We start from the raw sequence: 71,129 nt of genomic DNA, 5'->3' as shown, positions 1-71,129 counted from the left end.
GAGGAATGGAGGAGGGTATTGGCTTACTGCCCTTCTGGCAAGGTTCCCATAGGTCCTGGGGCAGCTATGTTAGTGGGAATCTGGATCCTTTTGTAATGAGTGACTCCTGCTTCTCACAGGGGAAGGCCTAACAATCAACTGACTGTCAGAAAAATCATGCTTGACTCCTGATATGGTAGAGAGGATAGAGCCATAGTTAGCAATTTTGGTTCCAAGGGCAAGTTTCATAGAATGTCCCCCGATTTCAACTTTTAAGTTCAATTGAAGGATAGGAAACCCCCAGAATTCCAAGATGGAAACAAGAGTGGGACCATATTATGAGAAAGCTTAAACAAGACTCAGCTGCTTGGAAAAGGAAGCATCATTTGATAACTTCTCCTTTTAACTAATTATTCTTGTTAACTAAGTGGCTTCATTAATCAATAAGTATCTCTCTTTTAAGCCTTTACCGTCCATCTTAGAATCAATACTGTGTATTGGTTCATTGACTGGGAAAAAACACAGAACTAATAAATAATCAGAAAAACCACTCTTTAGTTAAGGAAAGAGGTACAGGGCTGTTAGGCTTCTACACAGAGCTGCCCACATGCCTATATAGAGTCCGAGGATTGAACTCTGGATGCTCTGGTCCCTGACCCCTGGGAGAGCCAACCTGGCTCGACTGACAACTCCAAGGTTGGGGTAGCTTAAATACCTTTCTAGGGGAACATGGGGACTAAGGATAAGAGGAACAGTTGACTGACTTTACAATGGTAAAGAAAACTGAGGAGTCCCAGACAGGAATAACAATGAGAGGCTGATATTTGGCTACCACCCAGAGTCAATTGACTAAAAACTACACAGAGGCAAGGGCTCTGGGGCTCTGGGGTTCTGGGGACAGTATCTCTGGGAGGATCACTGTGCTAGACCATTCTCTAAAAAACAATAGAGCTTGGGGACTTAAATACCTTTTGGGAAACTAAGGACAGGGAAGTATGATTAGTTGGCTTTATAATGGCTACAAGGAAATGAGGAGTCCAAGAGAGAATTGTCAGAGAGAGGCTGATGCTTTACAATGAATAAAAAAGGAAAGGGTCCAGCCAAGGGCTAGACTGCCAGGGACTGTGATATAATGAGAGAAACTTCTAAGACAAAAAGGATACTTAACATTTGCTTCTATCTACTAGTTCCACCTAAACTGGGATCATTAGGTATTTTGAGATCTGTCGGGTCAGTGGGAAGCTAGGTTAGTCAGGGATTCCCCTCAGGGAGAGTTCTCTGGGGACAGGGGCAAACTTGGGGTTCCCCAAAACCCTGTTGACAATAGTTATGATCATGCACAGGGCTTTCTGTAGGTCTGAGCCCACCATGGCCTTCTTGTTCTCTCTTTTATCCTAAAGCAGCTTGGAGGCCCTCTGTTAATTGGGAGTTGGGGGAATGAGGGGGATCCTACATGCATGATGGTTATTACTGTCTTTTCTATTATTATTGGAGTTGTAGTTTTTATTCTTTACTCATTTCAGTAGGATAGAAAAGGAAGATGGGGTTAGTGCCCGGCTGTCTCCTTCCTTCTAGCCTGGAATTTCTTCACTAAGAGTGGGCTAGCAATAGTTAAGGTCTTTTTGTGTCTACTCCTAATCATCCCCCTTGGGTGGCTTAGGCCTCTGGGAGGGGGCAAGCCTTACCCATACTCCACTCTGACTCTGACTCTTTCCATATGACCCCCTCCTTTCTTATTTTGTGTTCTTCCCTTTGGAAACCAGCATCAAACTGATAAATCCCTAGGAATAGCCAGATTCCACTTCCTACGGTCCTTGACCTCCTCCTTGACCTCCTCCCCGTTGCCTGGCTCCCTCCCTGGAGCTTGGAGATAGGCAGAAACATGCTTCCCTCCCAGGGTTGAATCAAGGAGAATGGGCCTTAGACTATGCTCTGAGCTCCTAGCAGGGCAAAATGGAAATATTGTTCTCTGGGACAATGGGGGTTTATAGGGAGGGCTCTCCAATGCATTTTAAAAATAACTGCCTTTAATAGGCAACTAAAGCTTTGTGGCAAGCTTTGTGAACTCTGGAGGGGGTGTCTGGGAAATAGGAGGAGCCAGAGCCCTGGAAGACTGAGAGCTAGAAGTTCTGTGATTGGAGTTTGTCCTTGGCGATGGGAACTTTTGGAGAGTGGGACTGTTAGTAGGGATTATAGTTAGGTTTAGGACCAGTTAGTGTTGGGGATAGGAATGGGAAAGAGGCTGGGGCTGGGTTTAGGAATGGGTTAAATCTAGGTTTGGGTCAGCCACTGGCATGAAGACTTGGTTTTAGAGGTAGAGCTAGGCATGATACTAGGGTAAAAAGTAGATTGCAGTCAATGTAGTCTGGGAGGAATGGGCTGAGATTGGACGTTACAGCCTCTTTTAGGACTGGATTTGAGAAGTTAATCTTGGAGATAGGGGATGAGACCTGTGTTTGGTTCTCTACCTTTATATTCTTCCACACATGTTCCTTAATTATACCCATTCTTCCCACTGATATGGTGGTGCATGAGGGAAATGTTATTTGTTTTTACTGTATCATTTTATTAAATGCTTTCTCCTTAAACTAATGTTGTCCTCTCACCAATCAGTAAAAAGTCAATATGACACATGAGCTGTTGGTCCTTGAATGACTGAAGGTTTGCTCCAGGTTTAATGACCTTTTCTGTAGAGTTCCATGGGAGAAAAGCAATTGTCCCAGGTACTATGATTACATGGACCAGTTCCAGTTTACTCTCCTTATGAAACAGAATCTCATACCATTAAGTCCCCCACCTAAAGCCAGACTGTTTTTAGGCCTTCTCCAAACAGTAGCCCCAGTCCATCCTAGATACTCCTAAATAACCCTTCATCATCTGGGAAGTCTGCCTTCAAAGGAGCATTCTTAGATCTGTGATGGTGAACCTATGGTACAGGTGCAAAAGAGGGCATGTAGAATGTTCTCTGTGGGTACACATGCTATTGTCCCCTCAGGTGGAGCTCAGGTGGAGCTGCTCCCTTCCCCCTCTCCACCATGCCTCATGACATTTTCTCCCAACACCCATCCCTCTGCCCAACAGCCCAATGGGAGTGCACAGGGGGGACGGCTCACAGGCAGCAGAGCTGGAGGGAAGCAGAGTGCTCTGGCTACTCCCCTCTCCCTCTCTCTCCACTTTCTCAGGACACTCCTAACTTCACTCACCCCTCCATCTAGCAGCCCAATGGGAGCCCTTTCTCATTCCTCTGTGTAGGGTAAGAGGAGTGTATGTGGCATTCAGTCTAGGGAGGGCATGGCATGGAATGTGGTCTCTAAAAGGTTTGCCTTCACTGTCCTAGATGCTGGGGATTGTCACACTGGGGTATATAAACCCTACAAGGCTTCTTTAGAGATTTTTTAAGGAAAGATGAGATTGCAATTGGTTTTGGAGGTTTGCATGCCTGTCCTCCATTTGAGAGGGTTTTCACATCTGTATCTTATTTTGTAATTTATAGTCTTCTATGTCATCCTCAGGTCAATTGGAACCAGTGGGTTTCTCATAAAGGGACTTTTCAGTAGGTTAGGTCCTTTGTTGTTGCTTTAGCTGCAGGATGCTCCTCTTCTCTGAAGAAATTTCTCCAATATTCAGTTCCTTATCCAGGATGTCCTTTGGGCTTGGTATGGCTTCTTGACCACGTGGGTCATTGTCTTGGGTTCAGAGATTCTACCACTACCTCTCTCTCAAGCTGCCATCTTTGAAGTTTACATAAGCAATTTCCCTCTCCCCCAGAGACTGTAGTCCTCTATGGGTACATGTGCTCTCTTTCAGCTCTGGTCACCTATACTCACCTCTGTTACTAGGTCCCTGCTCTCCTTTGCCCAAATTGGTCAGCTCCCTTGGCAGAGGCTCCGGGTGCAGCCCAGATCTGTAACAACTGATCAGTGTGGCTTTCTCCCCCCCCCCATTACAAACTCCACCCTCCTTCCCCAAAACCACTTTGTGTTCAATTTTATTTTTTCACTATAGTTTACATAAGTATTTGTTGAAATAATGACTACAAGCAATTATAAGAAACACAGAAAGCCATATGAATGCATGTAAACGAACCAAAGTAAGATCCAGGGGAGCAATAAACAAAATCACATGGTATAACAACAATCATAGCTAACGTTTATATAGTGCTTACCATGTGCTAGGCACTGTGCCACTTTTGGATTATTAGTCTTTTATAATTATAGTCCTAATTACAATGGCACTGAGCTAAGTGCTGAGAATGTAGTTAAAAATGAAACACTTCCTGCCTTCAAGGGCAGCTAGTTGGCATGGTGGATGCCTGGAATCAGGAAGACCTGAGTTCAAATCCAGCCTCAGGAATATAGTAACTGTGTGTTCAGGGCAAGTTCTTTAAGCCTTTCCCTCTCAACTCCTCATCTATAAAATGAGATGCAGAAGGAATTGGCAGTTCATGATACTGAAAGATATCTTTGCCAAGAAAACCTCACATGGGGTCTTTGAAAATTGGGCATGACTCAAAACAGAAACAAAAACACTATTATCTCATTTGATCCTCATGACAACCCTGGGAGGTAGGTGCTATTACCAGGCCAGGATGGCACCCTCTTCACCATGTAGCTGCCCTTGAAGGAAAGAACTGTTTCATTCTTAACTACATCCTTAGCACTTAGCACTAAAATATTAATTGATTGATGTCAAGGAACTAATGAATACCCAGGCCTAGGAGTATATATAGGGAGAGAGCAGAGGCCCTCTCCCCCCTCAAAAACAGGCCAGGTGTGAGGGAAAAAACCAGCCCCTGCCCTCAAGGAGCTTATATTCCAATGGGGAAAGAACATACAAATAAATATGACGTCTTTATTTCACTAACCTAAAACTGAAATTTAGCAATTCTTTCAGTTATTTAAAAATAATATTCTGAGGCCCAGAGGCCCCACCAAATAATAATAGTGAACATTTGTTTGATGTTATTCATATTATAACATTTGCTAGGTGCCAGATACTTACAATTATGCAAATTATAAATTTATAGGCCTTACAGTTAGGATCTTGTTTGAGCTTTACAACAACCCTGGGAAGCAGATATTATTGTTATCCCCATTTTTTATAGAAGAGGAAACTGAGATCTGTACTTGCCCAGAGTCACATAGCTAATTAAGTGTCTGAGGTTGGATTTGAACTCAGGTCTTCCTGACTCCAGGCCTTGTGGACCATCAGCTGAGATAAGTGGTTTCTAAGGAGTCTTCCAGCTCTAAAGTTCTGTTGTTGTTTTTTAAAAACCCTTACCTTCCATCTTAGAATCAATACTGTAGAAGAGTGGTAAGGGCTAGGCAATGGGGGTCAAGTGGCCTGCCCAAGGTCACACAGCTAGGAAGTATCTGAGGCCAAATTTGAACCCAGGACCTCCTGTCTCTGGGCCTGACTCTCAATCCACTGAGCCACCCAGCTGTCCCCTAAAGTTCTCTGTTTTAAGGTCCCTCCCAGCTGACATTCTCTATTACAAGGCCCCTTTCAATTCTAACATTTTGAGATTAAAAAAAAAACAACAACTTTGCTGTCATGGAAAGAGAATTAAATTGGGAACAAGGAGTTGTATTTTTTGCCTCTTGTGGGTCTTCTCCACTAGATTCAAATTTGTGACCTCCTGATTCCAGTGAAGGGGGATGGGGGCACCTCTACCCATTGCATCATCTAGCTTTCTATAACACCAGTCACGTAACTCTAAGCAGATCACTTATCCTATCTGTGCTTCACTTTATTCATCTATAAAATGGGGAAAATAAGAGTAACTACCTTCCATATGTTGTGGGGTGCAGATGTGTACCCCTGGGGTTCGGGAAGGATACCTTTTGTAAGACTCCAAAACTTAACTTCAAAGTAAAGAAAGATTTATTAGTAAAGTTGAATTTTTGGTAAGCAAGACAGTATGAGTGGCTCAGTTCTGGGGTTTTTATATTCAATGAGGTCTTGACTCTGGGGCAAGGGGTTGGAGAGTTTTCCCTGAAGGCATGGGGGTGGTTCTTATGATTTGGATCAATGGGACAATCAAAGGAGGGTAATCATCAAGGTCAGATGTTTTGGGTTGGGAGTTAGGAGGGCCTAAGGGAGCAAAGGAATTTCCCTGATAATAGTTTGCCTGAGTTTCTGGGGGTACAATGCCCATGACATCTCCCCCCTCTCTAAATATCTAAGGGATAAAGAGGTGATGGTCTCAGTATTCTGTAGCTTCTTCAGAGTTGAGAATGGTTGTAGAGCTGTCCCTGCCTATTGTCAGGAGAGAGGCATTGGCTGTAGGCAAATTCCAGGGGTTCAGGCTGGGAAGGTTGCAGGGTTGCAATGGCATCTTAGTGACTCCAAGAGGAGCTTTCACCCTACAAGCAACTAGAGAAGTAACAAGGTAACAAACCAGAGAATTATCGGTCCAACTGGCTGGACATGCATGATAAAAAAAACAGGAAAAGACAGAAAGTGTAAGAAAAGGATAGTCATGGCTAGAGCAAGAGAGATTTGAAATAACAAGGAGGAAAGGGGTGGATAGAATGACTGGGTGGGGCCCCTCCCATCAACATGTTAGCTGGTTTAATCCACTCCACGCTTTCTGGTATACCCAATCTCCTGTTCCGACTGGGTGGAGGGGTTCCTCCTTATCCTCTCTTGAGGACTTGGGAAGGATATGATAATTGCAGTCTCTCAGAACCTAGTAATTTGGGCCAAGTTGCTTAGAAAACCTAAGGCAAGGCTGTGGATTTCTGTATCTAAAAGAACATCAGAGGTTAGAAAAGCAGTCTCATACAACAGTTCAAATGGGCTCAGCCCTAGATTTACCCCTAGGGGGGCCATCCTGATTCTGGTTAGGGCAATTGTGAGAGCTTGGTATTTAGTGAGACAGCCTCTAGTGATCCATGGGTGGCCTTTAGTTTCCAGAATATTCAGGACCCTATGTGGGATCAGAGTTTCTAGGAGTTGACCCAGAGTTATTTTAGATGCCTCTTCTGCCCTTTGGGCTGTAGCAGAAACTGATCTTAGGTATGGTGGCCACCCTTGGCTAACAGTCTAATTTTTTTGAGAAGTAAGCCATGGGCCTTAGATTAGGTCCTAAGTACTGGGCTAAAACCCCTAGGGCATATTGCTTTCTCTCATCCACAGACGAAAAGAAGGGCTTTTCAAGGTCTGGAATTCCTAAGGCGGGGGCAGCAGAAGGCCTGGATTTTAGAAGTAAAAAGGCTCCTTTTTGTTTACCCCCCAGTCCAGGGGTTCCAAGTCAGGCCTCTTCATGGTCTCATAGAGGGGTTTTACAATGATTCCAAAATTAGGGATCCAAATGAGGCAATACCCTGCCATACCCAGAGAAATTCAGAGCTATCTTTTGGTGGTGGGGACAGATATGGATAGGATGGCCTGTTTCCTGTCAGTGGTCAGGGAGCAGGAATTTGGGGTTATGTTGTGTCCCAAGTGTGAATCTTAAAAATTCTCAGACCCTAATTCATAAGATTTGGTTAAGACCATTCCCCATTTTAAACAATGAAGGGACTTAGTCAGGAATGTGAGAACTCTACTCCACCCATACTTAAGCATACTTTAGGGGAAGATAAAGTTGTAAACTCTTTAATGAACAATGAAAAAAGTACTTAACCCATACTTATAGTGAGGCAAAAGCCTTAAGCTAAGTCTATTTTTAGGAAGGTGCTAAGTACCTATGAAGGTCAGGCAACTTGCAAACTTGTAAGGGACAAGCCTTGACAAGAAAGGTGTGAGGTTTTAGTCTACTCAGGTGTGAATTACTCAAAAGTTTAGTCTACTCAAGTGTGAATTAAGAATGGTCAGTCCTGTGAAAATGTCTACTGTGATTGGTAGATGTGAGAACTTAGGGGAGATGACATAGGAGAAAATTCTCTTTAAAAGGAGCTCAAAAGAGGTCTCTAGGAGATTGAGCTGGCCAAAGCTGAACTGGTGTCTCTCTGAACACTAGAATCTTGGTTGGGACAAATCTTGTGGTGAGTGGATAAAAAACTGACTGATCTCTCTCTTAAGGCTTAAAAGCCTAGGCTAGCCTAGGCTGGCCTATCTTTTTTCTCATTGTTTCCTCTTACTCTCTCTCTCTTTTTAATTCCTTCATTTGTATTAATTAAAATATCCATAAAACCCAGATGACTTGGGTATATTTCATATTTGGGAATTTTTCCCTGGTGACCACTATATTTTTTATTTGAAACCATATTTCTGCAGTCATAATTTAAGCCAACACTCTTTTATCTGTAACAGTTTATGCCAAACACTACTTTAATTGTTACAAAGGGAGTTACAGACTGGGACACCAGTTGGGCTTTAGAGGTAGAGACCTTGTAGCCCTGTTCTCCTAGGAAAGGTGAGAGACCATGGGCTAGGAATTTATCAATGAGAGGTTGTGACCCTTTTCTGACCTCTGAGGAAATAGGATATTGCTTCCAGTGAGGATAAAGGAGAATCAGGCTTGAGGTTTTTCATTAAGTGATTCTCATAAATGACTTGTTTGAATGTGCCTTGATCGCAGACAATGGGAGGTACTTTCTCCCAGATTTTTGATGAGACTGTTGGAGGCTTTTGCAGGGGAGTGGTAAGGACAGAGTGAGTTGCTCCCTCGTCTATGATAAATTCAATCATCTTACCTTCTACCTGGAGATTAACCCTGGGTTCAGCCATAGTGGTGGAAACCTGGAGCATGCAAGCCCCAGGGTGCTCCTCTTCCAAGTCTTTAGAAGACTGAAGGACAGGGGGGATGTCTTGGGGTCTCTGGGGTCTCTATGTGGAGGGGCACTGGCATCTCCAGTGTCCTCATTGCCTACAGGCTGGACATGGAGTCAAGGGCAGTCTTCCCCTTGAAGGACAATCCTGTGACCAATGTTCATTCTGTCTGCAGGTGTAGCAAGAGCGCATGGGTCAGGGAGGTGAGGGCTGCTGCGAGCAGTTTCTCAGGGGGTTGTCCTTCCATTTTCACCTGGTCCCTGTTGTGAAAAACCTTAAAGGCAGCTTCTACTTGGGGTCCCAGACCCAGCTTTTGCAGTTTTCTCCTGATGTCTGGAGCTGACTGTCCTATAAAATGGAGGCCTAAGATAACTGCCCCCTCAGCACTCTCTGGGTAGACATTTGTATACCATTTCATGGGCTCTACTAATCAGGAAAGGAAGAGAGCTGGATTCTTCTCCTTTCCTTGAGTAACCTCTTTGAACTTGTTATAATTTACTTGCTTCCTAATCCCTCTCTGCATGGCCTCCAGGAGACAGTCAATCATGTGGTCTCTAAGTTGTCTATGTCTTTCATTCCTATAGTCCTATCTAGGATCTTGCCCTGGGACAGCGGTAGCGCCAGGTACCCAAGTAGTGCCCATGTGCCTCCTTGGGCCCTCTCATCTCCTGTTTCTACAGTCAAATCCCAGATCCTCTTTTTCCCATCTGGGGTGCAATAAATGGAGATAATAATGTACAGATCTGTCCAGGACAGGTCAAACTGCAGGGTAAGGGATTTAAACCCATCAGTGAATTTGGAGTGATTCTCTGAGTAGTGGCCTTAATTTTCTTAATTAAATTTCTTAATTTTCCTTAATTTGGGCTAAATCTGTCATAGAAAAAGGGACATGTATCCGAGCCAGTCCACTGGATGGAGCAGGCTTGGTTGGGAGATGGGTGAGGTAACATTATCAGGCCCTGGTGGGAACAAAGGGATATTATCGTTGGGAGTGGTTTAGGAGACTGGAATGGTCTCAGGCTCTGAGCCTGGAGAGTAAGGTGGGTATTTTGGAGCAAAGAGTTGGGAAGAGGAAACAGTTGAATCTGGAGGGGATCCTGAAGAGAATGTTAGTTCTAAAGAAGTTGGGAGAGAGGAATACTGTGGTCGAACCTCAGCTGGTGGGGGAGCTGTTATCTTCCCTCTCCTCTGGGCAAATTTGCCATTGAGTGCTGAATCATCCAAAATGTCCTCTGAAGGGATTCTCCCAGTAGGGGTCTGCAAGGATGTCCTAAGGTGTATATGGTGAGCCCTACTAAGCTCAGGATTCAGACTGAGTTTAAAAATGCTGGAATATACAGTTGTGCTGTCTTTTTCCCTTTCCTCATGCAAAACAGGTCCAGTTGTTGGATGGTATTATAATTTAGGGTTCCATGGATAGGCCATGCTTCTTGCCTATCAAGAGTATAATGTGGCCATTTAACATTACAAAAAGAAATTAATTTCTCTTTTTTCAAATTGTATAGATCCAATTTTCCCCAATTTTCAAGATTACACCCCAAAGGATAATCTCAGGGTACATTCTGTCTTTGTCCTATTTTGATGTGGAATGGCCAATTCCACACCAAGGGTGTAAATCCACAGAGGTTGCCTGACCTATAACACTCACGTTAGTGAAGAGAGAGTCTCCCCTTCATCAGAACATCTTCTAGTATGAAAAAGGGGAGCCAATAAACCCCAGAACCAGTGGCCAGACTAGACTAACTTCTGGGGCTAATGGGAAAGAGAGCACAAAAGAGGTCCCACACAGATGTCACCCAAAAGATGGGGGTTTCAGGAGTCCAAGAAAGGCTCCTTCCTACCTAAGAAACTGTGTTCTCGTGGACGATCTGGGGTAGCCCCACGTTGGACGCCAGATGTTGTGGAGTGCAGATGTGTATCCCTGGGGTTCGGGAAGGATACCTTTTGCAAGAATGCAAGACTCCAAAACTTAACTTAAAAGAGAGATTTATTAGTAATGTTGAATTTTTTATTAGCAATACAGCATGAGTGGAACAACCTGGGAGGTTGCTCCCTGAATGCTTCAGTTCTGGGGTTTTTATATTCAATGAGGACTTGACTCTGGGGCAAGGGGTTGGGGAGTTTTCCCTGAAGGCATGGGGATGGTTCTCAAGATTTGGATCAATGGGACAATCAAAGGAGGATAATCCTTCAGGGTCAGATGTTTTGAGTGTGAATCTTAAAAACTTCTCCAACTCTACCTTAGAAGATTTGGTTAAGCAACAAATGAAGGTACTTGATCAGGAATGTATTGGGAATTTTAACATTACTTCACCCATACTTAGACATACTTTAGGGGAAGATAAAGTTATAAAATTCCTCACTGAACAATGAAAAGTCCCCAACTCATACTTATAGTGAAGCTAAAACCTTAAGCTAGGTGGTCTGTTTTTAGATCTAATACAAAAGGGTGCTAAGTACCTATAAAGGTTAAATTAATCACTAAAAGGTCAAGCAACTTACAAAAGGCAAGCTTAATAAAAGAGGTGTGAAGTTTTAGTCTACCCAGAGAAGGTGATAAAAAAAAGAAGATGTGTACTAAGAATGGTCAGTCCTGGGGAAAACATCTACTGTGATTGGTAGATGTGAAAATTTAGGGGAGGTGACACAAGAGAAAATGTTCTTTAAAAGGAAGGAGCTCTAGGTGGAAGTGGTGAGAGTTTGGACTAGTTGGAGTAGCTGGGTCTCTGAACTCAGTTCAGGAGTTGAGGGTTTCAGTGAAGGACTGGAGTTTTGCTTGGGACAAATCTTGTGGTGAGTGGATAAAAGACTGATTAGTCTCTCTTAAGGCTCAGGCCTAGGCCCTTCCTACTATTTTCTCTTATTCTCGCTATCTCTCTTTCCTTAATTCCTTCATTTGTATTAATTAAAATCTCCATAAACCCAGCTGACTTGGGTATTTTCATATTTGGGAATTTTTCCCATGGCAACCACTTATTTTTTATTTAAATCAAGACACTAAAAATTATCTTTACAGTTTTGACAATTCACAGTCTTGAAACCCACATTTTCCCGGTTACATGGGTTGGGAGTCAGAGGGTATAAGGGAGCAGAGGAATTTCCCTGATAATAATTTGTCTAAGTTTCTGGGGGATGCAATGCCCATGACCCATAGTTGTTGTGAGGATGAAATGAGCTATTAGTGAAGTGCTTTCCAAAATGTGGTTAGTAACCCTTTTGTATCTCAATTTCCACATCTATCACACACCTCTAAGCCAATGGTCAAAAATAATCTTTGTGCTGGTCATTTCCTTTATGAACTTGGCTAATTCACTTGTGCCTCTGAACAGTTTGGGGATCTGTAAAACAAGGAAGCTTCATCTAGGCAATCTCTAAAGTGCCATCGGACATCTAATATCCCATACTTTAATGTCTACAAATTCTTGCTCCAAGCAACATGATATAGGGAAATGGCGTTAGCTTTAGAGCCAAGAAAATCTGGCCTCAGTTGCCTACTAGCTGTCTGACAGTGGGAAATCATTTAACCTTCCCGGACCTCAGTTTCCTTATCTGTAAAATCAGGAGTCTAGACTTCTTTCATCAGCTCTAAAGCTTCCCCACAATTGACACCACAAAGGGAGTAGAGAGGAGCTTTAGGGGGGGGTCCTTTTTTCCAGGCCCCTCACTTTTTTCTTCTCTCCAGCCTTCTCCAGAACTTGACTTCCCCAAGGCAGGTCAGAGCTGGGACAGAAGGTGGGGTGTCTTATGAAATCAGAGGATGAGAAGAGAGGGAGAAGGCTGAGGAAAACTGAAAGGAGAAAGGAAGTGGGAACTTTGAGAGGGAGACATGGGAAGTGGGAAGACATGGGAGAGGAAGAAAGGACAGAGTTAATCGGCAGAAAGTGAGGGAGAGCCCGAAAAAGGAGGGTTTGGGGAGACCGTGGGACTATGGGCTGCAAGGATCCCAGAGGATATCCATCTGGTCCACCCCACCGAAGTGAAGTGATTTCCCCAATCTCACAGACAGCCTAAACAAGAGTCCTGGCTTGATTCAGTCACCTTCATTGCCACAGGCTAGGGAGGCCGAAGGAAGGCACCACAAGTGGGGAGGATGGAGGGACTAGAGGGGAAGACCCAGTCCTACCAGAGGATGGAGTGTATGATGCATGCACAGCTCCACAGCCTTAGCCAGGACCAGAGGGGAGACTGGCCCGAGAGGAGAGCCAGCCCTCCAGGACCCGCCGCCTCTGCTTCTGGGCGGCAGGGGGCACTCGGAGCCGTGTGGCTCGGACAGCTCCCGGGCTTTCCTCCTCCGCTGCCGCCTCCTCCTCCCTTTTCTCCTCCTTTCCCTCCCCCACCCCCTCCTCCTCCTCCTCCTTCCAGCCTGGGGGCGGGCAGGGGGCGGAGGAGGAGGCGGAGGGGGAGGGGGAATGAGGGGCCCTGCGGCTTTCCCATCCCCAGGGACCGCTGCCTTTAAAAGCCTGCGGGGGAGCTCGATCTGGGGTCATCAGCTCTTGAGTGCAGCCTGGCGCAAAGGGAGACTCCGAGCTCTGAACCCAGGACATCCCGCTCCCAGTGCGGCGCAACTCTTCCACTTGCACGAGGTCGGCGTCCAACTCTCGTCGGAACAGGTACGGCCGGCCGCGGGGTTCCCGCTGCTGCTCCATCCCTGCGCATCCGGGCCTCCTGAGGACTTTGGATACCTCTACACTGGAGTGGTGGCCCGGGCTCTGTGCGTGCGTTTGAGCGTAGCTCTCCTCCAGGAGTGAGTGTGTGTGGGTAGGAGTGTGTGTGTATGTGTGTGTCGTTCCCTGCTAGGGAAAGGATCGATGGAGGGGTGATGCTGGGCGCCGTTGAGAGCTTATATTGGTGACCACGCGATGGCTGGCGGGGACCGCTGAGAGGGAACTGGAGCCTTTGGGTTGGTGGGGGGTGGATGCTTCGGGTGTAGCCTGAGGACCGCCGGCTCACCGGGAGAGACGGTGGTGTCTGCCAAGTTCAGACCTCGGGCTTTTCCCGCTACATTCAATCAGCGTCTGGGGGGTTGCCCGATGCTTGGCAAGACAGATTGTAGAAAGGGCGATGATCTACCCTCTCTCCCCCCAACGAGCGACTCGATTGGAGAAAGCTGTGGGAGAAAGGAACGGTAAAATAGAGTCAATTAGATGGCCTCAAAAGTCCCTTGGAGCTCCAGATTTTAGTGATTGTGAAGAATCGCGCAGTTTGGGCTCCTCGCGTGGTAGCCCTGCTGGAGGAAGGAATCAGACTCCGAGGGAACCTGACTTTCTTCCCTAAGGCTACCTTGGAGGGAGGGCCAAGCTGAACTCACTGTTAGAAGCAGCCTCCTCTCCCTCCTTCCTTCTTCCTCTCTCCTCCCTCCTCCTCCTCCTCCTCCCCCACCCCAAAAGCTGAATTTTTCAACCAGCCTCTAGGCATATTATTCCCAGAGGGAATTCCCAGAGGGACTGGGTCTCAGTTTCCTCATCTGTAAATCACTGAGGTTGGACAAGTGAATCTCTGACATTCTATGTGCCCAGGACCCTTTAGTCTGTAACAGTCTTTATCCTCAGAAAAAGTTGGAAATATAAGAATAACTGATATAGAGCATTTTTTACATATCCTTATTGGAGCCTTACAAACAACACTGTAATGTGAATACTTGAGACAGTACTCCTCTTTCACAGATAAAGAAACTGAGAATCAGATTGTTAGTGACCCAGGGCATCAAAATGTAGAGGTTGGGAAGACCTAAAACAAAGGTATTTCGTATCTAGTTAGCAAGAATGACTGCCTAAATTGATTCCATGGTAAAGATAGCAGTTTGGATGAGTTAACAGTTAATAAGAGATGGGTTAGAAATTGAGCCCAAGAGTCCTAACTCTGCTCTCTGGAGCAGCCAGAACTTTCAATATCTCAGTTCTTAGTATTGTCCTGTCCAGATAAATCTGAGATGAGTGGGTGGGGTAGATGAGATTCTTTGTTTACATTTTTTGGGGTGGAGAAAATGGAAAGTAACTAGTTGCTACATCGAACTAGTTTATGTCCCTGCAGCTACTTTTTCAGCATTTATTGATTGTTTCTGAAGAGCCATCCCTTGCAACAACAAAAAATTTAAAAGGAGAGAAAGCAACAAAATGACCAAAGGAAAAACACAATCTCTGCCTGTTAGTTTTTCTTGCCCTGCCTCCTACAATCTAAAATTTAGAGGAATAGGATTTAAATTTAGGGTGTTTCTAAGTGCTAGTCCAGGATTTACAGTGGAAAAGAACCTTAGATGTCATCTGAACCCCATTCATTGACAGATGAGGAAACTGAAGCCAGGGATGTTTCATAGTTTGGCAGATGGTTCTCCCTACAGAGACAGAATTGGAACCTGGGTCTTCTGACTGAATACAGGACTCTTTCCATTCTACCCTGATAGAATGTAAGCACTTTGAGAGAAGGGACTGTTTAATTTATTTATCTTTATGTTCCCAGCATCCAGTTCCTGACATACAATAATAGGTGCTTAATAAATAAGGGCTCCTTAAGAATTGGACTCAAGTTCTTTAATACTCTTAAGGATTGTAGAGAAGAGACAAGCTTCTTCCTTCCAATTGACATAATCTTCCCTCCTGACCATTTGATTGTCTTTTTTGATAGAATCAATACTAAATATTAATTCCTAGGCTAGGCAATTGGGGTTCTCATTTGCCCTGGATCACACAGCCAGGAAGTCTGAGGTCAGATTTGAATCCTGGATCTCCCATCTCTAGACCCAACTGTCAATCCCCTAAGCCACTTACCTAGTTGTCCTGACTGTCTTTTTTTTTTTTTATGCCTTAGGGGACTGAATGAATGGAAAAGAAACTGTAGTCAAAGAATGAGGGCTCTAGCTCTAGAACCCCTTTTGTGTTTCTCCATGACTCCCTCCCTCTTCCTGAACATTCCTGTCTTACCCTGTCCATGCTTTCTCCTTTCTCTTGCCAGGTCAGCCTTATAATCCTAAAAAGAAAACTCTCCCTCCTCCCTTTTTCCCTCTGGGAATTATTTTCCCCTCCCTCACCCTCCTTTTCTGTGCCTTCCCTTATCTTCCCACCTACCCAATCCTACCCCCTACACCATATTCTAAATGGCCAGAGGCCTGAAAGTGAACTTGGCAAAACCCTCTTTTAGGGTCAGGAGTTTTTTGAGTTTTTTGAGCCAGGGTGAGCTAAGGAAACAGCTTCTGCCACTGAATTCTCTCAGCCAGCCTTGTGCCAAATGGGATGGCCTGAGCTAGCTGGCATGGAGAAACCAGGTCAAGAGCAGGGTAATATAGTAGAATTTCATTCATTTCATTTGTGACAACTTTGGGTTGCATTTTAGCTCAGGAGATTTCTATTGAGGTATGGGTTTGGACTAGGTGTCCTCTGCCACTCTTCAGTTCCAGATTCCCTCCTCCTTCCCCAATTGCCCTACTCCCCATCAGCTTCTGAGGTTAATTGAGTATTCAACACACAACAATCCATCAGAGAGGGTTCCTGCCCAGTGGAAAGTCCTGGAACTGGAATCCAAAGATCTGGATTTGAATTCCTAGCTCCATGACAAATCCTTCCCTCTAAATTTTTGATTCCTCATGAGGAATCCAAGATGAGTAGACTGGGATAAAAAAGCTGGAGATGGAGATGGAGCTTGCTTAGTTTAGTTCTCCCATTTTATGATAGGTCAGCAAAGGCCAGGGAGACTTACATGCACACAGGCCATAAGTGACAGTTTTGGGTCCTCGGAGTTCCCTTTCACCACCTGACTTCCACTCTACCCCCAAGGGTTCTTCTGGGTCAAAATCATCAAGTTGTTAAAAATTCAGTCTTGGGACAGCTGGGTAGCTTAGTGGATTGAGAGTCAGACCTAGAGAAGGGGAGGTCCTAGGTTCAAATGTGGCCTCTGATACTTCCTAGCTGGATGATCCTGGGCAATACACAGTATTGATTCTAAGACAGAAGGTAAGAGTTAAAAATTCAGTTTCAGTTAGACCTATCCTGAATTGTTCAGGACTGGCTCCACAGTTGACTGATATCCATTTGTCTCTTCCAGTATCCAAACCTTGAAAATCATAAAACTATTGGTCCCTCCCCTCCAGCATTCTACAATTTGATTTTTCTTCCAGTGCCTACAAGATATGGTTTCTCTAGCTCCCTTTTTGCTCCTTGACTATTAGTTTGGCTGAGTTTTAGCCTCCCTCTTACAAGTAATGCATCTGACTTCCTTTCCTTCCTTATCCACATTCCTGGAGGTGCTAATAGGCAGTGAAGTGGCCAAAATGTAGACAGTCAGAGCAGGGCCTCCCAACCACCCTGGCCCCTGAGTAATTGGAAGTTGGCTTCTGCTTTTCATTAGAAGCAAAGGGGGTTAAGGATAGCTAGGTAGCACCAGGCCTAGAGATTATGAGAGGACATGGCTCAGATCTGGTGTCAGACACATCTTGGCTGTGTGACCCTGGACCAATCACTGAACTCCAATTGCCTAGCCCTTATCATTTTTTTGCCTTGGAATTAATACTTAGTATTGATTCTAAGATAGAAGATAGTTTTAAAAAAGCAAAAACAAAGGAGGTTTCAGCCAGGTAAATCTGGCTTGCCAAAAAGGTATATGTTAGGAAAGGGTAACTAGGTAGCAAAGTTGATAAAGCACTAGGTCTGGAGTTGAGAGGACCTGGATTCAAATCTAGCCTTAGTCACTTCCTAGCCTGGTCACTTGACCCAGTTTGCCTAGCTCTTGCTCTTCTGTCTTAGAGTTTCTGCTAAGACAGAAAGGGAAGTTTGTTATTTTTTAAGAGGTGTATGGTGGGGTGGGGGTGTCAACCAAGCTTTAGATGGGTAATCATATTACGGTCTCCCTCTTCCGTCACAAGAAACAGTATCAGGGTCAGTGTGGAGAGGCTGGGGTTCTGGTCTTGACTAATACTAACTGGATAGATAGATTTAAGGAAGGTGATAAACTCTGAGCTCCACCCCCAATTTTACAGAGAAGAAACTGAGGCCAATGGAGATTATGTGACTTGCCTAGGGTCATACTAAGGTATATGAAACTGGGGCAGGATATGGAATGCTCAGGTAGTCCAAGATTAGTTTTCTACCCACTTTACCTCCCCCATCTGAAGCTTGGGAAAGGAAGAGAGAACTCAGCCACAGGAATGCACACATCTGGAATTCCTTTTTTCCCCCTTGATCTTTAAACAGTTAGATGAGAAGGTTAATAAAAAATTGTGGGACCTTATCCTGCCATTCATTGTTCCTTTTGGCCAAGATCTTAAGACCACAGGATGATGCTGGGCTCACTCTCTGACTGTTAGCTGGCCATTGATGCCTGCTTATTTCCAACATCCATCCCCTCATGACTTGACTCAATGAATACATTTGCTCCTGAAACACTCAAGTTTTCCATGTTGCAGACTGTTGTTTGCATTTCTTTATGAACTTAGAGGAAAAACTTAAAAAGGGTTAGGGTTGGGGGAGAAGGGGGAAATGAAGAACAAGAAGTCAAACCAGATGTGTTTTTGTCTAACTGTAAGATGGTGGTTACAGCAGCCCAAGGAAAGCCAGCTTGTTTGCTGAATTCCAGTAACTTGAGTTCTGGCTTAACTCAAAATTGTAGTGTTCCTTTGGGATTGGCATCCTCCTCATTATTATTATTATCATCATCATTATTTCACATTCATTTGGGACCTCAGGGTCTGGGCATTGGATTTCCTGCTGGATCCCAGAGTTTCTAAGAGAATCAGGCAATGTCGGAAGGGTGGGATTTTCTAGGTCAAGAGGCTGAGAGGAGAGAGGCTAGAGAAGAGGGACCTTAAAGGTTATCTGGTTCAGACTTCTGTTGAGAAACAGAATTCCAAGTCTCTGCCCTTTATTCTATGCAAGGAATATTTTTGAGCCCCACCCAGCTCCTGTCTCCCTCCTGTGATTCAGCCTGACCCTCCCCTCTGCTCCTCCCCCCCCAAGGAGTCCAAATAGACCAAAGCATAGTTTATAGACAGGTGAATATTAATTTAGGAATAAGGAGGCTCACTTCATTGGATCCTAGGATCTTAAACTTAGAGCTGGCAGGGACCTTAGAGGTAAATCCAATCCCCCTCATTTTATGAATAAGGAAACTGAGACTCAGAGAGGTTTCATCATTCCCCCCCTGATCACATAGCTGGAAAATGTCTGACCAGCCCCCTATTCAGTACCGGTTTGATTCATTTGTTCAACAAGCATTTTTTGAACATTTCCTATGTGCTTAGTACACTGCCAGGTACATAGTGAATTCTTAAAAATAAATGCTCCTTAATGTCTTTGACTGGGCCCTGGGCCCCATGCACAAAGGGAAATAAAGATGAATGCAATTGTGCAACCCATGAGAAAAGCTCATATTTCTTTTTAAATCATCAAAGATTTCTTTTTCTCCCTCAGTGGAAAAGAAAAAAGAAACCCTCATAACAAATAGACATTGATTGGCTCCATCCAAAATTGTATATTACATTCTTTATCTTGAATCTATGCCCTTTCTGCCAGGAGGTAGAGAGCATGCTTCATTTCTTCTGAGATCATTGCATTGATCAATGTTCTTTAAGTCTTTCAAAATCATTTATTTTCAATGTTTTAATGATTTTAGTGTATAAGTTGTTTTCACAGTTCTTTTCACTGCATCAGTTCGTGCAAGTCTTCTCAAGTTTCTTTAAAAACATCCCTCTGATCATTTCTTACAACACAATATAGTGTTCCCTTTTAATCACATACTATGATTGCTCCAGCCACTCCCTGACTGGTGCACATTCATGTGGTTATTGGTTCTTTGCTGCTATGCAAAAAGATTTTTGAGCCTTTTCTTTCTCCTTGATCTTTTTGGGGGGAGATCCAGAAATTTCTGTTTCTCTGGAGTGAAGTCAAGTTTTTGAAGGCACGTGGCAGTATATCAATGGAATAGAGAAGGACCTGCTTGGATGTTTTGTTCAGCCTCAGAGCTAGACTTCCAGAGTAGAGAAACCCACTCCCTCCTGCATAAGGAGGGTAGGCACCTTCATAAACACTTTCTGGGATATAGTATTTTAGCTTTTTAGCATCTTTGATCATATCACCTATAAATAAGTGCCCTGACCCAGGAATGCCATTTCTAGTCTTAGAAATTAAAAAATAAAAATAAGGGCAGATACAGTTGAACAACTTTGGGAGTGTATTTTTCATCAAATGGTTTTCCAGAACGGAAACTCAAAGCTCTACATTTCTGTAGGGCTTTCTGGTTTATGGAAACCTCAGAGGCCATCCATCTGGTTCATCTTAACCCAGTCCTATGACAGATAATCTAGTCTCCTTTTGAACAACTTCAGTGCAATTCACTACATTCTCAAGCCCATTTTGGCCTCTCTGCAACTTTGTTCAGTGACTATTTCTTCTAGTTCTGCCTTGACCCAACAGAACCCATCCATTCTCTCTTCCTCCTAACAATCCTGCAAATACTTGAAGACGGGGTGATCTTGTCTTCAAGCAAAAGGTGCAGAGGTCACATGTATAGTGTTGAGGACTAAAACATTTTTAGTCCTCCTGGCTCTCTCCAGGATGCTTCCTAATGGAGAAAATCTCAGAGTCTGCTGAAGGTAAGTAGTAGTGATCCTCTGTGTACCATGCTTCCAGAGGAGGTGAAGGGTTCCCTAGGCAGTTCTTCAATTCAAATGATGTTTACTCAGGATACAAATAACTTTCAGTGGTATCAATCCAACAAGCATTTCTTTTCCCTCCTATGTCCCAGATCCTCTGGTGGACAAAAAGTAAAACAATCTCTACTCTAAAGGAACTTACAGTCTAGTGGTGGAGACAGCATATAACTATAAACAGACCAAATATGTGCTGACAACATTTTGAGAATCCCAAAGTATTTTTCTCCACAATGGCTCTCTTTTATCCCTATTTTCCAGCAGATGGAACAGTTACCAAAGACTCAAGGGAGCTTCCCACACCTGAAGACTCAGATAGGAGAGATGGGGCTTGAATCCACTTCCTTTGCTCTGTCCTGCCCCTCTCTCCCCCACACTCTTTACTTTTGTAAAGTACTTTACTTACCCTTTAGCTAAAAGTAATCCCTCTGGGGTAGCTAGGTGGCTCAGGACTGGAGATGGGAGGTCCTGGGTTCCTAGCTTTGTGACCCAGAGCAAGACACTTAACTCCAACTGCCTGGTCCTTACTGCTCTTCTGCCTTAGAACTGATGCAGTATCCATTATAAAACACAAGGAAAGGGCTAAAAAAAAAAGCAATCTCTCCCTCTCTCCTCATGTTCCTCTTGGTGCTTTGCCTCGACTTCCCTTCTGTACTGATCCCACTCTCCCTTGAATCATAAATAATGGTGCATGTTGGGTATTTGCCCTTATTAGGGGAGCTCTCAGATCAATTTCCCTGTATCATAGGTTCTGTGTACCTTTCCTCCACTGGATTAAATTTGAAACTGGATGAGCCCTCCCCAGCTTTGGAGCCTATTCAGTGCATAAACTATTGACTAGATGAATAGACAGCACACCTGGTCTAGGATTCAGCAGTCAAGTCTCCGCCTCCTTCCCTCCCAGGCTAATTGCCTGTTGGAATGTGCCACTTAAAGATGCCAGAAGTGGCCCGGGAGCGCTTCCAGAATGTACTTGGTGAGGGCAACATGGGATTGTTAGGCAGACTGCCTTTGCTTTGGAAGTCAAGAATGAGGCAGCTGCCAGGATATCTCCTGGGGTCAATGCAACAAGGCCTTCTTTTAGCCCATACTTCTGTATTCAGGTCCCATGTGGGGCAGCTGGATAGAGCTCCAGGCCTGGAGTCAGGAGGACCTGAATTCAAATCTGATCTTCCACATTCTTTAACTGGGTGACCCTGGGCAAGTCATTTAACCCCCTTTGCCTAACCCTGGCTGCTCTTCTGCCTTAGAGTTATTAGGACAGAAAGTAAGGATTTTTTTAAAAAGGAAACATTTATTCATCCTATGTGCCAGGTGCTGGAGAAACAACATGTGCATAGGTGAACTGGGGAAGGAAGACAAGAACAATTGGGAGAATCAGGAAAGGCCTACAGGGAAGTCTCTTGCTCAAGGTTACACAGAATATTAAACTTGGAATTTATTGTTTCCCCTAAGGAACAAAAGGACATGGTTTATATACTTAAGCAACAAATAAAATAAAGTATACTCAAAGCTTGTATTACCTGTTAAACATTTGGAAGCCAGAGAGAGAGATCTCCTAGTTCTTAGATTTCTTTCTTTTTCTTTTTACTTTTCCTTCTTTCTTCCTTCCTTCCGTCCTTCATCTTAGAATCAATACTGTATATTGGTTCCAAAGGATAAGAGTAGTAAGGGCTAGGTCTGAGTCCAGATTTGAACCCAGGACCTCCCATCTTTGAGTCTGAGTCTCCATCCACTAAGCCACTCAGCTGCCCCCTCCTTAGATTTTTAACAGTGTAATCTTGTTATTATTATTATTATTTTTAACTCTAACTTTGTCTTGATTAAGGCAGAAGAGTGGTAAGGGCTAGGCAAAGGTCAGATTTGAACCCAGGACCTCCCATCTCTAGGCCTGGCTCTCTCTCCACTGAGCCACAAAGCTGCCCCCACTTTATTATTTTTAAAAACATTTGCATCTTTGTTTTCTGTCCCTCTTTTGAGGGTCTGTTATCCTCGATATCTTTGAATCTTCCTGCTCTCTGCAGGGTCCTGTCCATGGTAGCCACTGAGACTCAGTGTGCTCAGGACATGGTCAAGCTGAGAGGATTAAGAAATGAATTCAAGTCCTGGCTCCCATTTACACCCTGAGTGATCCAGGACAAAGCACTCACAGGCTGAGAACTTCAGTTTCTTTGTGATCTACAGATAGCATCTCAGTCTCTTTCTGCCCTCAAGTCTATAGACTTCCTTCTTGGTTTGTTTCAATAAACATTTCAGCCAATGATAAATACTTATTAAGTGCCTCTACTAGGTGCCAGCTTAGGTGGCCCAGTGGAGTGCTGGGACTGGAGTCAGGAGGACTCCTCTTCCCAAGTTCAAATCTGGCCTCAGACACTTAGAGCTATGATCCTGTCGCTTAACCTTGTTTGCCTCAGTTTCCTCATCTGTAAAAATGAACTGGATAAGGAAATGGCAGCCACCCCCAGATCTTTGCCAAGAAAAGCCCAGGTGGGGTCACAAAGAGTCAGACAGAGGAACAACAATGAAAACAACAGCAGCTCTGTGCCAGGCATTGTGCTAAGTAAGTCTTCCTCCCAGTAAGTTCCCTGAGGGTGGGGACTCTAACATTTTGTTTTTGTAGCCCTTCCACCTGTGCCTGTGAGTAAAAATGAACAAATTCTTGTGGTGTTGGAGCTATGGGAATTGGTCTGACCATTCTGAAAGACATGGAATTGCTCTTAAAAAAACAAAACCTTTACCTTTACTAGGATTAATACCAAGTATCAGTTCAGAGGCAGAAGAGTAGTAAGGATTAAGGCAGGAGTGGTAAGGGCTAGGCAATGGGGGTTACGTGACTTGCCCAAGGTCACACATCTAGGAAGTCTCTGAATCTAGATTTGAACCCAGGACTTCCTGTCTCTTCCTGTCACTGAGCCACCTGATTACTCCAAAACATTGGAATTGTTCTAGAAAAGATGACAAAAATGGCCATACTTGGAGAATCATCATTAGCAAAAAGAAACATCCCATATATGTAGCCCAGCAACTGGAGCACTGCTGAGTAGTAATACTTGAGTACATATTTGTTGCATTAGATCATTTAAATAATTTTAATCATTTGACTTGCTGTTCAGTTATTTTCAGCCAACTCTTCATGACCCTATTGGGGATTTTCTTGGCGAGGACACTGTATTGTTTTGCCATTTCCTTCTCCAGCTCATTTTACAGATGAGGAAACTGAGGCAAGCAGGGTACAGTGACTTGCCCAGGGTCACACAACTAGGAAGTGTCCGAGGCCAGCTTTAAATTCAGGAAGATGCGTCTTCTTGATTCCAAGTGCTCTACCCACCATGCTACCTATCTGCCCCATTCACATTTATATTGTATGTTAAAGGTTGCATAGAAGGAGCTAGGTAGCATAGTGAATAGAGAACATCAGGCCTGGAATTAGGAGGTCCTGGGTTCAGATACTTCCTAGCTGTGTGACCCTGGGCAAGTCACTCAACTCCAATTCATGTCCCTTGCTGCTCTTTTTTTTTTAAACCCTCATCTTTTGTCTTAGAATCAATGCTATATATTGGTCCCAAGGCAGAAGAGAAGGGCTAGGCAATGGGGGTGAAGTGACTTCCCCAGGGTCACCTGGCTTGAAAGTGTCTGAGGTCAGATTTGAACCCAGGACATTATGATCTTTACAATAACCCATGTAAAACAAGTGCTTTTATCATCCTCATTTTGTTGATGAAGACTGAGACAGTCTACCTAGGTGTGAAGCAGGATTCGAATTGAGATCACTCTGTTTTATCCCTCTGTACCAGGGATGGCAAAAAAATGAGTGGTACAAAAACAGGTGGCAGGCTGGACTCCAGCCCTGCCGTCATTCACTGTGCTTGTGGTTCATGAATATTATCTTTTGGAACAAGGAAGCACAACAAGGTCCAGACAATGCTGGGGGAACTTCAGCTAGAGTTCCCAGACTCCATCAGTAAGTTCTTCCTTGTCTCCTCAGTGATAACACTGAGGGGTGTTTTCTATGAAAAAGAAGAATCCAGTCTATCAACATGGCTGAACCTGGGCAACCTTCAAGCCAAGCATAGTGGGGCCCTGGGACCTTGGTCTGAGAGGGCTCTGAGGGTCTTCTGGTCCAACCCCCTCCCAGCCAACTGAGGTGCACAGTTCACACTAGTAAATAGCAGAGATGGGACTGGAACTCAGATCTTTGGGGGATGGATTTAGTTCCCTTTTCACTGTGTCCCTCATTGCCCAATGTTAGAGGGTCAAAGATGACCCAAAGACTCCATGGTAGGCTGGTTGGCAAAGATGATATGAAGATGCTTGTACTCTTAGCTTTCTACCCCCAAAGGTCAGGGGTATGTCCTCTAGACCTACAAGTCCCTTGGGTGGGGGCTCTGCCACCATGATCTTGGTGGCATCCTTTTTTCCCTCATCTGTAAAATGGATAGAATAATGACTTTTCCTCATCTGTAAAATGGATAGAATAATGACTTTTCCTCATCTGTAAAATGGGTAGAATAATGACTTTTCCTCATCTGTAAGATGGCTATAATAATGATGTGTTGCTTGGACAGTGGGAAACAGGATCTTTCTAAATTTTGAGTCTCAGAAGACCTTGGTGGAGAGGCAACTTAGTATAATGGATAGGACACAGCCACTTTTTTTTTGGAAAATTTTATTCAATTTTTAATATTTTTCCATGGTTCCATGATTCATATTCTTTACCTACCCCCCCCACCTGTCTCCCATAGCCAACAAGCAATTCCTCTGGGTTTTATTGTGTCATTGATCCAGACCTATTTCCATATTATTGATATTTACACTAGGGTGATCATCCCCCATCATATCCCCATTAACCCATGTGATCAAGCAGTTGTTTTTCTTCTGGGTTTCTGCTCCCACAGTTCTTCCTCCGGATGTGGATAGCATCTTTCTCATAAGTCCCTCAGAATTGTCCTGGATCACTGCATTGCTGCTAGTAGAGAGGTCCATTACATTTGATTGTGCCACAGTGTATCCATCTCGGTGCACAATGTTCTAGGATCCTATGATCCAGTGGGGATCATTGGGGATGAACTAACTCCATGATCCTTTCTAGGTCTAGAAAAAGGTTTCAAATCCCAGCTCTTTTACTGACTGGTCTATAAGCTATTTTGCCCTTCCACAGTTCTCCTGCCAAGGAATCTTTACATAGACCCTAAGAGACAAAAACTTATTCATATTCTTTTGGAGGAGGCAAGGAAAGAATTTTTAGTCTAGAGGTTGCAACAATATGACTTTTAAATTAATCCCAAATCCAGTGGTGATAGGGAACAGCCAACCTGTCTAAAGAGGATCACACTGGCAATTACCAATTTAAAAAATTGTTTTAAGAATTCTGCCTTGGAACTGATACTTAGTACTGATTCTAAGGCAGAAGGTAAGGTTTAAAAAAAAAAAGATCAAACAAAATTCCTGTTCCCTCCTTTGTAAGATGACTTTGGATTAGATGACTTCTGTGGTCTTTGTCTCTCAGAGCTATTAGAAGGAAAGACAAATCACCAGAGGCAGGATAGTATCCTCTAAGAATTCATTTAAACTCTTTTTACTGTATTGTTCTAGGGCCAGGTAAAGCTATGGGATGGCAAGGGCAAGGAAAAGGGTAGGGGTACAAATGGGGATGAGTGGCTGATGTTAGAGTGGAGCCTACATGACATGGTCCTTACCTTCCTTCCTAGAATCAATACTATGTGCAGGTTCCAAGGGAGAAGAGCAAAAGGGCCAGGCAATGGGAGTTAAGTGACTTGTCCAAGGTGTCATACAACTAGAGCAGATTTGAACCCAGGACCTTCTGTCTCTAGACCTGGCTCTCAATCCACTGAGCCACCTTTAGAGAGATTGATTGGAGAGTGATTCTCAAGGATTAAACTGCCTAATCCACCAACCTAATCTCCCTTCATCAGTAGCAGTAGATGCTGTGAGGTTCTCTGTTTGGAGGTCTGAGCAGGGAGGGGGAAGGGAGTGTTATGCTCTTCATAAACCATCCATTTAGATAATTGGAGCCCAGAAAAACCTCAACGGCAACAAAGTTCCCTGAATCAGCTGAATAATTGCCCTTACTCTTACTCAGGCTTTATCTCTGGTTCCCAGGGCAGAGAGAAAACACCACAACATCAGCCTGCTTTCGAAATAAACTTGGCCCCAAACCTTGGCTGGCGCAGCAGCTTCCTCTTTCTGAACTGAATCCCTGAGCTTCTAGCAACTGCTTCCCTCTATCTGAGGAAGCTGCTTCCCTTCCTCCTTTGTGGTCACACCTTTCAAGCAATCAAATATCTCCTAGCCTGGCCCTCATCCAGCCTGGGAAGGTTCAAGCTGGGGTGGTGTCAATACGTGGGCCCAGGAGCCATTCCAAGCAGTGTCTTGTTCTTCACTCCCAGGCTGCTGGATCCCACTTTAGTTCTTGGTCTTGGGGGTAGTGGGATGAGGGTAGAGGAAGGAGAGGACATGGAAGAACCCAAGTAATAACACATTAACTCTTGGGCTCAGGGGTGGAGATAGGGGAAAGGAGAGGACATGGAAGAACCCAAGTAAATGGATCTCACTTTAGTTCTTGGTCTTGGGGGTGGTGGGATGAGGGTAGAGGAAGGAGAGAACATGGAAGAACCCAAGTAATAACACATTAACTCTTGGGCTCAGGGGTGGAGATAGGGGAAAGGAGAGGACATGGAAGAACCCAAGCAATAACACATTAACTCTTGGGCTCAGGGGTGGAGATAGGGGAAAGGAGAGGACATGGAAGAACCCAAACAACTAGATCCCAGTGCTTAGGCTTGGAGAGAGTGTTGGAAGAATGACAGGCAGAAAAGGATGAGTGAGTAGAAGGGTCCTGCTTCACTTTAAGGAAAGGGCTTTCTTTTCTGATCAGGTTTTGAGGGCTTCTTGGAGAATTCTTCAGAACTAGTAAGGAATCAAGAAGCAAGTGGAGATCTGACATGGAGAAAGTCAGATAGGAGTTGAATTAATATGGCTTATAGTCTACTAATTAGTCTCATTGATTCCAATATTTCCCTTCTAATCCCCCTTCTACAAAACTGTCAAACTATGTGGTGATCATATATATTTATAATGCATTTCTACTCCCACAGTTCTTCCTCTGGATGCAGATAGTGTTCTTTCTCATAAATCCCTCAGAATTGTCCTGGATCATTGCATTGCTGCTAGTAGAGAAGTTCATTACATTCAATTGTGCCACAGTGTATCAGTCTCTGTGTACAATGTTCTCCTGGTTCTGCTCCTCTCACTCTGCATCAATTCCAGTTCACATGGAATTCCTCCAGTTCATTATTCTTTTCAGCACAATAGTATTCCATCACCAACAGATACCACAATTTGTTCAGTCATTCCTCAGTTGAAGGGAATCCCCTCATTTTGCCACCACAAAGAATATTCTTATACAAGTCTTTTTCCTTATTATCTTTTTTTGGGGTACAAACTGGGTTCAAATTTGATTTGATACTTCTTAGCTGTGTGACTCTTGGGTAAATCACTTAACCTCAACTGCCTAACCCTATCAACTCTAAGATAGAAGATATGGGTTTAAGAGACGGAGACAAAGAAATGCAGGTGGTAGAGTGTGGAGGGGAAGGGTCTAGAATTTCAGAGGAGGCTATTGTCCAGGCCTAGGACATAGTACATCTAGACACCATCCTCTAGCTTCTTATGTTAACTTGTGTTAACAGGTTTCCCTGACCCTGCCTTATGGCTTTGATGGAGAGTTAGATAAAGAGAGATAGCTCTTGGTTCCATTTTGAAGAGAATATAGAGTTATAGAATTAGAATTGAAGTGATCTTAAAATCTAAACTATATGTAAAGTATATGTCGGGGATGAAAGTGATCTTAGAATATAAAAGGTCATTCTCCAATTGATAAGGATGTGAATAGGCAGTTTCCAGAAATCAAAGCTATCTATATTCATATAAAAAATGCTCTAAATCACTATTGATTAGAGAAATGCAAATTAAAACAACTCTACGGTCCCAGCAGATTAGCTAACATGATGAAAATGGAATTTAGGGGTAGCTAGGTGTCTCAGGAGAGAAAGCCAGCTCTGGAGAAGGGAGGTAGAAAAAATTGGGACACTAACATACTGATGGTAGAGTTGCAAACTGGTTCAGATTAGTTCAATTTGGTACTAATGCTCAAAGGTCTATAAAACTATGCATATCATGTCTTTTGACCTAGCAATACTGTTACTACACCTGTATCCCAAAGATGAAAGGAAAAAAATACTCAAAATATTTCTAGCATTTTTGTAGAGGCAAAGAATTGGAATGTCCATCAATGGGGAATGACTGAATAAGTTATAGTACAGGATGATGGAGTACTATTGTGCTAAAAGAAATGATGAGATGGGTTCAAAATGAGGAAATGGGTTCAAAAAACCTGCAAAATGAAGTCATGGGTAGAGGGAACCCAGAGAATACCTGAAGGGTAAAAACTGTAGGAGGGGCCAGTTCTAGGACAGAAAGGCCACAAGAAAGTTGAGAAGAGCTTGAAGGAGATTAGTTTGGTTACTTGGAGAGGCTTGAAAGCTCTTTCCTCCCCATTCCAGATTCATCTGTGATTTGGTTTAAGCATATGTTAATTCTTAGTCAATGATTGTTTGTTCCTGAACTGCCCTTTTGGTAATTCTTGGAGCATAGAATCCTAGAATTTTTTAGGCTGAAAATGACCTCAGGAGATGGAATGTCAGCTTTAGAAAGGATTGTACAGCATAGGAGGCCAGAGCTAATTGTACATTACACAAGGACAAAACAAAAAGGAAGTAGTACTTCCTGTGCTTAGAAAGAAGGGAGTGTGTGGAGGAAGAGAGAAAGAACTGAAAGCCCAGATTATCCACTGGACCCTACCCTCAAATCCCACCTCCATCCTTTCCTTCCAGTCTAACTCTTCCATTTACCTTCTGGGCACTCACTGCTGCCTGGTAATGTTTGGTAAAGTCTGCTCTCACTATCATGCTTCTCACATAGTGGCCATTCCAAATCTTCACCTCTCTTCTCAAGCACCCTCTTGATTTCCTCTTGTAAGAATGGATCTCTCAGTATCAGTACCATCATTCTTTTTAAAACAACCCACAACCTTCCTTTCACCCTAATATTCCTTCAAGCTCTCTTTCTCCCTGTCAAACTCTGAAAGTGGGACCTACACTTGATGCTTCTGTGAAGATTGGATTTGGCTCTCCCCTGATGGTAACAATGAAGGTACTTAGCTCTTCCTTGATTGTGAAGATTTAAGTTAAGTTAAATCCTCTATCTTATTTTTAGATATGAATCCCAAAAGTGTAAACACGGTACTTAACACAGTATGGAAATCTACCCATTTTGGATTTTAACCACAAAAAGGTGTGCATTGAGGTACATTGAGTGGGAGGTCTGTTGACACACATGTCCACAGAGTGGGCAATTTTCTGGTATTCTCCACCCTGGGGTGTCCATAGAGTTTTCTTGGCAAAAGTACTGGAGCACTTTGTCATCTCCTCCAGTAAATTAAGGCAAAGAAAGAATCAGTCTCATAGCTAGTAAGTGTCTATGGTCAGATTTGAACTCAAGCCTTCCTGAGTCCAGATTTAGCTCTGTAGTCTAGTAGCTAAAACTCTGATTTTAGAGATGAGGAAAACTATAGCCCAGAGAGAAACTGTTCATGGTAGCATCAGGCTGTATCAACCAGGACTCAAAAATCTGACTCTAAGACCTGTGTCTTTGACATTACACAATGTTGCTTTTCATAATCACATATTTTAAAACCTTTAAGGCTAAAACATTGAATGTCAGACACTCACCAAAATGTTTTAGGGTTCAAATCTGGCCTCAGACTCTTTCTGTGTGACTCTGGACAAATCACTTAACTGGGTGAGGAGGAGGTGCTGGCAGAGCTGAAGCCTGCTGACAAGTTGAATGCCCAAGGAGTGCAACCTGGGTGGAGCTAGGCTTAGAAATGGTGAGCAGCTGAGGTGACTACCTGGGCAGGAATTTCTAAGAATGAAAAGGGCTAAACCTACCAGAACAAGCCTACACACTGCAGCAAGCCCTGAGCACATTCCTTTTATTCTTTTAACCCTTACATTTCATCATAGAATCTCTACCCACTGAGCCACCTAGCTGTACCTTTTTTTGTGTATTTGTAAATATTTTCAAACCATTACCTTCTGTTTTAATGGCAATTCTAAGAGAAGAATGACTAGGGCTAGTCAATCAGGATTAAGTGATTTGCCCAGCTTCAAACCCCTGTTCACTGTGCCATGTAGATGCCCTCCCTGAACACACTTAGTGCAATTTGATAAATTTATTCTTGGAATAAAATAAAATTTAAAAACCTTTCACTCAACTCGGATAACATTTTTAGTTGAAAGAATCCCAGGTCTAGAGATCTCGGCTTGGGGCTACAGTTCTAAAGTTTCCTCATCTGTTGTTGGACCAGATCATCCCCAAACTCCTCAAATTTGTGTCTAAGGTCCGCAGAGGGGCTTAGAAAGGGGTCTTGTTCCCTTAAAGGTCAGAGAGTGAGAGCCATCCAGTTTAGAAGTGAAGGAGAATGGCACAAAATAGAGATACTAGCCTTATGTTCTGCTGAGTCAAGCTGGACTCCAGCCATCCAGAGTTTGGGTAATGTATGACCTATGGGGTTGTACTCTGACCAGCTGGCTGCATGGAGGATGTTTTGGATGGCTGCCTGTGGTCAAGAGCTCCTGAAGGGTGCCGAGCTGTATTCCCAGATCCAGTGAGAATATCCCTATGTCTGATTTACCTCTTGGGAATCAACAGATGGGACTCTTCAGAGAGGGGACTTTGAGGACTTTCCTATTGATTTGGACCAATCAGTGATGGATGGATTTGGGCACACTCCCCACCCTAATGGAGTCAAATCATGCTGAATTAGAATTGAACACATTTTGGCTTTGAAATTGGGTGAAAATGCTATCTATTGTATTAACATGATTTTTCCAGAAAAAGATAAGATCCTCTTTTTAGCAGAAAACCTTACAAAAGCACCAGGGGATAGAGAGCTGGAGATAGGATGTCCTGGGTTCAAATGTGAATGCAGACACTTCCCAACTGTGTGACTGTGGGAAAATCATTTTACTCCAGTTGCCTGGCCCTTACTGCTCTTACCTGAGAACAGATGGTTAGAATCATTAAGACAAAAGGGTTGTTTGTTTTTTTAAAGGCAAGCCATGTGACCATTATTTCCTCTTTGGGCTCTCAGTATAGACTTCTTTTTTCATGATTTCAGGATTCTTCTTCCCCTAAAAGACTCTTCTTCAATTTTCCCTAGGCAATTAGCATATTAATCAATGGTTGTTAAGTCTCTGAAAAAAGAAATGGTTAGACTTCTAAGGGCCCCTCTGCCTCTGATTATGTTCTCTTCCCTTATGAGAGAAATGACCACCTACTCAAAAGAATCTCAGTCATTGAGTCAGGCTCATCTATTTCACCCACCCAAGAGTATTCCAGCTGGTAAGGAAGTACAAAGGACGGGAGCAGGCAGCCTCCTTTTATCCTGGTCCCTGACTCAGATAGTCCCTCCCCTCGTTCACCATTGGCTGGTGATAACTTGAGTTACAATCTTATCTCAAGCTAGCTAATCGGAATGCGCCATTTACAGAACCAATTGTCCTAATTCAAGTGGGTTTTAACCAATCAACACAAGGGACTGTTTCCCTCCTATTCTGAAATAGGGCTTAAGTTTGGACCTTGTTTTGATGAAAAGACTTGTTGGTGATTTATTGAGACCGCCATCTTTATGAACTTCCTCTCCACCTTACCTGGAGCTTACAGGAAGTAAGTAGATATCGCGAGGTTTCACAGATTTTCCTTCACTAACCAAGAGATGTATGTAGTAGCTCAAAAGAAAATGTTTTTGGCTTTTTAAGGCATTTAAGAAAGAGAATCCATCAAGACCAAACCAGGAATCCCCACCAAGAGAATCTCTTGAGGAAAACCACCAGTAATAGAAAGCTCAACATCTCCCGGGGGCAGAGCATTCCACTCAGGAAGTTTTTTTTTTTACCGTAAACCCAAATTGGGGGACAGCCACCTTTAGCCCTCAGAAACTGATCAAGAAAGACAAGCAATATTTAATATTAATAATTTATCTCATTTGATCCTTCAAATAACTCTGGGAGTTAGATGGTTATTATTATCATCTCATATGGATATGTATATTATGTGGAGATAATCATATGGAAATATATCTCCACTTTACAGATGAGGAAATTAAGGCAGAGATGAAGTGACTTACCTGGGTTGTAAGTTTGTAAGCATCTGAGTTCAGTCTTCCTGACTTTAGACTCAACACTGTCCACTGAGCTACTCATATGCCTACCTATATATACATACATATATACATATATATATACCTATATATATATATATATACACCTACTTCCTTCAACTATTTTCTTTATTCTTTTTTTAATAACCTGTACCTTCCATCTTAGAATCAATATTATAAACTGGTTCTGAGTCTGAGCCTGGACAATGGGGATGAAGTGACTTGCCCATCATCACCTGGCTGATAACTGTCTGAGACCATATTTGAACCCAGGACCTTTCATCTATCTCCAAGCCTTCCTTCCTTCCTTTCTTCCTTCCTTTCTTTCCCTTACATTCCATCTTAGAATCAATACTGTATATTGGTTCCAAGGCAGAAGAGTGGTAAGGGCTAGGCAATGGGGGTGAAGTAACTTATCCAGGGTCACACAGCCAGGAAGTATTTGAGTCTATATTTGAACCCAGGACCTCCCATTTCTGGGCCCGGCTACCTAGCTGCTCATCCCCCCCCAACCACCTACCTTGACCCCTATTTTCTTATCTTGTCTAACAGTTCAGGAGTTGTTTGTATTGGAGGTATTATTAGAAGAGTAGTGGCTCCATCGCTATAGACTTCAAAATAGTACTTCATCGTCTCCTTCCATCTTGCAAATGTCTCCCCACTTACATGAGTGGTGAAGGGACTGATTTCTTTGTCCAGGGTCCCCCAGTTGCTGAGTTTGGTCTTCTTTCAAGTCCAATAAACCATGAACCATTTTGTCTAAGAAGTAAAAACCAGTAGTTTTTAAAACCAGGAGTTTTGGGGGACCCAAGTGAAAAAAGGAAGGGGCAACATAAAGTTGCAAGGAGAGTGCAAAGACTGGAGAATAATCATCTTTGAAGAGGACCAAATTGATTCTAAGACAAAGGAGGCGTTTTTTAAAAAAGTCCGTGTACCTGGGGAGTCTAGGTAGCACAGTGGATAGAGCGCTAGGCTTGGAGTCTGGGAAGATGTCCATTCAAATATGGCCTCCCATATAGCCTAGTGGTGTAACTCTGGGCAAGTCACTTAGCCCCCGTTGCCTACCCTTCCTGCTCTTCTGTCTTAGAATTGATGCTCAGTATTAGAAAAGACAGAAGTTGAGGGGGTTTTAAAAAAATGAGTCTATATATCTGCTGGGAGGGTTGAGAATTTTCTGGTTGAGAATTTCATTTCTATGCTTTATTATATTCTGAGGGGCAGTGCTAGTCCTCTGGGCATTCAAAGACTGGTGTGATGTTGGTAAAAGACCTTTCTAAAGAGAGGCAATCACTGAGGGAAGAAACTAGCCTTGGTGCTTGGCAACCTGGGAGATTGGAGGAGAGGGGAAGGAGGGGAAGGTCTCCTGCAGAAGGTGGGATTTAGACTTAGTCTTAAAGGAAGTCAAAGGCAGAGGGGAAGAGGGGGAACCCAGGGCAGACAAAGACCTGGATGAATTAGCAGGAACAACTAGCAGAAAAGTGTAGGAGGACTGATTGGAGAGGCTTGTGAAGGAGATCTCTTCTCCAAAATCTGCTGATATTTCTCAAGACTTAAGGTGCTGTTGGAAAGACCAAATACTTTGGACATCTGCACGAAGGTCTAAGGATTTCTGATTTGGAAGAGGTCCTTTATAGTCATGTGTGTGATCCAGGCAGATCCAGTTGCTAACCTTTCCTGAGCAATTTAAGGTTTGATAAGTAAGCACTTTGCCAATATTATCTCATTTGATCCTCTCAACAAACTTAGGAGTTAGGTGCTATTATTATAGTTATTGTTATTGTTATTATTATTAGGTGCTTTATTCCTGTTTTACAGATGAGGAAACTGAGGCTAAGTGACGTGCCCTGGGTCAACACAGCTAGTATCAATTCTAAGACAGAAGAGGGGCAAGATTAGGTAAATGAAGTTAAGTGACTTGCCCAGGTTTGGATTTGAACCCAGGTCCTCCCACCTCCACAGAGGATTCTCTGTCCTCTGTGCTACCTAGCTACTCCTGAAAGCAGGTATTCTTGACTCCATGTCAAGAAGAACCCAAAATACTTGGGTCAAAGGAAAGGAAACCACTTATTTCACTCAGCCCTTCCCTCCCCATCATTTGAATGAGTGCATTGTTCTTCTGCTGTGGGACAGCCTACCCACCAAGCATCCTGGATAAGCCACCTCGGTATGGAAGTAATTCCCAGGGAGCCAAATGTGGATGATCTAGATAATGCTTAAATCCCCAGATGATGTTTCTTCTGTCCTAACATGTTTCAGAGTTATCTTCCCAGGGCTCTCCTTCGTCTGTGTCCTCAAGAGACATAGGCTCCTTCTATTGTCTATTCATTCATTCCTTGGGATCCCCCATTAAGGGATCAGAGTGCAGATTACCTACACACAGAGTCAGTCTCTTCCATTCCTTTTATGATGGTCAACCTATGATTTGGATGGCCTCCTCATTTGCTGGTTTGGTTCCCACACTCTCTGGACCATTTGCTTTTACTCTTACCTTGTGTCTTAAAATTGATATTAAGTATTGGTTCCAAGGCAGAAGAGCTTTTGGTGAGCAAAATGCCTATTGGGGCTCTTCCTTTCCCCTCCTAGCCTCCCAGAGTCCTCATCTGAGATGGAGATGTTCCAATGGGCATCAAATCACTTTGGGAAGCTCTTTAGGTCCAGGTGTGATGTCTGTAGTAGAAGCTGGATGGAGGAGTGTCAACAGGGGAGGAGGAAACCTCCTGGATACTGGTCCTGACTTTGCCAGACCAGGGATCTTGAGCAAGGTACTTTTATGACCCAAATGGCAAAAATAATTAGAACTGGAAAACTTGAATCCAGGTCGGTTTCAGATTTCTTATCTATAAAACTTCACTCTGGAATCTTCACTCTGGACTCATTCAGCAGTCTGGTGAAGCCTATGTGGACCCCTTCTCAAAATCATATTTTTATTTTTTAATTAAGAAAAAAAAACAATCTTCCCTTCCATCTTAGAATCAATACTGTGTATTGGTTCCAAGGCAGAAGAGTAGTAAGAGCTTGGCAATGGGGGTTAAATGACTTGTCCAGAATCACACAACTAGGAAATGTCTGAGGTCCTATTTGAACCCAAGACCTTCCATCTCCATCCATTGAGCCACCTCCCTGTCCCCAGAATCATGTTTTTAAAAGCATAAAATAAGATACATGGGATTACAAAAGAAACTCATCAATTTTTTTCAGGTTACAAAGGAACCAATCTAAGTATCTACTTATCATTTAATATCTCAAAGACCAAGTCAAGAACACAATTGTCAAGAGACAATCCTTGAGGTCCCTTCCAACTCCCACCTTCTAGGTAAAGTGCACAGTTAGCATCATCCCATATTTTTGGTTCTGGGGCTTCATAGCTCCAGCACTTGGTTTGGGTAAATTATCCAGCCCCAGGACAGATGCTCCTGGTCGAGGATACTGTGGGTGGGGTTATGGAGTCTTATCTCAAGGAACATCACATCCCCAAAACATTAGGTCAGCTCAGCACTGGCTGTTCTAGTCTCTAGAGTCCCCCACCATATGGCACCCTAGGATAATGTCCAGCTGCTACAGACCTCAGCACTTCCCAGAGGCAATTGTCTGGAGCTCACTCTTCATAGGAGCGTGTGGAATGAAAACATCTCTCTTCTGGGGAAGAAGAGGGGTGATCACAGCAAAGTGTAGGTCCTGGGGAGGAAGGAAGAAGAGGGGTGGTGATGGCTTCTGAGGTTCCATCATCCCAGTCAGGCAGGCATGTCCTGGTCCCTTCCTTTCCCCTCTCTGCCTCCCAGCATCCTCATCTGGATGGAGATGGAGATGTTCCAATGGGCATCAAATCACTTGGGACAGCTCTTCAGGTCCAGGTGTGATGATGTCTGTAGTAGGAGCTGGATGGAGGAATCTGGGAGGGTTCCTAGAAGAAGTTGAGTCAGGAGCAACCTCACGGGACATGGCAGACCTCAATTCAGATCCCTCCTCAGTTTCTTCACCTGTAAAAATTGGGAGTAATAACAATAGCTATAATAATTAGGAGGATCATGTAAACCTTTTGTTCTTCAACCATATCCATTTCTTCATGACACTGCTGAGAGTTTTCTTGGCAGAGATGATGGAGTGGTTTGCCATTTCCTTGGCCAGCTCATTTTAATTTATTTCATTTTATTTAGTCAATTTAGAACATTTTTCCTTGGTTACAAGACTCCTATTCTTAACCTCCCTTCCCTCCAGCTCATTTTATAGATGAAGAATGGGGTTAAGTGACTTGTCCAGTATTGCATAGCTAGTGTCTGTGTCTGGATTTGAACTCAGGAAGATGAGTCTTCCTGATTTGGGCCTGACACTATCCACTGTACCACCTAGCTACCCTTTGTAAGCCTTTAAATGTGTGCTTTTATTTTAGGTAAGAACCTGTTTAATTAGAGTAGGGGGCTTCAGAAAAGGAAAGTTCTCTTTAATGTAGAGTTCATTAATATTATATTACTTTTATAATAATTTCCTCTGCAAGTTAGCTTGTCTAGGAGTTTGAGATCACCCAGTCATTTGGGGCAGAAGTGGAACCCACACACCCATTTTCCTCACACTCAGGCCAGGTCTCTATCTACCACCACATACTGATTCTCTCATTTAAAACTATGTATACTGGGGACAGCTGGGTGGCTCAGTGGATTGAGAACCAGGTCTAGAGAGGTCCTGGGTTCAAATCTGGCCTCAGATACTGACTGTGTGACCCTGTGCAAGTCACTTGATCCCCATTGCCTAGCCCTGACCACTGTTCTGCCTTGGAACCAGTACATAGTACATAGTATTGATTCCAAGACAGAAAGTTAGGGTTTAGAAAAAACCTAAGTATGAAGGAGGAGGGTCTGTGAACCGCCTGTGCTAGCAAGTGACAAATCAGAAACACCTGGCTGACGTCCTGGGCTGTCCAAAGCCATCATTGGTACACTTTAGACACAGGAAGTGAGGTAAAGAACTGCCTTTATATTTCACATCACTTCCTGCGAGAGGCCTTCTTTGACTGGTGGAGCTGGCAGGTGATACCTCAGACTGCTTCCCTCAGACTGTCACGTGGTGAGTGCTAGCCTTACTCCGAATTCCTTGGCTTTTGTGGAGGCACCTGCTAGCTGTGCTAGATTTAATCCTCTGCCCCCACCCCACCCCCCACCCTCTGAATTCCTGCCTGGTATCTTTTTCCTTTCTTCCTTAATATCTTTACAATATAAACTACCATAAAATTCCATTCTGAATATTTCATTGGGATTTAGAATTTAAAATCCCTGCTGACCAACTAAAATATATTCAGTCCAACCATAAATTTTACCCCTAACAATATTGGGGGGCAACTGGGTGGCTTAGTGGATTAAGAGTCAGGCCTAAAGACAGAAGGTCTTGGGTTCAGATGTGACCTCAGACACTTCCTAGCTGTGTGATGCTGGGCAAGTCTTGGAACCAATACATACTATTGGAGTTAAGAACAGATATCAAACCTCTTCTTTCAGTTTTATTCCTGGTTGGACTTCCCTGTGAGCATGGCTAGGGCACCCTAATGGTGGTAACAAAATAGTAAGCTAAATGGAGCAGTGAAGAAAATATTTCCTATTTTTCCGACTTTTCCCCCTACTACCTTTAAATAAATAAAATTTAAATAAAATTAATAAATATCATTTAAATAAAATTAATTTAGGGCCAGACTCATACATTTCTCTCTTATATATCACAGAAACCAGACCTTAGGTTTAGAAAAAATTTTAAAAATGTGAATTTTAGATTTTCTCCACCCTGCGGAGTCTTTAGAATTTTAGCCTCCAGGAACTTTTACACCCCACTTAAGTGGGGGGGAGGGGGAGGAAGGTCTGTGAACCACCTGTGTTAGCAAGTAACAAATCAGAAACAATTGGCTGACGACCTGGGCAGTCCAAAGCCAAGTTTAAGCCCCCATTGGTACACTTAAGACAGGAAGTGGCATAAAGAACTGCCTTTAGTTCACCTCACTTCCTGTGAGAGAGCCTCATTGACTGATGGAGTTGGGCAGGTGAGACCTCAGAATGCTTCCCTTGAGACCCTTCATACTGTCACGTGGTGAGTACCAGCCTTACTCTGAATACCTGCCTGGTATCTCTTTTCTCTTACTCCTATTTCTTCACAATATAAACCACCATAAAATTCTATTCTGAGTATATTGGGGGCAATTGGATAGCTTAGTGGATTAAGAGTCAGACCTAAAGACAGAAGGTCTTGGGTCCAAATTTGGTCTCAGACACTTCCTAGCTGTGTGACCCTGGGCAAGTCACTTTACCCCCATTGCCTAGCCTTTACTGCTCTTCTGCCTTAGAACCAATACCTAGTATTGATTCTTTTTTCTTTTTTTCTTCTAATTTGGAAAACCATTAATTAGAATATTTTCCCATGGTTATAAGATTCATTGTGATCAAGCAGTTGTTTTTCTTCTGTGTTTCCACTACCCCTAGTTCTTTCTCTGGATGTGGAGAGCATCTTTCTCATAAGTCCCTCAGAATTGTCTTGGGTCATTGTATTGCTGCTAGTAGAGAAGTTCATTTTAGTATTGATTCTAAAGATTCTTAAGGGTTAAAAAAAAAAACAACAGCTTGGCATAGTATGCTCCCTTCTCCCTTGTGTAGTCTTAGAACAGAATGGCCCAGGACTGAATGTTCCCTTTCCAGACTCATTTGGAGTCCTACGTCCTTATCTTTGTTTCCTCCCTTGCTCCAGCCCCATTTTACCCAACCAACCAGTGACTGTTCATTCTCTCTGAATGAGATCCCAACAAGCTGGACTTGACTGAAACAAAGTTTACACTGGCTCGCCTGATCCCCCTGATAATTTTGTAAGGGAGATGCTATTGTCATTACTCCCATTTTACAGATGAAAAAAAATTTGAGGCTGAGAAAGTGACTGTATCATCCCCGCCTTGGGTACCACATCCACAGACCCACAGCGTAGGATGACAAGATTCTGGCACATCCGGCAATGTTCTTATCATCATTTACAATGGTTAAATGACCTACCCCAAATTGCATGGCTAGTTAATGACTTCTTAAGTCAATGGTAAGGCCAAGATCAGGACTTCTGCTTTCTGGACCTCAGTACAAGGGTGCAGTTCTGTTTCTGCCCAAAGGCATAACAAGAATAGATCAGTGTGAGTCGTAAGGAGGGAGATTTGGGAAAATATTTCTACCCTGGAATAGGCTTCCGTGGCTGGATAATCACCTGTTGGGGATGTTCTGTTTAGGTGAATTGGGACCAAGGGGCATCTAAGTGCCCTTCCAACCTGAATCAATACTAGGTATTGGTTCTAAGGCAGAAGAGCAGTCTGGGCAAGGCAATGGGGTGGAAGTGACTTGCCCAGGGTCACATAGTTCTGAGGTCAGATTTGAACCCATCCCTAGACCTGACTCAATTCACTGAGCCACCCAGCTACCCCCTGACATCCAGTATTCCAAGGTCTCTCCCAGCTAACATTCTGTGTTCTTAATATTCCATGTTCCTTCCTGCCCATTTGGAGTATTGGACATTCACTTGCGTCTTTTGTGTGTCTATGAATCATTCTAGATAGGAAATTAAAGAGCCACAACATCTAATTACCCATTATTCTGATCTCAGCTGAAAAAGCATTTCAATATTCTTTTTGGCTTGTGCCTTTCCTCTCTGACTTTGGTTATATACAGAGCAGGTAAAGGCTGGACCTACACATGTTCAGGTTTGGAAGTCACTGGGCTGGGAGTGCACTGGGTAACTCAGCATCTCCTCATGTTCCTCCTCCTCTAGGAAGCCTTCCTTGGTAAGCTTTAGAAATCTTAATTCCTTCTTGTAGGCTGTACTCTACAATACTACAATTCCTACATAGTACCATTGGCCAGAAAAATTGATCAGAAACAATGATAATAATCATTCTTTTATCTAGAACTTAAAGGTTTGCAAAAGACAGCCTTGGGAGGTGTTACTAATATTTATACCCATAGTGTAGATTTTTAAAGTGAGGATGATGAAGGCAGCTAGTGGATTGAGAGCCAGGTCCTGAGACGGGAGGTCCTGGGTTCATATCTGGCCTCAAGACACTTGCCTACTGGATGACCCTGAACAAGTCACTTAACTCCTATTGCCTAGCCCTGACCACACGGTATTGATTCTAAGGAAGAAGCTAAGAGTTTTTTTGTTTTGAGGATTAAGGAAAGTAAGTTGACTTGCCCAGGGCCACATCGCTATTTAATTGATATCATCTGCTTGATCCTCCAGGCCTGCAACTACTGGCCCCGGGAGCCTCTGGTGCCCAGGGTACACAGGCAGATCCGCTGAGTACTTTTTAGGGCAATGAGCTCTGGTCATGGGGCAGGGGAAAAGAAAAACTTGTTTGTTCCCTGTCTGCTGTAACTTTGGACCCCAAATGCCCCAGGTCAGAGGAGGACAGGGAAAGCGTGGAACAGAGAGCAAAAGTTACATTTCAAGCCCCAGGATCAGAGAAGGAAAACACAAGCAAGGAGAACATTGAAAGAAAGTTCAGCTTAATGGCTACATCTCCTAGATTGACTTCTAGACTCCCAAAAGGCAGCTGAGTGAATGTCCAACCCTCCAAGTGGGCAGGAAAGTGGGGGTCATGCTTAGAACACAAGGTATCTTGGGCACAAGGTAGTATCAAAGGTTCTAGCTCTATACTATACCCTAGACTAAGCTCTATACTAGAACTAAGGTTCTAGCTTCTATACTTTGAGAGCCCCTCCAGCTCTGATATCTTATCCTTTATTAAATTAAGACTATTTCTCCATGATTCATGTTCTTTCCCTCCCATCCTCCCACCCCCACTCCCATAGTCAATTCCACTGGGTTTTACATGTGACACTATCCCGTCAAGTTCAGGTTTGTCATTCTGTGTTCTAACATCCCATGTTCTTGAGTCACTTCCAAACCCCTCTGCTGTAGGGTTCCTCTCTCCCATTGTATTTTCTGAAATTCTTTTTTCCAACAGTCTCTGAAGCTCTAGGGTGGGAAGATGTTTAATAAATGTTAGATTGGATAATGAGTGGTAATCTAATGTCTGGTCCAGAAGGCTCTGTGGGAGACATTGGAGGAATGTGCTGACAGCCACAGTCCTCTATGACCTTCATGAATCAGTCACTTGGTCAAGGTGGCTTGCCATGGACCTGCCCCATGGCCTCAAAGAGATATAGAATTGAACTCATGTCAGGAAGTCATCAGTTCTGCTATCTTAACTAGCTTCTCTGATTTGGTCAGTCATTTAACTACTTTAGATCTGTTTCCTCATCTATAAGACAAAGTAATTGAAACAGAAGATCTTTGAAGTCCCTTCTAACTCTGACACATTATTCTAAGGTCTCTCCTACCTCTGACATTCCATGTTCTAAGGTCTCTCCCAGCTCTGACATTCCCTGTTCTAAGCTCTTTCCCAGCTCTGGCATTCTCTGTTCTAAGCTCTCCCAGCTCTGACATTCTCTGTTCTAAGCTCTCTCTCAGCTCTGACATTCCCTGTTCTAAGCTCTCTCCCAGCTCTGACATTCTCTGTTCTAAGCTCTTTCCCAGCTCTGACATTCCCTGTTCTAAGGTCTCTTCCCAGCTCTGACAGGCATATGATCCTTGTCCTACTCTCCTCAGTGTTGATATGAAAATGAATTAGACAGTAGGATGTGAAAGGGACCTCCAATGATCCTAGGTGATTCCTTACCATAACAAACTGTTCCTTTATTGCTTCATAAGTTGCCATAGCATCTTGAAGATGGCAGCCCTGCTAAAGTTCACTCCTGTTGGTGCCCTGAGCTGAGCTCCCATCCCTGCTCACCGCTCACACCTTTCTCAGTCTTTAATCTCTCCCTTTCCTTCTCTGACATCTACAAAAATGCTGAAGACTCTCTCTGAAGCTTCCCCTTGACCCTTTGTTTTGCCAGGTGGGCAGAACAGGCACACAGAACCTTCAGCTATGAGGGAAGGGGCGGGGTAGGGAAAGAATATGAATCATGTATCCATGGCAAAATAATAATTTAAGGGACCGGCAGTAAAATAGCCCAGATTATTCAAAAACATTTACATCAAACCTAGTATTTACTGGGCTAACCAAGAGAGACTTTAGATTATACCTAATGTAATATCTAAAAATTATAGCCAATGGTTGTCAAATGACTTTAGACACTGGAACTCACTGAAGCAATTTTTTTAACCCCTATTTTCCTCTTGGAATCAATACTGGGTAAGTGGTAAGGGCTAAGCTATGGGGGTACAGTGACTTGGCCAGGGTCACCGAGCTAGGAAGTATCTGAGGCCTGACTCCAGTTGCCCCCTGTCTTGAAGTAGGATCAAGTTGGCTTTGGAGTTGGGAAGACCTGGGTTTCTCTCTGAGAAGGTGCTGCTCTCCTTTTTCTCATCTAGGAGTTAGCTGCCTTAATGAAATACAATTCTAGAACTTATAACCCATTTGACAACAGCTTATTGAGGCCCAGAGAGGGAAATTCAGGTGTCCCAAAATTAGTGACACAGCTGGACCAAGGACCCAGCTCTCCTACATCCCTGCTCTAATACTCTCCTCATTCTCTTTCCCTGTGCCCAGCGGCTTCCCCTGGAAACCTGAGCTCCTGTGAGATGTCTTTGTCTGACCCCTGAGCTGCCTAATCCAATAGTATTATCTCCTGAGATAAGTCCTGAGGGGAGGTGCTGAATCTGCACCCAGGCAGTCCAGGAGCCCTTCCTGAGCCTCACTCCCGTTCCAGAGGGTGGTCTCTTAGAGGTTTGGAGAAGCCCCGACGTCCAGGCCCAGATCCCAGCATGGCGCTCCTGTCCAGGACTATGGAGCTGACCGTCACCACAGGCCTCAGCCTCCTGTTTCTAATGCTAATCCTAAGCCTTCTTTGTTACTTCATTTGCCGCCTGGCCAGGCCCCTCAGGTAGGACAGCTCCTTGCCTTTTCTCTATCCCTGGGTTTCACTCTTCTCTCTTTCCTGTCTCTCCCATCTCTTCTTCTTCCCCATCATTTTTAAATCTTCCCCCTCTCTTCCCAAAGAGCAAGGCCACTGCTGTTCTGAGAGTTAGGACAATGCTTTCTTCTCCAGGCCTCTGGATGGCCCTTTCCCTGTGTCCGCGCTCCCTTAGCCCTAAGAGGTCCCATGGTTTGAGCCCAGCAGAGGAGTTCCTAATGTGCTAGGTAATAAGTAACCAGCCCTTGGAGCAAGAGGAGAAAAGGGGCCTAGGCTAAGAGGAGAGGGGATGGGGAGACCCGGCACACTTGAGCTCCGATTCAAGGCCTTCCGAACATTGGCAGAGGGGATCGACTGCTCTGCAATGCCCATAGCCAGCCCTGTGATTGGGCATCAGGGAGCCAATCTTCAGGAGACAAAGGGAACTTGGATCTGGGCACCGGGTATTCCCATGGGGTGGGATGGAGGCCGGGGGACATTCTGCCAGACTCACCAGTATCTCCTAAGGAGAGGGCTTGCTAGGGAGCCTGAGAAGCTATGATAAGTTTGAGCATCTTGGCAAAATGGGTCAGTTCTGCCTGCCTGGACTTTCTAGCATTCTTCTAATCCAGAACGAAAGGTATAAAACTTCAGGGCGTGAAGAGGATAGAACATAGAACACCAGATTAGAAGGGACCCTAGAACACAGGATGTCAACGTTGGGAATGGCCTTGGAACCCAGAATGCCAGAGCTGGAAGGGACCTTAGGACACAGGATGTCAGAGCTGGGAGAGACCTTAGAACAGAGAATGTCAGAGCTGGGAGAGAGCTTAGAACAGAGAATGTCAGAGCTGGGAGAGAGCTTAGAACAGAGAAGGTCAGAGCTGGGAGAGACCTTAGAACAGAGAATGCCAGAGCTGGGAGAGACCTTAGAACAGAGAATGTCAGAGCTGGGAGAGACCTTAGAACAGGGAATGTCAGAGCTGGGGGAGACCTTAGAACAGAGAATGTCAGAGCTGGGAGGGAGCTTAGAACAGAGAATGTCAGAGCTGGGAGAGAGCTTAGAACAGAGAATGTCAGAGCTGGGAGAGACCTTAGAACAGGGAATGTCAGAGATGGGAGAGACCTTAGAACAGAGAATGTCAGAGCTGGGAGAGACCTTAGAACAGAGAATGTCAGAGCTGGGAGAGACCTTAGAACAGAGAATGTCAGAGCTGGGAGAGACCTTAGAACAGAGAATGTCAGAGCTGGGAGAGACCTTAGAACAGAGAATGTCAGAGCTGGGAGGGAGCTTAGAACAGAGAATGTCAGAGCTGGGAGAGACCTTAGAACAGAGAATGTCAGAGCTGGGAGAGACCTTAGAACAGAGAATGTCAGAGCTGGGAGAGACCTTAGAGCAGAGAATGTCAGGGCTGGGAGAGACCTTAGAACAGAGAATGTCAGAGCTGGGAAAGACCTTAGAACAGAGAATGTCAGGGCTGGAAGGGAGAAGGAGAGGCAGAACAGTGTAAGTCTTTGCAAGACAAGATGAGCAAAGTTAAGGCTAAGCATGATGCAAGTAGAAATATGGGCTGGGACAGATAGTGGAGGGTCCTGACTGCGCATTCATTGCCCAATCTGTCCTCTCTTCTCCACAGGATTGGCACATCGGTGAACATCTGAGCAGCTATCCTTCGGGTCTCCAGGTTCAGGAGGATGAGCAGATCCTCTGGCTCTACCATGTTTCTCCTGCTCCTTTGCCTGATGGCCGGAACCTGCCTCTCCATTGTACCAGGTAACTGGGGTGGCTAAGATGGGTTCAGAGTGATGGAAATGGCCAGAATTAGGAGTCTGCATTTTATCTTATTCTCTAAGGAGTCATTGAAAATTCTTGAACAGGGCTGCTGCAATGGGTTTCTTTCTGAGGAAAGAAATCACTTTTTTTTTTTCCCTAGAAGCCTCCTGGGGCAGAAGACTGTTCAGTCTGGGGCAGAGACTGGGCAGCTTTTGGCAGATCTCCCAATTGCTTTTTCATTCTTGGCTCAGGAATCTAGTCTCTGAATCCTATGAAGGATTATGTGTAAAAGAGAACCTTCCCTGTTTTGGGTCTTTGTGTGGGCATTTTTTAAAACCCTCACCTTCCATTTTAGAATCAATACTGGGTATTACTGGGTAATACTTGGTTCCAAGTCAAAAGAGCAGTAAGGGCTAGGCAATGGGGGTTAAGTGACTTGACCAGGGTGTCTTCAAGTGTCTGAGGCTGCCCCCACCCCCAGAAGGTTTTACATCCATATTATATACACCAGGCTACAGGAGAGCAGAAGGGCAATTCTCAACTGACCCCATGATGCCATTGTTGTCCTCTCTACTCCTCCTGGCCCAGCTGGACCATAGAGTTGACTCAGGACCTGAGATTCTCATTAATTCTTACACTAGGACTGAAACTGAATGGGGCAAGGCAGTGTTGGTTTAGTGGCTATTTCCTTTACTGGAAAAAGATAGGGAAGTAGAGTGTCCTAGAGAACACCAACCTAGGAGTCGAGGAGACCTGGGATTAGTGGTTGTGTGATTTTTGGTCCCTTTGTAGAGCTTGGTTTTTTTTTGATTTTGTAAGATGAAGAGGTTGATCTTTGCAGTACTTCTAATCCTAATCTCAATGTAGATATCCTGGAAGTATAAGAAAAGAGCCACTAGCATTGGGCTCGATCACGGAACTCCAATCAGGGACAAGTGTCCCTCCATGCAAAGGTCTAGCACTGTCTGAGGACTGTGTCCCAGCTCAGACCAGGGAGCAGTGCAGAGGGTAACATTAGGGCTTATTGACTGAATATATTATACTATTACAATAGTAGGAAGAAATGAAGAAGAGGGAATTGGAGTGCTCTGGCCACAGGCCTAGATAAGAGGTCTCCTCAGAGGATAGTTTTCAGGAGGTAAAGGAAAGGAGGAATTGGCAGCCATTCACCAAGCTCGAGGAAGATGCTCGCCTAACCAGGCTACAAAGGCCCAGAAAGAGGAAGTAATGCGAAATAGAAAGGCAGTTCTTTACATCCCTTCCTTCATCTCACATGTACCAATGGTCGCTTAAGCTTGGCTTAGGACAGCCCAAGGGTCTGTCAGTTGTTTTTGATTTGTCACTTGCCAGCACATGTCTGTCATAGGCCATCCTCCTCAACCCTTAATCCTAATTCTAAAGTAAATTTAAATTCACAGGAGCTAAAAGGAGGGAGAGCTTTAGCCTGCTCCTGATCTTCATGCAGGAGCCCAGATTCTGAATGTAGGCCCAGAATTTCTATAGGCCTTTCCCAGTGAAGCATCTCTGGGGCAGCTTCTGAGTCTCATTCTAAAATCTTACCATGCTTTCCACAATCCCCAAGATCATTGTACTGTGCCAGAGCTGGGAGGGATTTTAGAACCCAGAAAGTGGAGTGTCTGGAACAACCTCCAGGAAGTGATGCAGAGCGAGAGGAGCAGAACCAGGAGAACATTGTACACAGAGACAAACACACTGTGGTATCATCGAACGTAATGGACTTCTCCATTGGTGGTGGTGTAATGTCCCTGAACAACTTGCAGGGACCCAGGAGAAAAAAACACCATTCATAAGCAAAGGATAAACTATGGGAGTAGAAACACCGAGAAAAAGCAACTGCCTGAATACAGAGGTTGAGGGGACATGACAGAGGAGAGACTCTAAATGAACACTCTAATGCAAATACTATCAACAAAGCAATGGGTTCAAATCAAGAAAACATCTAATGCCCAATGGACTTACGCGTCGGCTATGGGGGGTGGGGGGGAGAGGAAAAGAAAATGATCTATGTCTTTAACGAATAATGCTTGGAAATGATCAAATAAAATATATTTAAAAAAAAAAAAAGAAAGTGGAGTGTCAGAGTTAAAAAGGACCTTAGATAGGAACAGCTGGGTGGCTGATTGACAGCTAAGCCTAGAGAGACAGGAGGTCCTGGGTTCAAATATGACCTCAGACACTTCCTAGCTGTGTGACCCTGGGCAAGTCACTTAACCCTCATTATCTAGCCCTTACTGCTCTTCTGCCTTGAAACTAATACATAGTATTGATTCTAAGACAGAAGGTAAATTTTCTTAATTAAATAAAATTTTTAAAAAACAGTGGGAAAACAGGAGGAGAAGGAAAGAACATGAATCATGAAACCATGGAAAAATATTCTAAATTAATTGAATAAATTTTTTAGAAAAGCAGAAGGAAAAGGTTTAAAAAAATCATTCAAGGCAGAACATGAGTGTAGTGGGTGGGACTAGAAGGGCTCTGAGGTCTCATCTTTGAGCTGCAAGAAATGGTCAAGATGGGAGAAATTCTGGACTTTTCTTCTCCTTTAGTCCTTGGACCTTCAATGTTAATTTGTCTCCCCTTCTCATGCAGAGAAGGAGAAGAATCCTTGGTACTGGAGGGAACAGGCCCAGCGGACCCTCCAACATTCCCTGAAGCTCCAGAACCTCAACACCAATGTTGCCAGGAATGTGATCCTATTTCTAGGGGATGGTGAGTTCTTCTGTGGGGAATGGGGCCAGAGGCATGGGCTGGAGGGCTCTTCCATGGCACCCCACACACAGGGAGTTGAATTCTCCAGGGAGTCTAGCACAATGGGGAGAAAAGCATTGCTCTTGCAGGCAAGAGTTGACATCTGACTTTCCCTTCCCCCCATTACCTTGCATCACCTCCCTGCCTCTGTGTCCTCATCTAAAGTGAGAGGGGTTGGGCTGAGATTGTTTCCAGCTTTCTCCATACATATTGGAGATGGGGAGCCTAGAGGGGAGGAGAATGGACTTTGTTCTGACCACTGGTTCCCAGGAGCCTGGGGAGCCCAGCTCCCTAGGAGTCACTGTTGTGGTTTGTGGGGAAGCCTGGGAGGGGCCAAATTTACCCAAGGGGTCAATTAGCTGCACTGAAGCCTGGGAAATTCTCACTCCAAGGCACCCACAGCCTGTGCATTCCTTGCAAGGGGTCAGGCAACAGCTGAAGGTCATTAATGCCCACATAGGCACATTACTCCGTGGGCCCCAGTTTGGGGCTTGTGGGGAGGGAGGCTCCTGGCGCCAGAGGCCTTGGGAGGAGGCCTCAGAATATGCTGCTCACCCCCTGCAGGAATGGGGGTGTCCACCGTGACCGCTGCCCGGATCCTCAAAGGCCAGCTTCACCACAAGCTTGGAGAGGATTTCCAGCTTGAGATGGACAAGTTTCCTTTCGTGGCTCTGTCCAAGGTGAGCCTGATCCCTGTATCTGCAGGCCTTCCCATTGTCAGCTTGGAAAAACACCGAGCCACTAAAGTAGTGAGCAAAACCCAATCTTTAATCAGGAAAGAGATAGGGCAATAATAATGCACAGAGCCAAGCCCCAACCCGGGGGCTCTGAGGGCAACATCTCTGGAAGAATCACTGTGAAATGATTCTCCAAGAACAATAGAACTTGGGGACTTTTCATACCTTTTGGGGAACCAAAGACAGGGAGGTATGATTGATTGACAGGGAAATGAGAAGTCCTAGACAGGATTATCAGGGAGAGGCTGATGCTTTACAATGTGTACAAAAGGAAGATTCCTGCTGGGCTACCTGTTCTATCCACTAGTCTCACCTAACTGGGATCATTAAATACTGTTGTCTGAAAGGGTTAGTCTGGGACTTCCCTGGGGCCTGGGGCAAACTTGGGGTCCCCAAAACACCATCTCCCCAGAGCAGAGAAGCCCCCTTTCGCTCTTGCTCTGGCTGTCTCTGGTCCTTTATCTCTGTCTTTATCTGTATCTGTCTGTTTCTTGGTCTCTCTGGATCTCTCTATCACTGTCTTTGTCTCTGTCCCTCTTTATCTTTGTCTCCCTTTCTCCTATTCTTTGTCCTTTGGACTCTTCTCGACCTTTCTCATCCTTTTCCATTTTCTTCTCTCCTATCCCCTGCTCCAGGCTGACTAGGATTCTACCCACAGGCTGCCCCCCCCCCCCCGTTTCCTTTCAGTTCCTTTTGCCTTGTTGCCAAGAGAGGGGATGTTGGGCCTCTTCTGGCTTCTATTATTCTTTTATTATTCTTTAGTGAGATCCAGGAGATCATCCTCCCTGTTCTACTCTTATATTTTATTTTCTGAATATTTTTCCATGGTTGAATGAGTCATGATTCTGCCTTCCCCTTCCCTTCCCCCTCCCAGAGCTGACAAGTAGTTCCCCCTGGGTCATAACTGTATCTCTGGATCTCTGACCCTTTACTTGAGTGATTAGATGGGACACAATAGGAGGAGGAGGAGCAAGATGGTCCACACCAGTCCTAAACCCCTTTCCTGAATACTATGTTCTTCTAAGTCTCCTGTTCTTTGGGTCCACCAAGAAGGTCTGTGGCCAACAGGAATTGTGCCTGGCCTCTTTCTCTGATGCTGGAGCCCACGTGGCACTGATCTGGAAAGTTCTGGGTCCTAAAGACAAGGGATTGGAGTGGCCAGGGCCCACATACCCCAGCCTGTCTATGCTAGCAGCTTTTTCTACACAGGAAGCTTTGGTCTCTCTTACTGCTCTTTATAAGTTGCCCAAGGGTATAAGGAAGACAGGACTAGACCTGTGCCAGGCCCACAGCATGGCATAAACAATTCAGTCAGGGCAGTGGGGTTGGGGAAGGAGGAGGAATAGAGAGGTGGAGAGCCCAGGACCTGAGTGAGTTATGTATCCTCTTTTATTGTCTTAAATTTCCTCATCTGTAAAATAAGGAGATAATACTACTGCACCCATAGAAACGAGCCTTCTCTGCTAATCTCTGTCTCTGTGTCTGACTCCTGTCTCTCCTGCTCCATCTTTCTCTCCTCTTGTTTCTGTCTTTTTCTGTCTCCCTCATCTCTTTATTTCTCTGTCTCTCCTGCTCCATCTTTCTCTCCTGTTTTCTGTCTTCTCTTTCTGTCTCCCTCTCTCATCTGTTTCTTTCTGTCTCTCCTGCTCCATCTTTCTCTCCTGTTTTCTGTCTTCTCTTTCTGTCTCCCTCTCTCATCTGTTTCTTTCTGTCTCTCCTGCTCCATCTTTCTCTCCTGTTTTCTGTCTTCTCTTTCTGTCTCCCTCTCTCATCTGTTTCTTTCTGTCTCTCCTGCTCCATCTTTCTCTCCTGTTTTCTGTCTTCTCTTTCTGTCTCCCTCTCTCATCTGTTTCTTTCTGTCTCTCCTGCTCCATCTTTCTCTCCTGTTTTCTGTCTTCTCTTTCTGTCTCCCTCTCTCATCTGTTTCTTTCTGTCTCTCCTGCTCCATCTTTCTCTCCTGTTTTCTGTCTTCTCTTTCTGTCTCCCTCTCTCATCTGTTTCTTTCTGTCTCTCCTGCTCCATCTTTCTCTCCTGTTTTCTGTCTTCTCTTTCTGTCTCCCTCTCTCATCTGTTTCTTTCTGTCTCTCCTGCTCCATCTTTCTCTCCTGTTTTCTGTCTTCTCTTTCTGTCTCCCTCTCTTATCTGTTTCTTTCTGTCTCTCCTGCTCCATCTTTCTCTCCTGTTTTCTGTCTTCTTTCTGTCTCTTCCTCTGTCTCCATGGATGGAGTTCCTGCTCCATCTATCTCTCCTGTCCTGTCTCTATCTGACTCGTCTCTTTCTCTGTCTCTCCCTCATTTCTCTGCCCGTTTGTCTGTCTGACTCTTTCTCTACATCTCCCACTCCATCTTTCCCTTTTCTGTCTCTTTTCCCTTTCTCTTTCTCTCCTCCCCCTGAGGACAAGGTGCAGGATGAAATTAGCTTTACAGGATTCTTTCATCTAGAGCTTTGGGGGTCACCTAACAGATCCTCTTTTGCTCCCAGACATACAACACCAATGCACAGGTTCCTGATAGCGCTGGCACGGCCACAGCCTACCTCTGTGGAGTAAAGAGCAATGAAGGCACTGTTGGTGTGAGTGCTGCTGTCACCCGGTCACAGTGTAATACCACAAAGGGCAACGAGGTCACCTCCATCTTACGCTGGGCCAAGGATGCTGGTAAGGAGTTGGAGGGCCTGGATGGACACTGAACGACAACCCCCTTCCCGTTCCTGTGGAAGCCTCACTCAAATCCACAGAAAGCCTCTCCTTTGGGGGAAACCCTCCCTTTACAGAGGAACTAAATATATTCTGTCTGACTCTGATCTGTGAAACATTTACTAAGCACCTACTTTACTAGAGGGAGAGCTGGGAGCCACATAAAGTCCCTGCATCCAAAGTACTGATGTTTATATAGTGCCAATAGGTTTTCAAAGTGCTTACATAGGGGGCAGCTAGGTGACTCAATGGATAGAGAAGCAGGCCTGGAGATGGGAAGTCCTGGGTTCAAATGTGACCTCAAACAGGACCTAGCCCTGTGACCCTGGGCAGCCTAGCCCTTACCACTCTTTCTGCCTTGGAACCAATTCATAGTATTTATTTTTTAACTTCCATATTGGTCAATTTTGTAACATAATACAAATATAAAGCCAAAACCCCAAAATAAAAACACAAACTAAAGTGAGAAATCATGCTTTAATCTGCATTCCAGCTCCAACAATTCCTTTTCTGGAGGTAGAGAGCATTCGGCGTCAGTTCATAAAGGTCTTTCCTACTTTTGCTTGCTCATTGTTTTTTATAGCCCAATAGTAATTCATCACTAACATATACCAGTTTGTTCAACCATTCCTCAATTGATGGACATTCCCGCAATTTCCAATTCTTTGCCACTGCAAAAAGAGACACACAAATTGGTCCCCTCCCCTTTTTTAAATTTCTTTAAGTAGTGGTATTACTGAATCAAAGAGTATATATACACCACAGTTTTATAGACCTTTAGGCATAGCTCCAAATTATCCTCCAGAATGGATATTCACAACTCCACCAACAATACACAAGTGTCCCAATTTTATCCTATCGACCAATCTGCTAAGTGTGAGAAGGTACCTCAGAACTCTTTGATTTGCATTTCTCTAGTCAGAAGTGATTTAAAACATTTTTTATATGATGAGCTTTGATTTCTGCATCTGAAAACTGCTTGTTCATGTCCTTTGACCATTTGACAATTGGGGATTGCACAGTATCGATCCTACAACAGACAATAAGGGTTTAAAACAATGCTTACATAAAACAAGTTACCCATCTGGCCCCTCAGCTACCTTGTGGGCTTGTTCTTCTTTAGACCCGGGATTTCATTCATTTAAAAAAGCCCCAACCTTAGAAACAATCCTCTTCTCCCTGACCCAGGAAAATCTGTTGGTATTGTGACCACCACCCGAGTGAACCATGCTACGCCTAGTGCTGCCTATGCCCACTCTGCCGATAGGGATTGGTATTCTGACAACGAGATGCCCCCCGAGGCCTTAAACCAGGGCTGCAAGGACATCGCCTACCAGCTGATGCACAATATCCCAGATATTGAGGTAAGTGTGACCCCGGAAGCAGAAACTGCTCAGGGAAGCCCCAAATGACCCCAACCCCTTGACATTAACCTAGAATGCCAAGAAAGGTCCTAGAATATCAGCTCTGGACAGGGCTTTAGAACACAGGACGTCAGCTCTGGACGGGACTTTAGAACACAGGACGTCAGCTCTGGAAGGGACTTTAGAACACAGGACGTCAGCTCTGGAAGGGACTTTAGAACACAGGACGTCAGCTCTGGACGGGGCTTTAGAACACAGGACGTCAGCTCTGGAAGGGACTTTAGAACACAGGACGTCAGCTCTGGAAGGGACTTTAGAACACAGGACGTCAGCTCTGGAAGGGACTTTAGAACACAGGACGTCAGCTCTGGAAGGGACTTTAGAACACAGGACGTCAGCTCTGGACAGGGCTTTAGAACACAGGACGCTGGACAGGGCTTTAGAACCCAGGACGTCAGCTCTGGAAGGGACTTTAGAACCCAGGACGTCAGCTCTGGAAGGGACTTTAGAACACAGGACATCAGCTCTGGAAGGGACTTTAGAACACAGGACGTCAGCTCTGGACGGGGCTTTAGAACACAGGACGTCAGCTCTGGACGGGGCTTTAGAACACAGGACGTCAGCTCTGGAAGGGACTTTAGAACACAGGACGTCAGCTCTGGACGGGGCTTTAGAACACAGGACGTCAGCTCTGGAAGGGGCTTTAGAACACAGGACGTCAGCTCTGGAAGAGACTTTAGAACCCAGGACGTCAGCTCTGGAAGGGACTTTAGAACACAGGACGTCAGCTCTGGACAGGGCTTTAGAACACAGGACGCTGGACAGGGCTTTAGAACCCAGGACGTCAGCTCTGGAAGGGACTTTAGAACCCAGGACGTCAGCTCTGGAAGGGACTTTAGAACACAGGACGTCAGCTCTGGAAGGGGCTTTAGAACACAGGACGTCAGCTCTGGAAGGGGCTTTAGAACACAGGACGTCAGCTCTGGAAGGGGCTTTAGAACACAGGACGTCAGCTCTGGAAGGGGCTTTAGAACACAGGACGTCAGCTCTGGAAGGGGCTTTAGAACACAGGACGTCAGCTCTGGAAGGGGCTTTAGAACACAGGACGTCAGCTCTGGAAGGGGCTTTAGAACCCAGGACGTCAGCTCTGGAAGGGACTTTAGAACACAGGATGTCAGCTCTGGAAGGGGCTTTAGAACACAGGACGTCAGCTCTGGAAGGGGCTTTAGAACCCAGGACGTCAGCTCTGGAAGGGACTTTAGAACACAGGACGTCAGCTCTGGAAGGGGCTTTAGAACACAGGACGTCAGCTCTGGACAGGGCTTTAGAACCCAGGACGTCAGCTCTGGAAGGGACTTTAGAACACAGGACATCAGCTCTGGAAGGGACTTTAGAACACAGGACGTCAGCTCTGGACAGGGCTTTAGAACACAGGACGCTGGACAGGGCTTTAGAACCCAGGACGTCAGCTCTGGAAGGGACTTTAGAACCCAGGACGTCAGCTCTGGAAGGGACTTTAGAACACAGGACGTCAGCTCTGGAAGGGGCTTTAGAACACAGGACGTCAGCTCTGGAAGGGGCTTTAGAACACAGGACGTCAGCTCTGGAAGGGGCTTTAGAACACAGGACGTCAGCTCTGGAAGGGGCTTTAGAACACAGGACGTCAGCTCTGGAAGGGGCTTTAGAACACAGGACGTCAGCTCTGGAAGGGGCTTTAGAACCCAGGACGTCAGCTCTGGAAGGGACTTTAGAACACAGGATGTCAGCTCTGGAAGGGGCTTTAGAACACAGGACGTCAGCTCTGGAAGGGGCTTTAGAACCCAGGACGTCAGCTCTGGAAGGGACTTTAGAACACAGGATGTCAGCTCTGGAAGGGGCTTTAGAACACAGGACGTCAGCTCTGGACAGGGCTTTAGAACCCAGGACGTCAGCTCTGGAAGGGACTTTAGAACCCAGGACATCAGCTCTGGAAGGGACTTTAGAACCCAGGACGTCAGCTCTGGACAGGGCTTTAGAACCCAGGACGTCAGCTCTGGAAGGGACTTTAGAACCCAGGACGTCAGCTCTGGAAGGGACTTTAGAACACAGGACATCAGCTCTGGAAGGGACTTTAGAACACAGGACGTCAGCTCTGGAAGGGGCTTTAGAACACAGGACGTCAGCTCTGGACGGGGCTTTAGAACACAGGACGTCAGCTCTGGAAGGGACTTTAGAACACAGGACGTCAGCTCTGGACGGGGCTTTAGAACACAGGACGTCAGCTCTGGAAGGGGCTTTAGAACACAGGACGTCAGCTCTGGAAGGGGCTTTAGAACCCAGGACGTCAGCTCTGGAAGGGACTTTAGAACACAGGACGTCAGCTCTGGACAGGGCTTTAGAACACAGGACGCTGGACAGGGCTTTAGAACCCAGGACGTCAGCTCTGGAAGGGACTTTAGAACCCAGGACGTCAGCTCTGGAAGGGACTTTAGAACACAGGACATCAGCTCTGGAAGGGACTTTAGAACACAGGACGTCAGCTCTGGAAGGGGCTTTAGAACACAGGACGTCAGCTCTGGAAGGGGCTTTAGAACACAGGACGTCAGCTCTGGACAGGGCTTTAGAACCCAGGACGTCAGCTCTGGAAGGGGCTTTAGAACACAGGACGCTGGACAGGGCTTTAGAACACAGGACGCTGGACAGGGCTTTAGAACCCAGGACGTCAGCTCTGGATAGGGCTTTAGAACACAGGACGTCAGCTCTGGAAGGGACTTTAGAACACAGGACATCAGCTCTGGAAGGGACTTTAGAACACAGGACGTCAGCTCTGGAAGGGACTTTAGAACACAGGACGTCAGCTCTGGAAGGGACTTTAGAACACAGGACGTCAGCTCTGGAAGGGGCTTTAGAACACAGGACGCTGGACAGGGCTTTAGAACCCAGGACGTCAGCTCTGGAAGGGACTTTAGAACACAGGACGTCAGCTCTGGAAGGGGCTTTAGAACACAGGACGTCAGCTCTGGAAGGGGCTTTAGAACACAGGATGTCAGCTCTGGACAGGGCTTTAGAACACAGAACGTCAGCTCTGGAACATTTTTTAAATCAAATCCTTACTTTCTGTCTTAGTAACAACAGAAGGGCAAAGGCTAGGTCAAACCACTAGGAAGAGTCTGGGGTCGAATTTGTACTCAGATCCTCTTGACTCTGGGCCTGGTGCTCTCTCCACGGTACCTCCACCTGATGCTCACGTAGCGGCCTTCTGGAGAGAGGGAGCAGGTGAATCAGGGTGCACACAGTTGGTGGGGCCAAGAAAAGGAGACCTGGGCAAGGATGGAAGGGAAGAGGAGAAACAGTCCTCTACCATTATTTTAGGGGGTGCCTCAAGAGCAAGCAAAACCCTCTGACCTCATCATTTGGGTCTGAAGGTGTGGCCACTAGGCTGCCTTCCGGGGGGGCCTGGGAAGGGAGGGCAGGCTCCCCACGCAGATCTGAGGGCCACCTGGGCTATTAAAGGATTTGAAGTTAAAGGAAGGAGGCAACGGAGGGGATTTGCCCTGGGGCTGGGCCAGGGGTAAACAGTAATCTGGGGCCTCTCTGGACTCAGCAGATTTGGGGTGGGGTGAGGGGTTCAGGCAGCCTGGGTTTTCAGCTCCAGCAGGCTGAGACCTGGCTCTGTCTGGGTGGGGCTCAGGGAACGGGTCTGCTCCGTTACGTAACCAGCCCCCTTGGACTCCTGGCACTGAGGCTTCGGGTCCCAGCAGAAAAAACCTGAGTGTCAATTCCACCTTTGGGGGACCCTATCAGCTGGTTGGACTGGCAGAGCTTCCCTGGCCATCTTCTGATGCAGCATGAGGGGTCCTGGATCTCCCTACTTGGTACTTAGCACAGTGCCTGGCACACAGTAGGCATTTAATAAGTGTTTTCCTTCCTTCCTTGGTTTTATCTTCTATAAAATAAGTGAATTGGACAAGATGATTTAAGTGTTCTCTCCCTAAATCCTGTGATTTTTGTCCCATTCCCAAACTCTTAGGTGCTCACCAGACCTTTGTGGGTTGATAGACCAGAGCCACTTCCTTTTTAATCTCGTTGCCTTTCCTTCTCTGTCTGTCTCATCTCTCTTGCTCTGTCTGTCTGTCTCTGCCTCTCTTTCTCTCCCACTCTCCTTTTTCTCTGTCCTCATTCTCCTGTCTCTTTCACTCTCCTCTCTGTCTCTCATTTTTCCCATCCTGACCACTTTTCCCCCTTGTGTCTTTTCTACCTCCTCTTTTCTCTCCTCCATTACTATTCCTCTTTTTCCGTTTGCCCTTTCTTTTCTTGCCCCTTCCCCACCTCCCCCAATTCCCCTCTTCCCTAGGCTGTGGATGAAACAGAAATCTTGGTGTCCGCCCTGTAAATAAATATCTTTGCTTTAAAAAAAAAAAGGACACCAAACCCAAAAGCCAAACACCAACTCTGTGATTTGGGAGTTTAATGAGACTGTGAAGTCTCTGCCTGGGGAAGGAATGATGGTGTGGTGGGAGCAGATTGGGGGGTTCATTTTTCCAGGGCTGGCCCTGTTACCAGAGACTCTGGCTCCACGGGACTGAGAAGGGCTGAGATCTGGGGACACATTCCCTCTCCCTGCCAACCCTCTGGTTCTTGAGGCCCGGGCTGGGAGCCTGGAATGGTTTCTGGCCAGGTGTCCACTAAGAATCCATGCCGGGCCTGTTTCTCTGTCCCAGGCTCCCCTTCTCCCACAGAGTTAAGGCTGGATTCAGCTGAATAAATTCAGTAAACATGCATTAACTACCTACTATGTGCCAGGCATACTATACTAGGTGCTAGAGCTAGAAAAATAAAATTGCTAGGGCTGGAGACAGGAAGTCCTGGGTTCAAATCTAGCCTCAGCATTCACCCCCGTTGCCTAGTCCTTACAAAACTCTTCTGCCTTGGAACTAATACAGTATTCTAAGATGGTAAAGCATTTTTAAAAAAGAAAAGGAGACAAAAGACCAGACCCTGCCATCAAGGAGCTTATGATCTAATGAGAGCAGTCTCTTGCTCATGATCACATTCATTAGTGGATTAGTGGCAGAGAATGCATTCAGACACACATTCTGTATCCAAAACAGTGTCCATTTCCAGGCCCGCCATGTAAGGTCCTGCCAGTTGGTTCCGAGGGCATGAGGAATGGAAGTGCCCCTGGGACTACTTGCTTCCCTCTTTCCAACCTGGGGGAGCTGGACTAGACAGATGGTCTTTTAGGGTCCTTCTCACATGACCCGGCTCTTGGGATCCTGTGAAACCAAGGCAGGGCCAAAGAAGGAGGGGGACAAAGTGACAACCATCCCTGGCCATTTGTCTTCCTCCTGGCGGCTTCCATCCAGGCTGGTGTCACTTAGGGGCAGCGTCCTGGGCCTCTTGCCTTGAGACCTGGGGCTGGGCCAGTGACAGGAGGACACCGGCAAGCTTCACACTGCCCCTGGTCCCTGTTTTGCTCTTCTCCTCAGGTTAAAAATAGCCAGAACTTCAAACACTGCCTCCCAAGGAAAACAAACACGCTCGCACCTTCGTCTGTCATCCCCGCGGATGGCCGGCGGTGGTGGGATAAAATTAGGGTAGCTTTGATAAACAGACAGCATGTCCTCAGCTCGCCCTCCCCTCCACGCCTCTCGACAGGGGTGCCTGCTGTTTGCCCAGGGCTGCGGTGGGGATGGCTCTGGTCAGGAGCCAGGCTGCCCATTCAGACCTCCCTGGTTCAGGACTCCCAAGGCAGAGGGAGATGGGAAAGCCAGCCGGGGATAGGGAGGGCTGGTGTCTCATTCCATCCATCATTCCATCCCATCCCTTTGCCTTTCGAATGTCATCTTCCCTTGCCTGTCCTTTGAGCTGAAACGAGGGATAGACAGTTTGTGTGTATTGTGGGGAGCAGGATAAGACACATATAACTTCTATTTACCTCCTGTACGTCTTCCAGCTAACCCAGACCACAGCCCTACCATAGATGCATGATCTAATTGACCCTCCCATCCAGGGCAGATGGAGGCATGCTTTCTTCTCCAAACTGAGACCTGGAGGCCCCAGAGAGGGGTCATACAGCCATTGAAGTGGCTGAACCCATACTGTCAGACCATGAAAAGACTTTCTTTCAGTCCCTGACTTCCTGATATGAAATGCCTAATAGTGGATCCTGAATATTTGATTACTTCCTGATAGCAGATCCAGATCACTTTCTGAAATTCACATCGTAATCAACAGTGCATCAATGTGCCTATCTTTCCCTAGTCCTTCCAGCATTGACTTTTTCCTGAACATGAGCAAGAGAAGAGCTTGAGTTGTTTTAATTTTGTATTTTCTCTAAGTATTATCATGAGTGACAATGAGTTTGCAATTCTTTTGAAATTATTTTTGAATAATTCTTGGTCTTATGTATTCATGATTGTTGGGTTTTTTTTTATTTGAGTTCATTAGTGTGGGGAATTTGGGGGGATAAACTTCTGTCAGTGCAGAACCCATACCTCTGAATTCTGAAACCAGCATCTTATTCCCTAGGTGTAAAATCCCTTCTAGGTCCTGTGCCCCCTCTTAGAGCTGTTTTTTTTTGTTTTTGTTTTTTTGTTTTTTTTTAATCAGCAAGCATTTATTAAGCTACTGTGTGCTCTCTCTTCTCTGTTTAGGTAATCATGGGTGGAGGTCGGAAATATATGTTTCCTAAGAATACAACTGACGTGGAGTATGGGGATGACCCGAAGGCAAGAGGAACAAGGCTGGACGGACAAGTCCTTATTGATGTCTGGAAGGGAAAGAAGCCTAGGAACAAGGTACCAAAGCCAAGGGGGTGGATAATACGTTTATTCCTCAAGCTGGATTCTGGGTCTGAGAAAGGATGCAAGCCAGGAATAAAAGGAGAGTCAAGTATATTCAAGTCATATTCTTCCCCAGAGAGAAACATTCCTTAGAATGAGGGGAATTTGGATTCTTATAACAACAAAGTGGAGCTGTTACTCAGCAGCCCCAGAGCCTCCAGAGTCCTATATTTTATTACAAATCACCTTGTAGATATAATGGCTTATCCCTGGAGGTGTTTCTACTACTCCAACGCTCTACCTATACTTAATTAGACCCAAAGGGAGAAAGCTGAATCAGGAGGGAGAGACATTAGAGCATAGAAAGTCATTCCTGGAGACCTTAGAATACAGTGTCAGCTAGGAAGATATTTATAATAATAATGTCAAGTGGAAGGCGAGATGAGCTAGAAAGGGACCTCGTCCAACCCCATCATTTTGCAGAGTGGTTTGGCCCAGAGTAGGGCACTATCTTTTAAGGTCATACAGCTGCTATGGGGTTGATTCCAACCCGAGCCCTTTTCTGCTGTGCCATGCTGCTTTTTTTTCATGCCATGAGTCCCATATTCCAATCCTTGGAAAGGGTTTCCATGCTGAGTTTTGATTTAGTGGGTGGCATACCCTGGACCCTGGAGGGAAAAGTGGCCTGAGGAAATCTTGGATGAATGACTCCCCTTTTCCAAATCTTGGGGTTTAGACTGGATGACCCCTGAGATTCCTTCTAACTCTTGAGCCTGTGAGTCCCTCCAAGGTGCTCCCATGAAACTTTGCCATTGAAGCTTCCCAGTAAGACAACCCTAGGTGGCTGCTGAGGAGTCCCACCATGAGAGCCCTGGGAAACCAGCTGGCCCTTTAAATCTGATGCTCCCCAGGCATCTGGGTGGGCATGATGGGAGCCAAGAAGATAGGGGAAGGGCAAGAGACAGGGTCTGAAAATGACTGTGGTTGAAGCTGCTGAAGACAGTGGTAAGCAGCTGTGGTGGGGTCAGCTTTGATGTGGCTGAATGGTCCTTATAGGATTATATTTCAAATTGTTCCTGGCTTGCTCTCTCCCCCCCTCCCTTCTTTTCCTTCTCCTCTGGTAGGGGGAGAAGAGAAGGCCAGAGATAGGCCTGGGCCAGCTGGAGTCAGGGAAGGGCTTCACATGCCTGGAAATGATTCTCATATAGAGTAAGAAGTTTCCTGGGCCATGGAAGAGGTGGGGCTGGACTTGCCAATTACTAAGCCTGGGAAATGCAGGGCAAAACAATGAAGCCCCTATTTGAATATTATTTTGCATATTACTTGTTTGCCACTTAAAATGGACAAATACCCCCTACTTCCTTCTTCCTCTGGTTCCATTAGTAGCACTCATTTTCTGAATGTTATAATAAAAAGACAAGCAGGGAATCAGGTTCATTTAATCTTGGCTCTGGAAGTCATTGCCATATGCCAGTCATGCTACCCTTGGTCTCATTTCCCTCATTCGTGAAATGAGGAAGGTGATAGAAGTCTAAGGCTCCTCCCAGATCCAACTTTCTATGTGTCACATTCTGTGTTCTGAGCTCTGCCATCTGTGCTCTAAGGTTCCTCCCAGCTCTGACATTGTCTGTTCTCTCCCAGCTCCGACATTCTCTGTTCTAAGATCCCTCCCAGCTCTGACATTCTCTGTTCTAGGATCTCTCCCAGCTCTGACATTCTCTGTTCTAAGCTCTCTCCCAGCTCTGACATTCCGTGTTCTAAGATCCCTTGCAGCTCTGACATTCTCTGCTCTAAGGTCTCTCCCAGCTCTGACATTCTCTGTTCTAAGGTCTCTCCCAGCTCTGACATTCTCTGTTCTAAGGTCTCTCCCAGCTCTGACATTCTCTGTTCTAAGGTCTCTCCCAGCTCTGACATTCTCTGTTCTGAGGTCTCTCCCAGCTCTGACATTCTCTGTTCTAAGGTCTCTCCCAGCTCTGACATTCTCTGTTCTGAGGTCTCTCCCAGCTCTGACAGTCTCTGTTCTAAGGTCTCTCCCAGCTCTGACATTCTCTGTTCTAAGCTCTCTCCCAGCTCTGACATTCTCTGTTCTAAGGTCTCTCCCAGCTCTGACAGTCTCTGTTCTAAGGTCTCTCCCAGCTCTGACATTCTCTGTTCTAAGGTCTCTCCCAGCTCTGACATGTTCTTAGGTCTCTCTCAGCTCTGACATTCCCTGTTCTAAGGTCTCTCCCAGCTCTGACATTCTGTGTTCTGAGGTCTCTCCCAGCTCTGACAGTCTATGTTCTAAGGTCCCTCCCAGCTCTGACATTCTCTCTTCTAAGGTCTCTCCCAGCTCTGACATTCTGTGTTCTGAGGTCTCTCCCAGCTGTGACATTTGCTGTTCTAAGGTCTCTCCCAGCTCTGACATTCTCTGTTCTAAGGTCTCTCTCAGCTCTGACATTCTGTGTTCTAAGGTCTCTCCCAGCTCTGACATTCTCTGTTCTAAGCTCTCTCCCAGCTCTGACGTTCTCTGTTCTAAGGTCTCTCCCAGCTCTGACAGTCTCTGTTCTGAAGTCTCTCCCAGCTCTGACAGTCTATGTTCTAAGGTCCCTTCCAGCTCTGACATTCTCTGTTCTAAGATCTCTCCCAGCTCTGACATTGTCTGTTCTAAGGTCTCTCCCAGCTCTGACAGTCTCTGTTCTAAGCTCTCTCCCAGCTCTGACCTTCTCTGTTCTAAGCTCTCTCCCAGCTCTGACATTCTGTGTTCTAAGATCCCTTGCAGCTCTGACATTCTCTGTTCTAAGGTCTCTCCCAGCTCTGATAGTCTCTGCTCTAAGGTCTCTCCCAGCTCTGACATTCTCTGTTCTAAGCTCTCTCCCAGCTCTGACATTCTCTGTTCTAAGCTCTCTCCCAGCTCTGACATTCTCTGTTCTAAGGTCTCTCCCAGCTCTGACATTCTCTGTTCTGAGGTCTCTCCCAGCTCTGACAGTCTATGTTCTAAGGTCCCTTCCAGCTCTGACATTCTCTGTTCTGAGATCTCTCCCAGCTCTGACATTGTCTGTTCTAAGCTCTCTCCCAGCTCTGACATTCTCTGTTCTAAGCTCTCTCCCAGCTCTGACATTCTCTAGTCTAAGATCCCTCCCAGCTCTGACAGTCTCTGTTCTAAGGTCTCTCCCAGCTCTGACATTCTCTGTTCTAAGGTCTCTCCCAGCTCTGACAGTCTCTGTTCTGAGGTCTCTCCCAGCTCTGACATTCTCTGTTCTAAGGTCTCTCCCAGCTCTGACATTCTCTGTTCTAAGCTCTCTCCCAGCTCTGACCTTCTCTGTTCTAAGGTCTCTCCCAGGTCTGACATTCTGGGTTCTAAGGTTCCTCCCAGTTTTATAATAAGATATAAAGAACCAGGGCATAGAATCTAAAGGAGGATGTCAATTTTGGGGGCAGCCAGGTAGCTCAGTGGCCTGACCTAGAGATGGGAGGCCCTGGGTTCAAATCTGGCCTCAGACACTTCCCTGGGCAAGTCACTTAACCCGCAAACCCCCATTACCTAGACCTTACTGCTCTTTTGCCGTAGATCTTTTAGATCTTAGATTTTTGCTCTATAACAATGAATAATATGGAAATGGAATAAAATAGAAATATGGACATGGAAATATCATGTGACAACATTTGTACAACCCGATGGAATTGCTTGTTGGCTCTCCAATAAGAGAGGGGGAGAGAAGTGGGGAAGGAAAGAAAATGAATCTTGTAAACATGGGAAACATTCTTTAAAAAAATAAAAATAATTTTTAAGCCCTTACCTCTTGGAATCAATACTGTGTATTTCAAGGAAAAAAGAGTGGTAAGGGCTAGGCAATGGAGGTTAAGTGACTTGCCCAGGGTCACACAGGTGGGAAGTGATTGAGGCCAGATTTGAACCCAGGACATCCCATCTCTAGGCCTGGCTCTCAATACACTGAACCACTCAGCCGCCGCACTAGTTGTGATCAGGCTGTGACCTGTCTTGGAACAAATCTTAGATCCCTCCCCGCATTCCTAGCTTGCCCATGACCATCAATATTTTCTTCTAGAATGCCCACTATGTTTGGAACCGCATGCAGCTGATGAATCTGGACTTGAATAATGTGGACTACCTCCTAGGTGAGTAAAGGAGAGCACAGGATGGTGTGGGACAATCTCCTTAGTGCTCCCTGCTACATGGAGGAATCTCTGACTGGGTGCCATTTGGACCTTCAGGTTCTCTCCACAGTGAGCCTGGGATTTTCTGGTAAACAGGATTAGGCCTAGGAGCAAGGTCTAGTATATATATGAACTGAGAGCCTGCCTATTGCCAGGTCTGAGGTGTCTCCCTGGTAGGCATGGAACTAGACAGCCCAGAGCTTGGAGGGGCTTAGGGAAGGGAGGCAGAAGTAAAGACATTGGAAGCTCTTCTTCCCATGGCTGGAAGCTGTGAGTGGAAACACCACCCCTCCTGGGTTCCATTCCCAGGCTTTTCTTCCTCCCTGTGGCCCCCTGGCTTAATGGCTTATCTCTTCTCTTTAAAATGGGCGGTTGAGCTCTGTGATGTCTGAATTGCACCTTTTGGTGACTCGCACTCTTCCTTTTGAAGAAATGACTCATTGGCCACAATCTGGGCTCTTTACCTACTTTCAGCCTCGGGAAGTAGGTGGCTAAGTATTCTTTTCCCACCAGTGCCTTCATTCTAGAGCACTGAGCTGGTCTCAGCCAAGCTCTTGAAGCCAAGTGGGCGCCATCAAGTGGGAAAGATACGGCCTGGAGAGTTGCCTTCCTGGAGAGGGAGGAGAAGCCAGGGGGAAGAGGTGGTGGTAGGTTCCCCTTCTCTAGAGGGATTCAAGCAGAAGCTAAATAAGCATTTATTTGTGTCTATATTTGCCTTCACAAGCCTTTCTTTTCCCTTTCTCCCAACCCCCAATATAAAGGAAAAACAAAACCCTTGTAACAAGTATGTGTAGTTAAACACGATGCCCAGGAGTCTCATTTTCTTTGTATGAGCCCTCCGCCAAGAGCTGCTCATAGCTATGATCATTTGCTGAAATAAAGTGTGTGATCTAGATAGCCTCTGAAGCCCCTTCCAACTCAACAGATTCATGAGTCTGACAAGCAGCCCCGTGCAGGGTGCTCCCTCGAGGATGAAGGAACAGGGAACACCGTCCCCCGCCATACCGACTATCCTTTGCTGATGGCATTCAGCTGTGCAATTCAGAATCTATGGTCCTTGAGGTCAGGGACCTTGGTTTTTGTCCTAATGTTCCCAGTGCCTGGTAAACAGGAGGTACTTAATAAATGCTTAGATTCGGTCACCATTAATCACCGTACACTCTTCAGACCAAAGAAATTCACTCTCCCACAGTACCTGGAGGCAGACCATTTAGGAGGCTAATCCCATTGCCCGGGTCAGAGGGTCAGAGTGGAAAGAAGAGGAAGGAATGGATGTGAGAGAGAGAATGGAGGTCAAAGGAGCAATAGAGTACCCCATACTAATGTACTGTACACATACCATGCTCTCCTTTGTTCCCCTCTTTCCCAATCAAAGTCATGAATTCACTCACCAAGTATTTATTGCATCACTAGTATGTTTGTTCACTGAATTCCAAGTGTTACATGAGCCAGGGGGAAGGAAGGAAATTTGGTACTTAGTAGCCCATGGTGCCTGGTGATTCCCAGCGCCTTTTGGGCTAGCCTTGCCATCGGCTCCCCTCTTCTCCTTATTCTCCCAGAGCTAATCGTTGGGCCCCCTCTTTAGGTCTCTTTGAGCCATCCGATATGGTGTATGAACTCAACAGGAACAACAAGACAGACCCATCTCTGAGTGAGATGGTGGAGGTGGCCATCAAGATCCTGAGAAAGAACCCCAAAGGCTTCTTCCTGCTGGTAGAAGGTGAGGGCCTGACGGGGCTCTTCTATCCCTGTGCTTAATTAAGGATATGTGCTCAAGCTTTACTCAATCCACGATTGCACCTTCCATCAGAGAGGGGCTGGGCAGATCGGGGAAAGCTTTCAGGAGGGCCTGGTATTTAAGGTAGGCTTTAAAGCAGGCGGGAATTCAATAGGTGAAGCAAGAGAGGGACACAATTCCTGAACAGCCATCAAAATAGAGGCAGAAGAACCTCAAGGTATATACCCAAGGCTCCGAGTTGAGCTCCGTGTACTCTGATCCCTCCCAGCTCTGACATTCTCTGTTCTGAAGCCCCCCAAGCTCTGACATTCACGACTCTTTACTTTAAATTCCCTGGGTATGGCAGTGAGGTAGTTCACTGGATAGAAAGCCAGCTCTAGAGAGGTCCTGAACCCTTAGCTGTGTGACTCTGGGCAATTGGGTGACCCCAATTGTCTAGCCTTTATGACTCTTCTGCCTTGGAACCAATACCAATGCTAATACTAAGATAGAAAGTAAGGGTTTAAAAAATCCCCTTGGAATGTCTTCATGGGTCCCCATAGGATCAGGAGTCTCCATGTTATTTAGAAGATAATTGGAGGCCATCATCCCCTTCTCTCAATAGGATTAGATTTAGAACATCTCCATTTCCCTTGAGCTATGGCTCATGGTTATGGCTGCCATGTTCTATTGTAGCTTAAATTCAGTGGCTGTTGGTGGTTCTCCCTTGGGAGTTACATTAGAGGAGTACATTAGAGAGTGCCACCCAGAAGACTATGAAGGCTGGCTTGTGCTATATTGAATGCAAGAATGACTTCTCTCCTGTGCCCTGGTCCTGTCAGCCCACCAGAAAGGCAGGCCACTTGGGTTGCTGGCTCTTTACCCAAGCGAAGCTAAGCTCAGCGGTTTCAATTCTGGCCACAGAATCCTCTGGAGCAAGGGGTTTCCCTAGGGAGTTCAGCCCCCTTTGTAGTGGCAGCCAGGAATGTAGGGCCAGCCTGGCCAGGCTCAGAGCAAAAGACCACAACAAAGGGAGCCAGGCCCTGTCAGCTCAACCACTACTGGACCAACTCCTTGGGCTGGCCAGGCTGCCTGGAGCCTGGGGATCCTATTCAGAGACCGAGAGCAGCACGAGGAGGCAGAACAGAGGCCCCAAGGGACAGCAGAAGAGCAGCATAAAAGGTTTGCTCTGGGTCTTTCACTGAACAAGGGGAGAAAAGAATACATTCTGAAATCTTGTCATAATTGTTCCTTTTTCTGGACAATTACTTCATTGGAATCATGAATTACTATAGCTAGGAGGGCCCTTGAAATAGAGAACATCAGGACTGGGAAGGATCTTAACATAGAGAATGTCAGAGCTGGGAGAGAGCTTAGAACAGGGAATGGCAGAGCTGGGAGAGAGCTTAGAACAGGGAATGGCAGAGCTGGGAGAGAGCTTAGAACAGAGAATGTCAGAGCTGGGAGAGAGTTTAGAACAGAGAATGTCAGAGCTGGGAGAGACCTCAGAACAGAGGATGTCAGAGCTGGGAGAGACCTTAGAACAGAGAATGTCAGAGCTGGGAGGGAGCTTAGAACAGGGAATGGCAGAGCTGGGAGAGAGCTTAGAACAGAGAATGTCAGAGCTGGGAGAGAGCTTAGAACAGAGAATGTCAGAGCTGGGAGAGACCTTAGAATAGAGAATGTCAGAGCTGGGAGGGAACTTAGAACAGGGAATGTCAGAGCTGGGAGAGACCTTAGAACAGGGAATGTCACAGCTGGGAGAGGCCTTAGAACAGAGAATGTCAGAGCTGGGAGAGACCTTAGAACCCAGAATGTCAGGGCTGGGAGAGACCTTAGAATAGAGAATGTCAGAGCTGGGAGAGACCTTAGAACAGGGAATATCAGAGCTGGGAGAGACCTTAGAACAGAGAATGTCAGAGCTGGGAGAGACCTTAGAACAGGGAATATCAGAGCTGGGAGAGACCTTAGAACAGAGAATGTCAGAGCTGGGAGAGAGTTTAGAACAAGGAATGTCAGAGCTGGGAGAGACCTTAGAACAGAGACTGTCAGAGCTGGGAGAGACCTTAGAACAGAGACTGTCAGAGCTGGGAGAGACCTTAGAACAGAGAATGTCAGAGCTGGGAGAGACCTTAGAACAGAGAATGTCAGAGATAAAAATGAGATTCTTTTTAGCACTATGAATAGGTGATAATCTGTGACATAACCTGAGGTCTCTTGGGATTCAGAAATGGAACAGAAGATCAAGGGTAGGGACTCCAAGGCAGCAGGTGCTCTCCATTTCTTTTCCTCATTAGTCTCTCTCCCTTTGGTAACCCAGGGGGCAGGATTGACCACGGCCACCATGAGGGAAAAGCCAAACAGGCATTGCATGAGGCGGTAGAGATGGATCGGGCCATTGGGCTTGCTGGCACCTTAACATCCTTGGAGGACACTCTGACTGTCGTCACAGCAGACCACTCCCATGTCTTCACCTTTGGTGGCTACACCCCTCGGGGGAACTCCATCTTTGGTAGGCTGGGCTGGGCTGGGCTGGGCTGGGTTGGGTTGGGGATATATCTCAGAGTCTGGAAGGGGCCATGGAGGTGGAGTACTAGAGAAAAGAGAAAGGGGCCTGGCCTAGCTTTCAACCCCGCTGGCCTTGTCTTGCCCCCTTTAAATTCAGAGGTAGCGTGACAAAATATGGGGAAAGCCCAGGGCCCTGGGTTCATATTGAAGCGTGGCGCTTCCTCCCTGTGACACCCTCTGGTTGGGAGAGGGGTGCTCTTCACTATTCTAAGCCTCGGGTGTCAGGGCTGGTCCTGACTGAGCCCCAACTCTTGTTTCATCCTATCTGCATGTTACCTCTAAAGTAAAGGGCCTGAACTGAAAGTGTCTAGGGCCCGAGCAGATCAGATTCTGTTGAGATGGGGTCAGGGGTGAAAGGGATACACAATGTACAGAGGCACAAGTGCCAGGGACTGCGTTAAGTACTGAATACAAATTGAAGAGAACAAGACTGCCCCTGCCTTCAAGAAGCTTACAGTCTAGTGGGGAGACAGTACATTTAGAGAAGGGAATAGCCAAGAAGGAGGATCACTTGACTGGACAAGATAGAGTGAAAAAGGCTCGCCTTGTTTGGGATGAGTTGGGGAGAGGCTGGCGAAGTGAAGGGAGATAGAGACATGGAAAATGGAAGGAAGAAAATTTAGAACTAACATGGGTGGCATCAGAATGGGCTGATGCCATGATCTGGAGCAAAGTGAAGGGGACCATTGGGAGGACTTGGGGCCACAGGAGCTGGGCCAGGAATTCTGGTCTCTGGTAACCCTAAATCCTCCCCTCTGCAGGGCTTGCCCCCGTGGTGAGTGACACCGACAACAAACCCTACACCTCTATCCTGTATGGAAATGGACCTGGCTACAAGGTGGTGGCTGGCCAGAGGGAGAATGTTTCCACTGTGGACTATGGTAAGGCCCTTAAGTTGGTGACCAGCCCAATGAATGCCTCTTGGTGGGGATCAAAAGAAGACTGGTGGATGAGAAGGTCTCTGTGTAGGGAGATGGTTTAAGGGAGGGAGGGGGTTAGAATAGAAGTAGTGGGTTTCTCTATACTCTATGAGCACAGATTTCTTCCCAGATTTTGGTATGAAAGGAAGGAGCCCTATCCCTGCTCCCCATGGATTGGGGAAATTCCAGATTTTTGCCTCTTGGACTTTTTTTTTTTTGGTAACCCTTACCTTCCATCTTAGAATTAGTATTATGTGTTGGTTCTAAGGCAGAAGAGTGGTCAGGACTAGGCAATGGGGGTTAAGTGACTTGTCCAGGGTCACATACCTAGGAAGTGTTCAGATTTGAACCCAGGATCTCCCCACTCTTGGACCTTTCTTGATGGTTAAGACCTCACCCTCCAATCTTGTCTCCTCACAGCTCATGACAACTACCAGGCCCAGTCAGCAGTGCCCCTGAGCTATGAAACACATGGGGGTGAAGATGTGGCTGTGTTTGCCAAGGGCCCCATGGCTCATCTCCTGCATGGCGTCCAGGAACAAAATTACATTCCACACGTCATGGCCTACGCATCCTGCATCGGGTCCATTATGGACCACTGCCAATCACATCCATCGGCTGGGCTGGCCCCACAACCAGCACTGTTTTCAGGCCTTCTCACTCTTCTCCTCCTGCTCAGCCTCTTATTCTAAGGCCGCCATATGTAGGCCCAGGACAGCTGGCTCACCACTCTCAGCCAGGGCCCCCCCCATTCCCTTTCTGGCACTGCCTTCTCACTGGAACTTGATGCTCAATGGGCCCGAAGCCTCAACCCTCATCATCAACCTCGCTTCTGGAGCACCTCAGGGCAAACGTCCATGTCAGCATGGGGCACAGTGGTCAGCTGGGAGTGGCTGAAGGCCATCATACCCACTGCTGCCATGCTTCACCTTCAACAATGAAAACCTGGGCGGAACTTGGGGGACCCACAAAACCAAAGTCTGAGGCCTAACTGGTCTCCCTCTTCGGGCATGAACTTTAAGCAGAATTCCCTGGGAGGGGAAGTGGGGAGCTCTGCAGGCCTCTTCATCTATCGGGTCCTTTGGCAGTGTTTGGGCACTCTGGCCCCTGCTGATTCTTCCCCTACAATTACTCCCCAGAGAAAAAGTGAACAGGATAGGCACCCTACCCTTGGTACATGTACCAGACCAGAGTCTTACTTGGACAACAAATATTCTTCTCGCATTGTGTGCGACAGATTGCTCACTCTTGCCCTGGGGAGTCACTTTGCCCCTTCCCCACCCCCATTTTAGCCCATGAGACACTTCGGGAGGGGAGTGGTACCTGCAGAGGCCCTCGCTTGTACTCGTTGGCAGCTCCAGGCCATGCTGGTCCCTTGGGCTTAGGACCAGGTATTAGGGATCTACTTGTTCCCACGAGAGGGGCAGATAAGAGACTCCCACAATCCTTTCTAGACCTTATGGCCCAGCTCCCCCCAGCCTTCGTCCTCATTGATGCCCCTCAGTCTTCCTGTGAGACCGGAAGTGGTAAGCAGCTGTGAGGGTCAGGGACTGGACCCAACAGTGACTTGGGTCAGACAGACTGCCCCTGCTCCCGCCTCTGCCCCCCACACTTTGGTCCCCATCGTGGGCTCGGCCCTCCTTCTAATGAAGAGCAAGAAGATCCAGGATCACTGGAGAGGCAAGAAAGGGACAGATGACCCAGGCCAGGGAGTTCACCGAGGTGGGGAAGGGAGGAACAATGGGACAGGGAATCTGAGACAGTCATCTCTCTTCCTTGTTGCTGTTTTTTGCCATTTTTTAATGCCCCACAAAATCCTGTTAATAAAAATTAATAAAAAATTTCCAAAATGTTCTGTAAACAGAGCCCAGTCTTTGTGGTTAGTGAAGTGAGATGGGAAACATTTGCCTCTCCCAGGTCTGCCTGCCCAATGGTTAGGTTTTCCAGGGGAGGAGAGGGCTGGTTGTCATGACAATAAGGTCAGCCTAACTTCCTGGGGAAGAAGATGGCTGGGCCTGGATTGGTGAATTAGTTTCCTAAATTCTTAGATCTGGAAGGGCCCTTTGAAACCATCAAAGCCAACTGTCTCATTTTCCACAGAGGAAACCAAGACCCAGAGAGAAATGACTTAACCAAGG

At 45.7% G+C, this 71,129-nt stretch overlaps 1 protein-coding gene across 2 annotated transcripts; it reads left to right on the top strand.

Moving 5' to 3' along the window:
- The first annotated feature begins 13,090 nt into the window (after positions 1-13,090).
- On the top strand, positions 13,091-70,852 carry ALPL (alkaline phosphatase, biomineralization associated). Of its 2 annotated transcripts, none has more exons than XM_007491229.3 (12): positions 13,091-13,304; positions 45,166-45,302; positions 47,913-48,032; positions 48,636-48,751; positions 51,290-51,464; positions 52,692-52,867; positions 59,503-59,646; positions 63,678-63,747; positions 65,372-65,506; positions 67,824-68,015; positions 68,833-68,952; positions 69,412-70,852. In XM_007491229.3, the coding sequence occupies exons 2-12, from the start codon at positions 45,224-45,226 to the stop codon at positions 69,681-69,683; spliced, it is 1,599 nt and encodes a 532-aa protein (XP_007491291.2). In that variant the 5' UTR covers positions 13,091-13,304; positions 45,166-45,223; the 3' UTR covers positions 69,684-70,852. The 2 variants fall into 2 exon arrangements, with proteins under 2 accessions (XP_007491291.2, XP_056651611.1); XM_056795633.1 differs by lacking the exon at positions 13,091-13,304 and adding an exon at positions 37,665-37,685.
- The last annotated feature ends 277 nt before the right edge of the window (positions 70,853-71,129 follow it).

Source organism: Monodelphis domestica, chromosome 4, assembly GCF_027887165.1.
Source record: "Monodelphis domestica isolate mMonDom1 chromosome 4, mMonDom1.pri, whole genome shotgun sequence".
NCBI classification, from domain to species: Eukaryota; Metazoa; Chordata; class Mammalia; order Didelphimorphia; family Didelphidae; genus Monodelphis; species Monodelphis domestica.
This window is presented reverse-complemented; position numbering and strand designations above follow the sequence as displayed.

Coding starts and splice junctions, on each gene's coding strand:
- ALPL (XM_007491229.3), top strand. CDS start 45,224: ATGAGCAGATCCTCTGGCTCTACCATGTTTCTCCTGCTCCTTTGCCTG. Junction 48,033..48,635: donor GATCCTATTTCTAGGGGATG/GTGAGTTCTTCT, acceptor CACCCCCTGCAG/GAATGGGGGTGTCCACCGTG. Junction 48,752..51,289: donor CTTTCGTGGCTCTGTCCAAG/GTGAGCCTGATC, acceptor TTTTGCTCCCAG/ACATACAACACCAATGCACA.